The 72089-nt window shown below is 37.8% G+C and overlaps 1 protein-coding gene across 1 annotated transcript; it reads left to right on the forward strand.

Moving 5' to 3' along the window:
- The first annotated feature begins 4916 nt into the window (after positions 1-4916).
- Positions 4917-37956, forward strand: LOC122747404 (kinesin-like protein KIF22). The gene is given in 3 exon segments (XM_043993442.1): positions 4917-5595; positions 5598-5918; positions 37883-37956. Coding segments are annotated over 3 exon segments (1074 nt in total).
- The last annotated feature ends 34133 nt before the right edge of the window (positions 37957-72089 follow it).

Below are 72089 nucleotides of genomic sequence, written 5' to 3' on the forward strand. Positions count from 1 at the left end.
TTGCATGACTGTGCTTCTTTAGTTGATATGGCTGAAAAACCCCGTGACAATCTTTTTGATACACCTTTAGAAAATCCTGATCTTGTCCTCTATACAGATGGTTCCTCATTTATGAGAGAGGGAACCCGTTTTACTGGAGCTGCTGTAGTTTCTGATTATGACACCCTCTGGGCAGCTTCTCTGCCTTCCCATTTTAGTGCACAGGCTGCTGAACTTGTGGCTCTTACACAGGCCTGTAATATAGCTAAAGATAAGAGTGCCACCATTTTTACTGACTCGAAATATGGCTTTGGCATATGCCACTTTATTGGTATGATTTGGCGTCAACGAGGCTTTCTAACATCCTCGGGCAAGGCTATTGCCAATGGGGACCTTATCAAGGACCTCTTAGATGCCCTAAAACTGCCTTCTTCCCTAGCCGTTGTACATTGCCCTGCCCACACAGGGAATAGTGATCCTGTTTCAAAGGGAAATGCACGAGCCGATTCTGCAGCCAAGCTAGCTGCATTAGAAGCTCCTGAACATGTATTTAACCTTTCACCTTCTGAGGATATTCCTTCCAACCTAACCTATGACGATTCTGAAGTAGAAAAGTGGAAAAAGAAATTTAAGGCGAAACAGATCAATGGCATCTGGGTGTCTCCGGAAGGTAAGCCATTTCTTCCCCGGAAATTCTACCACCAGGTATGCCTCTCTGTTCACAGAAAAGGCCATTTTGGTACACAAGGCATTGTAGACTCTATTAAGAGAACCTGGATAGCACCAGGTGTGACTAATACAGCATCTCGAATCTGCTCGGGCTGCTCCACATGTCAGTCTTATAATCAGTATGCTTTTAAGGCCAAAGCTTATGGAGGGCGTCCTCTAGCATATACACCTTTTGAGCACTTACAAATTGATTATATTACTATGCCAAAAGCAGGACATTATAAATTTTGCCTTGTTATAGTTGATCAGCTCACTCGGTGGGTGGAGGCCTTTCCCAGCCCCCGAGCCACAGCTGCCTTTGTTGCCAAAATTCTTCTTAAAGAGATAGTACCTCGTTTTGGCCCACCAGCCCGCATCGATTCTGACAAAGGCACACATTTCACTGATTCGATTTTATCCCAAATCTACTCTTTCTTGGGAGTGACTCCAAAATTCCACACGCCCTACCATCCACAAAGTTCAGGCCAAGTTGAACGTATGAATAAAGAGCTTAAGAGTATGATTGGCAAATTATGTACTGAAATGGCCTGATGTTCTACCATTGGCATTATTCTATCTACGAAGTAGACCAAGAGGAGAACTTCATATATCTCCTTATGAAATGCTTTTTGGTCACCCTCCTATCCAAGCTAAAACTTTTTCCCCAGTTTATACATCACTGGTGGGAGGTGATACTTCTGTTGCTTCCTATATACAGGAATTACAGACCAGGCTACGTGAACTCCATGAGGCAGGAGCTGTGGTCCAGGCAGGACCATTAGACTTTTCATTGCATAACTTCAACCCAGGAGATAAAATATATGTAAAGAATTTTCAGAAAACCAGTGGAACTCAACCTGCCTGGGAAGGACCTTTTCAGGTATTATTGACAACTCCTACTGCCATTAAAATTGGTGAAAAAGACTCATGGATTCATTGCTCTCATATAAAGCCTGCACCATTCATAGGTGAAGAGATTTCAGATAGACCTGAGGTAGACGCTAAAGAGGTAAAAACCCTAAAGATAGCAACTGTTAAAGAGCAAAGAGAGTTCAGAGGAAAAAGGCAGTTCCCATTTAATAATCCCACTGATCAGTTAAATGCTTTGGGACTCAGTCTTCGTAAAGTATCAGGAGACAGAAATTGCCTTTTTAGGGCTTTAGCAGACCAGCTAGAAGGTCACTGTAGAAATCATCTCAGACACAGACAAGAAGCTGCTTCTTATATGATTAACCATAGACAAGAGTTTGAGTCTTTTATAGTAAATGACTCCCCTTTTGAAGAATATGTTGATGAATTAAAGAAATTTGGAAAGTGGGGAGGAAATGATACAATTGTAGCATTTGCTAAGCAGCATCAGCTGAATGTTGTGGTTCATCAATTAAATCAGCCTTTATTGAAAATCAGTGGCACAGACAAAACTGATGCTAGAGAACTCCACATTTTCTACCATAAAGAACATTATGACAGCATTAGAAAGATCAATGACAATTCAGAAACCCCTGCCACTTTGGCATGCAGAGAATTGGGGAACCAGTTAAAACAATGTGGCATACCCCAAACTCTAGCAGCTTAAATACCTTAAAATTTAACAAGCATTTCCTTCCACAGGCAAAAGCACTGAAGCACATGGCCTAGTTTTCTGGCCCACCTCAATTTCTCCCACCCTTTTCCCTACCCTATACCTATTTTTTTTTAATCCTTTTTGCTTTTTGTTTTGTTTTGACTTTTGAAAGGCACTGAAAAGACCTGGAATTCACCACACCTTTAAATTCTTTAAGAGCACAAAAGGGTGCTTAGCGAATCTTTTGCCTTTTATTTTTGGTTTTTGGTTTTGCTTTGTTTTTTTTTTACTTTTGTTTCTTTTGCTTTTCTTTAAAAACCCGATTTTGTAAACTAAGTGACTTTTCAAAGGCATTTTAAGTATATGCTATTGAATATTGAATCTTGCTTATTGAAGTCTTATTTCTTTTTGATGAATTAATCACCACTTTAAGTATCTGCTACTGTTATACTAGAGAATTCATGTATAAGATGATGTGGTCTACTTGCTAAAAGAAGATTATGTAATAATGTCTAAAAGAAGATTATGTAACAATGTCTAATATAATCAGCTATTTACATTCATTTATTATTTATATGTCATTATACTCTGGGTATGGTTTGGAATTATTGTATATATCACTAATATATTCTCAGTTATGCAGCATAGCACACATTTTTACCATCATATTGTCTTTGGTGAAATTAATGAGATTTCAGAAATATGGAAACTTATCATTTCAGAGACTAACTTGCTGTGAACTCTGATGCAGGCCCTGGAGAGAATATATGTGCAACAAAAGGAGAGACAGGTATACATAAGTCCATGGTTTGCTTATGATGGTGACTATGTAGAGCACAATTACTAGGCACAGTCCAGTATTCATCCTCTCTCCCTCCTAATTTAACCTAATTTAACTGAACTTACTTATCTTTTTATCTCACTCAGTTGAATTCACCTGTGGCCTAGCACAATCACTGGCTGTCTCGGAACCATGAGATATGGTATGATAACCTTTCCATAACATTTTCAGGTGTCATGAACACATACTAAATTTGACTTTGATCCAGACACATGGTGGTAAAAAGTGTTACTGATTGCAAAATGCTATGCTAAGGTTTAGTAAAAAAAAAAAAAATACAGCAATTCAAACAGTTAAAGAAGAAATCCAGCTTTCCAGACCAGAGTCCAGAATCCAGAATCCAGTTTTCCAGACCAGAATCCAGTTTCCTCCTGATGACATCTTACCACTTCAAGAAGACAAGAGAACTCAGAGACTTTATATGAACTGTTTTGCTTTATTAGCTTTTACTATCTCCTTTCTGTTATATACTATCTGTAACATGTACTCTCTGCAGAGGCTCTCCCTTTGCAAGACTAATGTCAAAGCGTCGGTTCATGAGGAAAGAAAAAAAAAAATCGTCCCTCTGGACAAAACTTTCCTCTCTTCCTTTTCTGTATTGTTGTTCGCATATTATTAGTCAGCAGAAGTTATTATATTCTTTTTACTGTTCCATCAAGGAAACATTCCATTTCTTGAGGAAGCAAAGGGGGGAAATGTGGTAAAATATGAAAGTTTTTAACAGTCGGCTAGGATAACTGAAAGACGCCAGTTTTTCAAGGACCACCCTTTTGGGGAGGAGATGAACAGTCCGCCTGCTGCGCATGTCAGACTGCCTGCCGGGTACAGTCCGCCTGCTGCGCATGTCAGACTGCCTGCCGGGGACAGTCCGCCTGCTGCGCATGTCAGACTGCCTGCCGGGGACAGTCCGCCTGCTGCGCATGTCAGACTGCCTGCCGGGTTTTTTGACTTCCGGGGTGGAGAGAAGGGGAGGAGCCTTTTTTGCCGGTTTGGCGGGACTCCGGGCGGCACGGACGGTCTGACTCACTCCAAAGGTGGCCTAAATCGGTTTGGTGAGTTTTTATAAGGAATATAGACTAAGCCTAGATTTAAGACGATTTGTACTGTATTTCTGTTTTCCTATCCTTCTAATCAACAACACCTTATATACAATAAAGGCTCTATCTAGAAAACCAGAAGCTTCTTCCATTTACTAGTCTGGGAGATGAATTAAGGGAAGGGTTAAGTAGGGGAGATTTATGATCTAATATCCAATTTTAAATCTCACAATTCCTAAGAACCTTATCATTATTAGGGCAATTAAAAGGAGTTTACATGAGTGTGAGTCAATTATAGTAGAATTATTTCCAAAAATAATGAAGGAGTAAGAAAGAAGGATGCACTGGTAGAAATGGGAAGGGAGAGATAGAATAGTAAGTTTTTTTCTTCTATAAAAGAGTGAAGGGGAAAATGGGGAAAGGGCAATGCTTGAATCTCTTATCAGAATTGGTTCAAAGAAGGAAGAATATGTAAACAGACTGAAAATTGAAAATAGCTATCAGAATTTCCATACCAAATTTCTTTATTCATCAATTACAGAGGAACCACCACATTTTGGATCTAATAAACAATTCTTGATGTGTAAGAGAAATAAGTACAAATAACACTAAAGAATGGGTGGATGGATGGATGGATAAATGAAAAGCATTTAAGTGCTTACTATGCAAAATATAAGACTAAGCTCTGGATTTTTTTTTTAAAGAAAAATACCGGGAAAAGGAGTTGGGTTGGGGGGGGGCGGGGGGGGGGCGGAGTGGTGATAACGGCGGAGCGGAAGCCTGAGAGATGACGGTAGCGCCTGCTGCTACAGGTGCTACACGTAGCCACCTGAGCAAAGGCAGAATCAGCTGACGCCCTGCTGTGGCAAGAGTACGTGTGGCTGTGAGGCTTAGGCCCTTTGTGGAAGAGACTGGCAGCACCAGTGAGAGCTCTTGTGTCCGGGGCCTGGACAGCTGCTCCTTGGAAATTGCCAACGGGAGAAATAGTCAGGAGACGCTCAAATACCAGTTTGATGCCTTTTATGGGGAAACAAGCACCCAGCAGGACATCTATGCTGTCTTTGTCCAGCCCATCCTTCGCCACTTGATGAATGGACAGAATGCCAGTATGCTTGCCTATGGTCCAACAGGCGCAGGGAAGACGTACACAATGCTAGGCAGCCCAGAGCAGCCTGGAATTATCCCTCGGGCCCTCAAAGACCTCTTGCAGCTAACCTGGGAGGAGGGTGCTGAAGGGCGACCCTGGGCCGTTACTGTCTACATGTCTTATTTGGAAATCTACCAAGAGAATGTGTTGGACCTGCTTGCCCCAGCTTCAGGGGACCTAGTGATCAGAGAAGATCGGTGGGGGAACATCCTGATCCCTGGGCTCACCCAAAAACCCATTGCTTCCTTCACTGACTTTGAGCAACACTTCCTGCCAGCCGGCAGAAACCGGACTGTGGGAGCCACTCGGCTCAACCAGCGTCCTCTCGAAGCCATGCTGTGCTCCTGGTCAAAATGGAACAGGAAGATCCTGGGCCTGCTGAACACGGGCTCGGCCAAGGAGCTTCGCAGGCTGCAGCGCACTGGGGAGAAGAAAGCCCATCTCATCATGGGCTGGCGGGAGCTGCACGGCCCGTTTGCGGAGGTGGAGGACCTGGGGCTGGTGGAGGGCATCTCCAACAAGCAGGTGGCCACCTTCCTGAAGGCCAAAATCTTGAGTTTCGCCGCCGAGTGCTTCAGCGCCTTGCCTCGGAGGGACGCCTGAGTGCCGCCGGCCGCCCAGGAGCCCCGGCATTCTGTCCGTGTATTATTTGGGGGTGGGGGGAGGGTTTTGTAAATAGAGCGTTTTATCCAGTAAAAAAAAAGAAAAAAAAGAAAAATACCACTTTCCTTCAAGGAACTTAGTGGAGACAACATATGTAGAGGAGTGGTAGCTGTATATATGGTATTTTGGTTAGAAGAGTTATTAGATTCATGAGTGAAGCCAAAGTGGGAATAAATTGGCATATCCTTTCCAGAAGTAATAATAGGATTGATATAATTATACATGTGAGGCTGGAAGTTAAGAACAGAAGAGGGAAGGGGAACATAGTACTTATGCAGCTTCAAGGCAGGTAGTCCCAGTGTAAGGAACATCTGGGGCTTGCCTGAAATAGAGACGCTCCAAAAAGCTACTTAACATAACTCATAACTGCAGGGTACTGAGCTAGAGTTTCAGATATAAAACAAAAATTAGAAGAGCCATGTTTTAAACCAAGATCTTCAAAATCCAAATCCACCACTCTTTCTATAGCCCCATGCTGCCTATCTAAAGTCATATTACATAGTGATTTCTAAAGAATTAAGATTGTGATTGTGTGATGATCAAATGTTATAAACAATTCTTCTTAGCAATGAAATAATTCAAGACAATTCCAAAAGTCTCATGATGGAAAATGCTCTCCACAGTCAGAAAAAGAACTATAGGGTCTGAATGCAGATTAAAGCATACTATTTGCATTTTTTGTTGTTTTTTGTTTTTGTTTTTTCTTTCTTGTAGTTTTTTTCCCCCTTTTATTCTGATTCTTCTCTCATGGCATGATTAATGTGGAAATATGTTTAACATGATTATAATGTATAACCTATATTGCTTTCTGGCTTCAGGAAGGGGAAGGGAAGGGAAGGAGAGAGGAAAATTTGGAACTTAAAATCTTACAAAAATGAATGTTGAGAATTGTCTTTACATGTAATTGGAAATAAAATAAAATACTATTAAAAATAAACTAAAAATAAAAAGTGAAAAAAAATTAAAGATTGTGATTAAATAATAATGTCAAATTGCATAACCTATATCCAATTGCTTAATGCCTCAGGAAGGGGAGAGGGGAGTGAGAGAGATAAAGAATTTGAAACTCAAAACTTTGAATAAAAATGTTTATTTAAAAAAAGGATAATGTCAATGTGCATAGTCAGTATAGAGATATGTATACCCTGCCTATGTATGTTGAAATAGATTACACATGAAAAATTGTCCAGCAAAAGTAACATAAAGTGTGCCATCTGAGAGATATATATCTGGAAAAGGAAGTAATACATTCACAGAAGGAAGGAGAGATGAACAGTTTACAACCTGAATGCTTCACTGTTATCATGAAATGTCAAGACATCTAGATGCAAGTGCCCAGCATATTGGGTAAAACCCTTTTGGAGAATTTTTGGGAAGATGTGAACTAGATGGATAATAATGTATGGATAGGTTGCTATCGACATTGTTGGGGAAAGAGGATGATGTAATTTCAGTGCCAAAGGGGGCCATCAATAATGATCTAGTTCACCCTACACATGAAAAACATAACTTCTCCAAGATACCTAATGAATGATCATCTAACTTTTTCTTGAAGACTTCTTAAGAGGGACAACTCCTTGCCTCCTATGGCAGACCATTCCATCCCTGACACACCTCATTTTAATTTATCCAAGGTCACGTTAGCTTCTTTTTGTTGTTGTTGGTTTACCATATCATGATGTTAATTCATATTGATTTTTGAAGTCTACTAAAACCCTGAATTTTGTTCATACCTATTGTCTAACCATGCTTCCCTCATCTCATACTTATAATCAATTTTTGAACCCAAGTATAAAGTTTTATATTTCTCTCCATTAAATTCAGTCTTTTTAGATTTGTCCAAACATTCTAACCCATCAAGATATTTTGGGATTCTGACTTTGTCATCCAATGTGTTAGCTTTCTCTCCTAGCTTTGTATCATCTGAAAATGTGATATGTATAACTCTATCTATCCAAGCCTTTATCTAAGTCACTGACAAAATAGTTAAATACTAAGCATCTAGCACAGATCCCAAGGGCAATTTACTACAGTGTTTTGTCCAAAAAAGGATTAAGCAATTAATGTCTATTCCTTAAATCTTGGCATCTAATCAATTCCAAATCAATTTAATTATACTATCCTCTAATAGCTTTCTATCCTTTCCAGAAGTCTAGCAAAAAAAAAACAACTAGGGGGGGAAGGTTCCCTAATAAAATATTTTTATAAAAGTTTTATCAATTGTATTGACAGAATATTGATTTACCATTGTTTAAAATGTAAGTTTCCCATGGAATTACCTAGTTTTGATGATGTCATAGCTCATTGTGATCCTCACTTACCTTTATAAAGGTTTCTTTAATAACTCATTCTAGAATTCTTTTAATATTTGAAGTCAAGTTGACTGGTCTATAGTTTACAAATCTCATTCTCTTTCCTTTTTTTGATAATCAGGGCATTGGCCTTTCTTTAATCTTGTGGTATATCATTCATTTTCTATACTCTTTCAAATATCCTTGGTAGTGACTCATAACATCCTCCAGTCTTTTCAGTAACTAAGGATGTAAATTGACTGGTCCATACAACAGCTGGTCATAGGTAGAGAAAAAGAGTGCAGGGATTCCAGTGTGTGTTTATGAAAGATGCCTAAAAGTATATGACACCTCTGGCATGAAGTTGAATAAAAATGGGAACATAAGCTAATTGACTTTCTCCATGAGCCTCATACCAAGTAACAAGGAGTCAGATAGGTGGCAGAGTAGACAGAGTATTAGATGAGGAGTCAGGAAGAACTGAATTGAATTCCTATCTCAGTCACTGTGTGACCTTGGAAAAATCATTTAACTACTCTGAGCCCCAATTTCCTCATCTGAAAAATAGGATGAATAGTACCTTCATTAAAAGGTTCTTGTGAGGATATAGTAAAATGACATGAACAAAGGACTCTGCAAGTCTTAAAAGTAAATCTTTGAAATCTTAAAGATAAGTATATCATCATCATCATAATTATTATTAGATTTGCAACCCACCTTTAGATCACAAAGTGTCTTATTTATCTGGTCCCTAAAGATATGACTGCAGGAGAAGGGTTAGATGGAGCTAATTCAATTAGAATTAAACAAAATTATATAATCACCTATTATGTGTAAAGTATCATGGTAAATGGTAGGGATACAAAGTCATAAACAAGAAAATCTCTGCTCTCATTGAGTTTACATTCAGAAACTTGTTTTTTATGCTGTTTTGTCTATCCCACCAAAAGTAGGGGCATGAAACTGAATAAAAAGCATAGCTTAAAAAACAGAGGAACATTCTTCATGCCAAGCAAATTATGCTTTACTGCAGAAAAAATAAAATGATCCACTGATCTCGAGACTACTTCCTATCAGGCAAACAATTAGTTGTCCCAAAGGTTTTCATGTACTTTCCATCAAGTATCATCTATAATCAAATATTCAGCCTAATATGTTCATGGCCCTCAGGGAATAGTTGCTGTCAGTGCATATGTAATTATGTGTAAATTAATTGATGTAATTGCTTAGTGCCACAATCTGTCAACTTTGTGGAATAGATTATATCTTATCAATATTAGATTTTGAATGACCAGATAACTGGATATGCTATGAAGAACTGCTTGGTCTGTGATTATTAAGAGCCTTTTAAGTCATTTTACACATTTCTTAGCTCCAGAACACCATGACCCAAAAGCAGCTCTATCACTAAAAGCTTCTCTCCCCTCTTAGTTGCCTCAAAATTGACTATTGGAAAATCCCTATTTATACTTAACTCTTTTATTTCCCCAATTCCAGGATAAATTGATCTACTGGGGAAAATCCATCAGGAAATAACTCACCAATCTGGATAATTTTCAGAGACCCAGGTATTAATCATTCAGCTGGAATTCTCTACATTAACTGTCTACATAGTCCTAGTACTCAACCTCTGTTTCTCTTTGACATGTGGTCTTTTTTGTTTTGTTTTGTACCAGACATTTTTTTTTCCAAATTACATGTAAAGATAGTATTCAACATTCACTTTTGTAAGATTTGAGTTCCAGAGGGGCAGAGCCATGATGGTGGAGGATGGTGACTCTCACCACTCCTAACAAATCCATCCACACACAACAATTCCTGAAGCAGCATAACCCACATAAGAACAGAGTAAGACTATTTTCCAGTGAAAAATACTTTAATTAGGTGATTGGGACCACCTGCTGTTCAGGCTGAGAGAGGAGCGAGGTGTGCAGAGCAGGACCAGCCTCTGGCAGGTGGCACCTACAGAGCCTCAGAATCTTCAGCTGCTTCTTCTGAGGATTGGCTTGCCCACTGTGAGGGGGTCAAGCAGTTGGGGGCAATAGCTGTGGTTTCTGCTGGAACATGGGCAAGGTGCCATGTTCTGAACTAGCAAAGCCAACTTGAGTGGCAGTCACCCAGTCGGGGAAGGGCACAAGAAACCCAAGCTTCTGACCACAGAGAATAATTTTTCAATCAGACATCTGGTTCTGGGTCAAAGAGAAAGTGGGCCATGGTTACTTACAGGCCAAGTAGGCTGAAAATAAGCCTAATCGCTCCCTGGGTCCCCTGTAGCTTGGGATAGTCCATCCTGGAAGCAGCACTACACACTACATGTTAAGAAGGAGTTAAAAGCCAAGAAATAGATGGTCAAAATGAGTAGGCAGAGAAAACATTAGACCATGGAAAACTTATTTGGGGGGCAGGTACACCAGAATACACCCTCAGAAGAAGATAATAACAAACTTAAAGCTCCTGCATCCAAAGCTTCCAAAAAAAAAATGAATTGGTCTCAGGCCATCTAAGAGCTCAAAAAGGACTTTGAAGAGAAAGTAAGAGAGATATAGAGAAGATTTAGAGAGGTGGGGGAAGAAATGGAAAGGGAAATGAGAGTGATGCAGGAAAGTCATGAGAAAAAAGTCAACAGCTTGAAAAGCCAAATGCAAAAGGAGATACAAAAGCTCTCTGAAGAAAATAATTGCCTAAGAATTGGGATAGAACAAATGGAAGCTAGTGACTTTATGAGAAAACAAGACATCATAAGTCAAATCCAAATGAATAAAAAAATAGAGGGCAATATGAAATATCTCCTTGGAAAAACAGATGACCTGGAAAATAGATCCAGGAGAGATAATCTGAAAATCATTGGACTACCTGAAAACCATGATCAAAATAAGAGTTTAGAAATCATTTTCCAAAAAATTGACAGGGAAAATTGCCCAGATATTCTAGAAGCAGAAGGTAAAATAGAATTTGAAAGAATGCACTAAATAGAAATTTTGACTTTCAAATACAAGACCCTAGAGAAGAATAAAAAGGTAAACAGGAAAAAGAAATAATGAGGGACTTAAAAGGTTAAACTTTTTTTGTTCCTACATGGGAAGATAATATTTCTAAGTCATAAGAATTTTCTCAGTATTAGTGCAGCTGAAAGGAATATACTTAGAGGGCACAGGTGTGAATTGGATATAAAGGGATATCTGTAAAGCATTTATTGTTTGTTTATCCTTGGTTTTGGGTGGGGACAGGCAGGGTGGGGTGGCTTATGTCTGGGGCTGGATTTGGGCTCAGGGCCTCTTGGGTCCAGGGCTAGTGCTTTATCCACTGTGTCACCTAGCTGACCCATGATGATATCTTTAAAATAAAGTTCAGTGGTAAAAGGAATGCACTGGAAGAAAGGGAAAGGGAGAGGTGAATTGGAGAAAAGTAGCTCACATAAAAGAAACAAGAAAAAGCTTATGGAGTAGAGGGGAAGATGGGGAAGGAGTGGGAGAGTGAGTGAGCCTTACTTTCATTAGAATTGGCTCAAAGAGGGAATAACATACACACTAAAATTGCTCAAAGAGGTAATAACATATACACTCAAGTGGGTATAGTAATTTTGCCCTGAGGGAAATTGGGAGGGGATGGAGAAAAGGGAGGGAGAGGTGAAGGAAGGGAAGGCAGATTGGGGGAGGGAACAGTAAAAAGTAAAACATTTTCAAGAAGGGATAGGATGAAAGAAGATAGAAAATAGAGTAAATATCAAGGGGAGGGAATAGGATTAAGGGTAATACAGGTAGCAATAGTAACTGTGAAAGAAATGATGAACAGGATGCTATCAGAAGGATGTATGAAAAATGCAAAAACTATCAACAGAGGAATAACTGATGGCATTGGAATACAGAATGAAATATAATTTTATTTGTTAGTTCCTCTTTCTAAAGTTATTTTGTCTATTTTCTTTCACAACTTGACTAATGTGAAGATGTTTTACATAACTACACATGTATGACTAATATTGAATTTCTTGATTGCATAGGGAAGGTTAGGGAGGGAGGAAGGAAGAAAATTTAGAACATAAAGTTTTAAAAAATCAACATGAAAATTTTTTTTTCCTACATGTAACTTAAGGAAAATTCTAAAAAAAAAATTAAAATTAATTTTTTTAAAAAAGATTTTGAGTTCCAAATGTTTCTCCCACATACATTACCATCATCTTAAACAAATTTCCACATTAGTCATATTGTAAGAGAAGAATCAGAACAAAAGGGGGAAAAACACAAGAAAGAAGAAACAACAAACCAAAAGTGAAAATTGTATACTGGGGCAGCAAGAAGGCACAGTGGTTAAAGCACTGGCCTTGGATTCAGGAGGACCTGAGTTCAAATCCAGCCTCAGACACTTGACACTTAACTAGCTGTGTGACCCTGGGCAAGTCACTTAACCCTCATTGCCGGGCCAAAAACAAAAACAAAAAAACAAACAAACAAAAAAAACGAAAATTGTATACTTCAATCTGCATTCAGATTCCATAGTTCTTTTTTTCTGTATGTGGAGAGCATTTTTTTTTTGTGAGTCTTTTAGTATAATCTTGAACCATTGTATTGCTGAGAAGAGCTAAGTCTATCACAGTTGATCATCACACTGTATTGTTGATACTATGTAAAATGTTCTCTTGGTTCTGCTCATTTCACTCGACATCAATTCATGTAAGTTTTTCCAGGTTTTTCTGAAATTCATCTGCTGATCATCTCTTACAGTACAATAATATTCCACTACATTCATATACCACAACTCATTTAACCATTCCCCAGTTGATGGGCATCCCTTCAATTTCCAGTTCTTTGCCACCACAAAAAGACCAGCTATAAATATTTTTTTACATATGAATCCTTTCCCATTTTTTATGATCTTTTCCAGATATAGACCTAGTTATGGTATTGCTCAGTTAAAGGGTATGCATAGTTTTATAGTCTTTTGGGCATGGTTCCAAATTGTTTTCCAGAATGGTTGGATCAGTTTACAACTCTGACAACAGTGCATTAGTGTTCCAATTTTCCCACATCTCCACCAACATTTATTATTTTCCTTTTTTGTCATAGTGGCTAATTGAATAGGTATGAGGTGGTACGTCAGAGTAGTTTTACTTGGCATTTCTCTAATCAATAGTGATCAAGAACATTTTTTTTTCCATATGGCTACAGATATCTTTAATTTCTTCACCTGAAAACTGCCTGTTCATATCCTTTGACCATTTCTCAATTGGAGAAACATGTGGTCTTAAGACTAAGCTTCTTGCATCTAGGAACAAAAGGAAAGGAAAGGACATACAAGCAATTTAGCACAATCAACTGAGTTTATGTGGAGTCAGACATCCCTAGAAAATTTGTCTGAAATTCCTCTGTGGGACAAGTGATAACATGCTTTTGATGCTTTTCTGGTATATTAAGTCTGACAACTCTGCCTATTGGCCCAACATCATCATGGAAGTCTGCAGGGGTTTTCTTAGGTAGGGGAATAGTGGGCTATATTGGACAGAGTTGTGCTAAGGAAGTCTGCACAAGTATTCTTCATGCAAGTTGGGCCATCATTGACACAGCCTGGCAGGCTGTGTCACCTGCACATTCACATCTAACCATTATATACATATCCGTAACTGATATCTACCCAGTCCTTATCTCATCTACTCAGGCCCAAGACTACAAATTTCCAAAAGGCACCAAGAATCTAAGTATAGGAGGAGTCTGAATTACGCTGAATGATTAAACTGGTAGAATCAGTCACAGTCAACATTGGAGAGAGACTTGAGACAAAATCTCTTTCTTCCTTCCTTTCTTTCTTTCTTTCTTTCTTTCTTTCTTTCTTTCTTTCTTTGTTTCTTTCTTTCTTTCTTTCTTTCTTTCTTTCTTTTTTTGGTGAGGCAATTGGGGTTAAGTGACTTGCCCATGGTCACACAGCCAGTAAGTGTCAAGTGTCTGAGGTCACATTTGAACTCATGTCCTCCTGACTCCAGGGCCAGTGCTCTATCGACTGTGCCACCTAGCCGCCCCAACACAAAATCTCAATAAGGACAACCTCTTTAGCCTCATACAAATTTCTGGAAAGGTGGGAGGAAATTAGACTGATGCAAATAGGGGCACAGTGAGGTCTTGTGTAATGGGGGTAATCCCTAGCGATTCTGGTGGTCCTTTGAGGGACATAGCATGGAACAGGAATAGGGATATGCTTGTGTCCTGAACCACTTCTGGAAAGGTGTATTCTTGCTCAGCATTTAAGGACTTAAGCTTTAGAATAATGCAAACTTCTCTTATTAGTCCCTTGACAAGGGGATAGTTCTGTGCCAAAGAAGATAGGCCACTGAGCCAGGAAAAGATGGCCATCTAGGAAACTTCAAAAGGAGAGACCATACAGACTTTCCTTCTATTTGTTGTGCATATAAGAACACTTCAAGTCCTCCTTCAGATTTCCAATGATGTGTTCTTCTTCCCTTTCAGTAACAAATATGACTGCTCACATATGGCAACAAGAATATGTGCCCTTGTCTAGATGAGATTATTATGGGATCTTACGATCCTGTCTGTTCATTTTGCTTTGTTTCTCTTCATATAGGTGAATGAAGAACAACCATGGGATGTATGTTCCTAGCATTGGCAGTAATCTAATGAGTTTGAATGGTGAGGATCTGCTAAGCATTTGGTTGCCCAGTAGATGGAATATAATGGAATAAGCATTTATTAAGCACCTGTTACAGTGCTTACCATTGAGGAAACTGAAGCAAACAGGTTAAATGATTTGTTCAGAATCACACAGCTAGTAGGTATCTAAGGCTATATTTGAACAGAGGTTTTCCTGACTCTAGGTCCAGCATTCTATCCACTGTACCCTTTAGCTGCCCTGTGGGCATGTTCTTTTTCCTAATATAAAGATTTTTAAAGGAGAAGGTTAACACCATGAAGATATTACAAATGAAATGACAAAGAATGACTCAACTATTTCTAGCTCATCAGGAGATATAAACTTGAGTTGTTTGAATAGTGCAGTTCTTGCAATGTATCTGTTCAGCAGTACTGCATATCCCAAAGGATTTGTCTCCTGAAAGAATAAATAGGAGTTACTGTTTCATGTTTTCATTATTTATCAGGCTATGCTAATGAGTCTCTTGTGTTTAAGCACTTATTTTGTGGAGGAAATAAATAGCTGTCCTATACCTGATCTACTTTGTACGTTGAGTACCTTTTTAGAAAAAAGTCTATTTACTGACTATAGGGAGAGTCTACACAACTCTTGTTCATTCTGAAACTTTGTTTTAGAGATTTTCTCCCAGAGTTCTACTTTAAGATGAGATTGTAATGAGAGAGTATAAACCTAATACCATCTGTTTAGAGACCAGACCAAGACCAAGTATAGGTTTGTTTGAGGCCTGAACCTTTGTGGAAAAGCAAGATCTCTGCCCACCTTAGATTTGGTTGCAACATTAGAAATCTGGTAGCTCTAGGACCAGGGTTAATTGCTATGAAAAAGAATAATCAAAATCAGCAATCACGATAAAGCCCAAAGGGACAATGTTTAGCATCCTATATAACATCAAGGTACTAAAGTTGAAAGTGCATTTCAGAGACAATTGGATCTTGAGTAAGTTAATTCACCTCTCCAGACCTTGGTTTTCACAGCTGTAAAATGAGAAGGTTGGATTCTGTTATTTTCCCTTCCAGCTGTAAGAATCTATCATTCAATGAACTAACTCTGTCCCTAGAGATAACGATTCACTTGATGGGTTCTACTGCCTTAACTGTACTCTATCTGATCCTCACATTGCCAGTATGTAACTAGCCCTTAAGACCTTACTAGTAAGTAGTAAGGTCAGCTAGCCATTCTGGTAAAATATTATCTTATAATAGAAGGACATATATGTATTTTAAATGTGGTCCTTTGGAGATAATTCCCAAAGGCTACTGCCTGTTAGTCATTTTAATGGTAGCAATTTCAGACCAAAGTAAAACAATATGCAGGTAGTCGAGCCTTTTTGTCATAATCAAACCACACCATGGAGGTAGTCAACTAATCTTCCTCTTCAAAGAACTAGCACCAAGCCCACCCCCTTTTCAAAGAGAGGAAATTGGAGTTTATGAGTTTCTTGGTTACCTCCCAAGTCTGAAGATCTTGGAATGTTTTTATGAGCTTATATGCTGAACGTAAAAGGTTCTGAAATATGGCACGTTAATGAAAAACATTTTTATTTCCTCACTTGTCTTGTGAATTCCAAGTGCTTTAGCTACACAGAAGGAAAAAATAACCTTTAAGACTTCAGAATTATGCAAAGACATTTCTCTTACTTACTGTATTTATATAAAAATCTAGGCAATTTCCCAAAAGAATTAAAAATGACTCATTTATACTCCAAAGATTATATCAGAATCTCAAATCAAAAGGCCTAATTCTTCTGATGACTTTTCAATACTAGTTCATTTTTAGAACATTCAAGTTAAATTACCTCAATATTTTAAGAATTTTTTTCATTAGGGATACTATGTCCACTGAAACAACATTAGGGACACTTTGTCTACAACTCATCTATGTCTTAATAGATCATCTTTCAGAACTGCTGTGATTGAAAACATGCAAAACCTAGTAACCCACCTTCTGGTGATGATCCCCTCCACACTTATATGGAATATTCTTTTAACAATAAGCACATAGTCCATTACTAAACTTTTACTCAAAGCCTATCCATTTTGGTATGGATCTTACAAGAGGTTGCATGCTAATGGCAAAGTCTTTGAGAGCTCAGGATGGCTTTCTTGCCATAATGAGTAATCAGCAGGGTATCTAGTAGAAACACACTGGATTTTTCCATTTAAATGACCACATCAAGGTCTCCCTTTCTGAGGCTATGATAACAAGCATGACAATGTATTATGTCCTTTTTATTTTCCTATGACACTAACATCCTTCTGAAAATTTCAAGACTTCATAGAATACCATTTATAATTAATATCCCAAGAGAATCTCAATCTGCTTCTTTACAGATGAGGAAACTCGGAATACATAGAGTGCTAACTAGACTTGCCTAAAATCACACTGGTAGGAACAATTCAAACCCAGGTTTGAATAAAACATAGCCTCTAATGTTGAATAGGATTATGTAATTTGAAAAGTATAACAGACCTAAGAGATCATTTAACCTAAACTTTTCATTTACTGATGAAGAGATTAATGCCTAAATAGCAGCATGGAGTACTAAAAACCAAAACAAAACACTAAACTGAGTCAGAATCCATGAGTTCAGATCCTGCCTCTAGGTGCCTGTGTGATTGATTTGAAGTTACTTAACCAATTTGATCCTTAGTTTGCTCAGCTGGAAAGTGAGAGGTGTTAGGCCAGATAAATTTAAATGTCCTTTCCTTCCCTGATCTTAGAGGCAATATAAATGGCACTAAATTTGCAATCATAGTACCTGAGTTTGAATGTCCTTTCTGCTATTTCCTACCTAAATAACCTTATGCACCTACATCCCCTCACCAGTCCTTGGTTTTCTCATCTAAAAAATAAGGGTGTTAGACTAGATGACTGCTAAAGATCCCCCTCCTCCCAGATCTAGATTTACAAATACACCAAAAATCCATTTATAAAGGTCAAGGTGTCTTCCCAAGCTTGCACAGCTAGTTAGTGATAATACCTTCTTTAGTTCTTAATAGATAAGATGGAGATAAGCATTACTCTGGACCAAACCACCTGTGCTATAAATGTTTGTTTCTTGAAGACATTGCCTGAGAGCCTGATTCACCACAATAAAAATAAACACTTATTGCAGCATGGTAGGAATTTTCAGTGCATCTTTTATGCATGAGTAGTAATGTACATTGCACTGAGCTCAGAAAAGAAAAATGGAGGATTTATACAAATATATGATAGTCTAACGTACAAGGTGGAGGTTAGAAAGAAGAGGGGCAGAATGAAAGCAGCAGAGACTGCCCTTGACAATCAAAAGCACATAATCTTGAAAAAGAGAGAGAAGCAATTCCTTCAGCCAGGGAGGCTCCACAATTTGTCCAACAGATGCCTTTTTCTATGGCATTTCTGTGGAGGCAGCTGCCCTCATTATCTATAAGAGGGCAAAAGGCACAGGTCTCAATTCCTCATGTGCAGAACTTTAAATGACTAAAGAATTCAAGGCAAGAAAAAATAATTTTCAGGAAAAGTGCAATAGCACCAATATTTCTAATGCTGAGATGAATGGAAGATTAGAAAAGTGGAAGAATTTAATCTCTTCCTGGAGATGTGATTAGAGGGGAAAGCCTCTTCAAAAGGATTGTCTTTGTCAGATTTAGGGAAGAGTTTGTTAGGAACCAAGTAAGTATGGCCCTGGGTAGTCATGTTTTGTATTCCTGCCCAAGCAACTCTAGCTTCAGTGAATACCTTGAACAAGCTTTAAGGAAAACTGAAAAATTAAACATTCCAAAGATATGAACCTGTACGGGAATGCTGACTATAATTTGCCCCCAAAATGGTAGAGGGAATCCTAGTAAATTAATAGGGATCAGTCAAAAGCAAAGTGGGAAGAGGAAACAGAATTTTAAAAAAACGTTATAGTTGAAGAGGCTTGGGAGATCCTGGGACTGTATACATTCCTCTGCTTGGCATTTAATGCTTTTCACATCTTGGCCGCTTCCTATCCTTCCAATCTTCTTACACACTATTTCCCACCATGCACTCTATGGTCCATACTGGCCAACTTCTTTCATCTAATACATAAAGCCCCATCTCTTGTCTCTCTACTTTTACATCAAAGATACATTGAGTATCTTTAATGCATACAACATTCTCCCTCCTCAATTCTACTTCTTCAAGTAGAATCTCTAACTTATTTCAAGATTCTGTTCAATTGCCACTTTTCCCACAATCCCTTTCCCAGTGCTCCTAGTATATTCCTGTACATTTTATCTATTTGGTAGTTATTCTGTATATACATACATACATACATGTGTGCTCATGTGTAAAACTGGAGAAGGAGGGGAGACCTAGGTTTGGGACCAATATAGAAGACTAGATATTAGGATAAGTCAACAGGATATTGGATATTTCATGGGAATTTGACAGGAGGTAGGAAAGGTTGAGGGTAGATGGGACATGAAAAGTCTGGAGAATGCTGGAAAGTCAACAAACATTTATTAAGTCCTTACTATGTACCAATCACCATGCTATTCTGGGGAGTAATAATTAAAGGAAAAAAATAGTTCCTCCCCTTAAGGAGTTTATAATCTAATTAGGGAGGCAACATGTAAAGAACTAGGTATATAAAAGATATACAAAGTAGATGGAAGAGAAACTTAGAAGAAAAATCTTTAATAACTCGAGGACTTGGAAAAGTCTCCTGTGGAAGGTATCATTTGATTGTTTTGTGTTTTTTGTTTTTGTTTTTTGGGTTGGTTATTTTGTGGAGCAATAAGGGTTAAGTGACTTACCCAGGGTCACACAGCTAGTAAGTGTCAAGGGAAGGTATCATTTGAACTGAATCTTAAAGGAAGTCAAGAATCCCAAGAGGCTCATGTGATGAAAAACATTCCAGCTAATGGAGGACAGCCAGTTTGGAGGCAGGGTGACTGGAGTAGTGGCAGGATGGAAGAACAGCAAATAGGTCAGTAAAACTGGATCCTAGAGTTCATTCAGAGGGGACCAGAAAAGGAGGGGAGAAACTTCATCCTTTCTGTATTAGGTGATTTTTTGTTATCATTTTTTGGTCTAGACCATTGGTGTCAAAATAAAATAAAATCAGGGAAGATTAATCCATACAAAAAGATCACTATGGGCCACATATTGATTTAGTTTTAAATTTTTCTGCGTTTTACAATATTTTTATTTATTTTCTTAAACATTTCCCCATTTCATTTTAACCTGGTTCCAGTCACACTTGGAGTGTCCCAGGCCACAATGCAGTCAATGGGCCACATGTTTGACACTTCTGGTCTAGCCCCTTAATTTCATTGGTCCTGATGATGGAGAGTCTAGTGAGAAAATTCCCTATAGTAATATAAGTAGGAAAATGATCTTCAATTTATACTCTAAAAGGTCATCTGGAGCATAGAAAAGTTAAGCAACAAAGCCCTACTGGAGGTTGCACAAACAGCATGATGAGTCTATTCTGACTCCAAGGCTGGATCTCTATCCAACACATCACATTGTCTATGTGAATGAGCCACAAAGTGTTCCCTTCTACAAATACCTTACTATTGCAATTTAATATCATACATGAAAATAAGGAGGTGGAGCTTAAAGTATATCTTGAAATAGTGAAACATTCAGATGTGCTGTGACATAATTGTATCAGACAAGGGAAACAGGCACAATTCCAGATCAAAGATTTTAGAGGTGCTTCTTCAGCAGGGAAAGGTGTCAGAGAAAATTGGGAATCTAAGAGACAGAAAATGGCTATTATCTACAACTCTGTAAATCCCAGCTGTGACCAACAGCCCAGACACAGTCTCTATACATATACTATGTGCAAAGGGCCAAACTGAATCTCAGCAGTTCCACATGGGTGTTTTAGTTGTAGCTCATTAAGAAAAATTCTGGGATGTGCCAATATCAAACTGTGTTTCACCAAAGGATTCCTTTTTTAAACTGTAGCTGTTTTATCAGGGCTTCTTTACACTAAATCCATGAAGCTATCATTATGAGCCGTATTTCACTAATAGAAAAGCTAAGACAGGAAAACATTCTTCTCCAAGGTATTGATTGGGCGTTTTCTTTGTCTCCTATTCTTGAACACAGGCATGATGGCCTTTCCCAATCTGTATATGTTTGTTTGCTCATAAGCATCCCACCCGCTATCCTGGGGATGTTGCTAAGACCTTAATTCTGATATCTAGTCCTGAATTTTCCTGCATAAGATGCATGTTAGTCATCTATATACTAGCCTACTGAGGACTTCAGTCCCTTTGTTTTCATTCTAAAAGTGTCTGATCTAAACATCTGGCATGCTTTAGTGACTAGCTATTTAACTGTGGTTTGTGACCCCATATGGGGTCATGTAACTGAATGTGGGGGTTCGTGTCATAAAAATTGGCTACAGTAAAATGTTAGGTATACCTATTTTATATACCTACTTACCCAGGGTCACGTAATAGTTTCTGTGGGGGAAAAGGGATCATGAGTGGAAAAAGTTTAAGAAGCCCTGCTTTAGGGGACAGCTAGGTGGCGCAGTGGATAAAGCACCGGCCCTCAATTCAGGAGGACCTGAGTTCAAATCCAGTCTCAGACACTTGACACTTACTAGCTGTATGACCTTGGGCAAGTCACTTAACCCTCATTGCCCCACCCCACCCCAAAATTTAATTAATTAATAAAATTTTAAAAGCCCTGCTTTAGTGTAAATGCAGGCTCTCTTAATGAACATGAGATCCTTGAGAGGGAAAGAATCTGTTAGGATAATATCAGGTCTAGGACTTGTAGTACATTGAGGATGTAAATATTTATAGAGTAGAATGTACAGGGGCACTTTAATTATCAGAGTACTCTGTGTTCAGGGAAGCTTATGCTCAAGGATGACCTAGATTGGTGGTATCCACCCATTGATTGAATGGGCCACCTTTGTAATAGAGCTAGGTTTTAAAATGTCCCATTATTCAGAGGAAGAGAAATGGGCAACCATGAAAGCCACAGCACAGGCCATGAGAAAGAGAAAAGTAATCCCAACTCAGGAGAAGGGGGGAGGGGAAGTTGGGGGGAGAACATGGGGGGGGGCAGGGGGTAAACCAAGCATTCTCAAAGGATTAAAGAACTGGGCAAGATAACCTCTAAACATCTGATTTTTTTTTTTAATTTTACAAAGTGAATTCACCCATACTTGCGAAGAAACAGTGTCACAGGGAGGGTAAAGGATTAGTAGGAAAATATAGGACATGGGAGTATCTCTCTAAGATTGCTGACCTTTATCTCCAAATGTTTAGGAACCCACTAATGATTTTGCACTTTTAATCAAGTCATAATTTGAATTTTTCAAAACATGATAATAAGTGGGTATCTAGCATTTAATGAATACTAATAACGATAACTCATTATCAGTCTGAAAGAGCACTTCCAAATACAGAAAAGCATGTTCCAGTAATATACAAAGTGCATGCTTATGGGCTTGTTTGTTTGTTCTTTCATTCATTTAATTATTCATTGGTTTGTTTATTTGCTATGTAGTTCAATATTCATTCTGGTTTGTAGGATACTCCTCCAAGCATGAGTCAGGTCAAGTACAAGTGATTTGAAATGCCAAAGAACCATCTCTGTTCAGTACTTTGTACTATTTGATTCTATATAACTGGACTCCCCCAAATACTAGTGCCTGCCTTTCACTAAATTGTCTATTTATTTTGTATATACAAAAGAAGTATGCCTAGAAGAATGCCCGAAACATAGCAGGTGCTTACTAAATGCTGATTTATCATTTAAGTGATGTATCAACATCATGTCAAAAAACTAGGAGAGCAAGATAGAGGAGGTAATCTTTCAAATAGGGAGGCTGACGACTAGGAAGTTTGAGCCTAGAGTCATACAGCCAATATACCTGTCAAATGGGATTGGATTTCCAGCCAAGTTGTTGTTATTGTTATTTTCAGTCATGTCTGACTCTTTGTGACTCCGTTTGGGGTTTTCTTTGCAAAAATACTGCAGTGGTTTGCCATTTCCTTCTATACCTCATTTAACAGATGAAGAAACTGAGGCAAACAGGCTTAAGTGATTTGCCCAGGATCACACAGCTAATTAGTGTCAGAGGTCAGATTTGAACTCAGGAAGATGTCTTCCTGACTGTTACTCTGTCCACTAAACCACCTGGCTAACCTTCGGGCAAGTGCCCTTTCGAAATCAATCAAGACATTAAAAACCTACTCAGTATCAAATATCTTCCCTCTGTGAGAAAATAATTGTTAATAATGCATTTCTTAGGGAAGCTAGGGATCAGTTTCTCAGTGCTTTCTCCTTCCCACTCCAGTAAGTCCAGAAACTTCAGCAAATCTCATTTGGGACAAACCCAAGGGAACAAAAGAAATGGAGATAGACTCTTTTGTCTAGCTCTGTGAAGGACTGATGGGATCAAACCACAACTACATAATGGACTTTGCCTTAAGCAACTTGAGGGACGTCCCGGTTCCCCCCCCCCCCATGTCATTTGTAGAGTTCATTTTAATTTAGACCATCTTCAAATCAGCTAACCAATGGAATTGAATGATGTTGATGAATTAACTTTAATCAATGTATAATGACCTGCCTTTATGTAAAGAGGATAAAAACCCTGGGAAGAGGCCAGGAGTCCTCTTGGTTTGGCTCCCTTGGCTCTGTCTCTTGGCTCTTAGGACAGTGTAAGTTTTTTAGGTCTTCTAAACTCCCTTGGGTTTCCTTGAGACCATGTGCTGTCTTTTGGGGCTTTTCTCCTACTTGAGGGGATGCTGAAGCTCTCTCCCTGCTTTCTCTAGCACACAGCCTGGGACCATGAGAAATTAGGGAGACTGGTGGTCAATCCTTTACTAGTATATAATATTAATAAAATATGCATACCTCAAAGTGGTACCTATTGGAAATTAATTTTAAAAACACACCTTCTCAGCCTACCTTATATTTAATTATTTTGCATTTAGTTGTATTTATTCTGCATATGGCTTATATGTTTTTGTCTCATCACTAGAAATAGCTATTATTTACATAATGCTTTAAGGTTTACAAAACACATTGCATAAATTACCTCATTTGATCCTCATAACAACCCTGTGAGGCAGGTCCTATTATTATGCTTATTTTACAGATAAAGAAGCTGTGACTGAGAGAGGATAAATGACTTGCACAGGTTTGGAACTCAGGTCTTTTTATAGTTCCAAATCTAGTTCTTCATATAGATTGCAAGCACATTGCAAGCAATGATTGTTTATTATACTTGTAGCAACACCACCTGGGACAGATAATGGTGCATTAATAAATGCTGCCTGATTGATTGATCAATCAAGTCTTAGTGATGGAAGGGACCTTAAAGATAATTGAGTTCTAGACCTTCATTTTACAGATGAGAAAACTAAACCACTGAAGTGAAATGATTTGCCTAAGGTCATTTAGTAATGATGCAGCCAGAATATAGGTCTTCTGGTGCCCAGTCCAGTGCTCTTTCCACTACATCACACTAAATCATTTGGGTCCCTAAACATATAAACGAATCTAACAAAAGTTAAGATTAATTCTAAAAAAACCACAATTTTGTCGTTATGAAATATGTATTACAGACATTTCATAATATATATATATATAATATATGCATACATATACTTTTAAATATATTGCTGCAAAAAAGTACTTTTCTCATAACAAAACCCTGAATAAGTAAACAGTACAAGTATTTTTAGCCCCATATTATGGATGCAGAAATTGAGTTTCAAGGTCTTGACCAAATGCATACTAGAGCAATAGCACTCTTTGCATTGCAACAACTGTGAGTTGCACCTCTTCTACAATCAAATATCTTCGTTATCAGCCCCAGGTAAACATGGTTTTATGATGGGAACACCTGCACCCAAGTTATGACAAGCATAATTATCTTCATGCAGTTTCAGCAAAATGATATACACAGCCATTTATCATAGCTTCCAAGTAGACTCCAAGTCTGAGATGGAAGGAAGAGGGATTATTTCTTTTCGTGGCAAGAAATAAGTGGGCATCGACACTTTGCCAAGGTTAATAAATTACCCCATTTCATTTTACTTCCAATATGTACAGTTTCTGCAGTATGCATTTTTTTTAACAGAGATTGATAGTAAAAATGCTCAAGTCTATGAATTCAAAAGTACAGATAGCCCCAAACTCAGAGAATTTTAGGAGCTAGTTATTTCCAGCCTAGGCTCATTTGTAACTGTTTCTTTTCATTTGCCAAACTCGTGTGTCTACTTACAGCTAATAAAGTCAATGTTTTATTGTGACAGCTTCTACATGGCTGTTTAGCTTAAAAGAGAAACTAGAAAGCTCCTTTGCAACACTAATGCCAACACCAGGAGCAAGGTGGTTGAGTCAAAAATATTCAGTAGGATGACCCTTTTGTTCAATACTTATTCAGCTTTGTAGAATACTTCTATAAGGGTTAAGCCTGTTTTATGAGCCCCAAAAGGCAAAAATCTTCTGAGTGCAAGAGTAATTCTTTTTCCAGTTTCAATGACATCTTATATTTTAAAATTTATCCTCAAACCTTCTTGAAACTGAATTTAATTTGTAATCCTCCAGAATAGTTCACAACTGATGTTGTTTGGAATGCATTTATATGTGTAACAGATAGCATTAATTTAATTTCAGAATTGGAAAATTCTCCTTCTTTGCTATTTGACTTGTCTCTGGAAAGTCCATTTTTTCCCCCTGTCCCTTGTGGGAGATGGAATTATTAATTTTATTTATTTATGAGCTCATATAATGTGTTCTTTTTCTCTATGGAGTAAAAAGTCTTTTACAAGTAATGCTCTTAAATTTAAAACTATAAATCCTTCCAGTGAGCCAGTCTTACTATATTCAGTTCTTGCTTCAAGCCCTGTTCACTGGACCTCCCTTTGACCCCAACAACATAGAGAGAAGGGAATGGATGAATATAAAGATTATCTGACTTCATTCCAATAGGTAATGCTGGGCATAAGGATACCTATTCTGTGCATCTAGAAATAGGGTCTAACAAGTTGAATGCAAAGGATAGAAGAATTATCCTGACAGGAAAGTGATCCTCTTGAGTAGCTCCTAAAATGCTAAAGGGCAACTATGCAATAGTTGGGCCTTCCAAATTCGTTATTCTCCCACCATCCTGAAGAATGTAGTGGAGCCATAACTAAGAACAAGTGACAGGGGCTTTTGTCCAGGATACCAGAATTTAGAGGGCACTGACTATACTTGTACTCTTTCAACAGATAGAAACCATCTAACAGCACCTAGCCAGAAAGAATAATTATTGTCCAAAGGAAAGTAACAGATGACCCGATTCTTTCCCCTATCAGCCATGCCCAGATTTAGTTCCTCCTGACCTGGCCCTGCAATACGTTCTGTCCTGACAACAACATCCCTAGCAGCAGCCTGAGGGCATCTTGGGGTTTTTTTGGTTCTCTACCTCTAGGGACTGGTGTTCTTGGGTTCTCCACATGCCCAGTGGGAATTAATCCCTTAACTTTTTCTCTATGGGTGATTCTGTCCTAGCAATTGAATTCTCATCTCAAGGACTTTCCCATTCCCAGGTAAAAGATGCCTTCCCTCCCAACATCTTTCTATGACCCCAGATAAATTTTACTTTAATAAGATTACAGAATTTATAACCAAGGCTCTGGAATAGAGGGAATAATGTCTATAGTATGCATAAATCACTCAAGACATTTCTTTATCTACTTGAAGCCTGAAAGGGGAATAGCCTAACATAATCTTGAGTGTGAAGGGAAATTGAGACGATTATCATAAAATTATTCTGACTTCCTTTTCTTCTACTCAATCCAGTGGGAAGATGGGTAGAAGGTGAGTACTTCGCACACTTCTAAAATCATTTTCATATGGTTCATGTACAAAAGCAATGATTAATATGACCTAACAATACAGTAAAGTAGATCAAATAGTCTTCCTTTAAAGGCACTGACATAAAAATAATCATTTTTATATCAGCTTTACTCAGTCATTTTGCCTGAAAATACCCAAAGGTAACCTAAGAAAGTAGGGCACTGGGAAAAAAAGGGAGGAAAGAAAAAAGGATCTATATTGTTAATGTTCAATTCAACCCACTGCAAGACATATTTACTAATCACTTGTTATCTGCCGGGCCTTGTGCTAAACACTGGAAATGCAAAGAAAAAAAAAAATCAAATACTACTTGTCCACAAAGAGTCCAGTTCTTTTGTGAGAACAAGTATAGAAAAGGTGAGAGAGAGAGAGGAGAAGATAGAGAAGGAAAAAAGGAGAGAGAGACAGAGAGAGAGAGAGAGAGAGAGAGAGACAGAGAGAGACAGAGAGAGACAGAGAGACAGAGAGACAGAGAGAGACAGAGAGAGGAGAGAGAGACAGAGACAGAGAGAGACAGAGATTTACAAAGTTGATAGTAATTTGAGAGAGAAGCACTAATATCTGGAATGGGGGGCAGGAACACTGATCAAGATAGACTTCCTATAGGAGGTGATGCTTAATCCAAGCTTTGAAGGAAACTAGACATCCTAAGAGGAAGATCATGAGGGTATGCCTCATCAACTTAGAGGGACAGGCTATACAATGGCATGAAGATGACGGATAGAGTGTTGTAAAAGATAGTAAATTTCAAGAAGGCTGGAAAGGTAAACTTCAGCAAAGTTGTGAAGGGCTTTACAAACTAAGCAGAAGCATTTATATTTTATCCTAGAAGTAATCAGGAGCCACTGGAACTTCTTGACCAGGGAGTGATATGTTCTGATCTGTTCTTTAAGAGAATTACTTTGGCAGCTGTATGGAGGATGGATTAAAGAGAGGGAAGGGCTAGAAGTAGGAAGAACAGTGAGGAAGATTTTGCCATAGTCCAGGTGAAGGAAGGGAAAGGAGTGATGATATACACCTGAATTAGAATAGTAGCTTTGTGAATAGAGGGAAAGGATAGAATCTTAAATAGTACTGAGGACCTTTTGTCCAAAAAGAGGAGATTTAGCACCTTTAATTGCTTATGGTCTCTGTACCACCTAGGCTATGATTCATTAGGCAGCTTGATCTGAAAACGGTGATAATATGTACAGTATCTCTCCCTGGTGAACAACACTTCCCAGTCCTATTACACTATCCATTATATGAACATCTAACTTACTATTGCTAATTGCTTTCAGAAAGGATGATTCTGGACACTGCAGTGCAGCCACTAAAGAGAAAAATATAAGGTCATGGATAGTTAGTGGTTTATTGCAATTTTCAGGAAGTTTTCTGGGGAGAATCAATTTTTTAGTAACTACAGCCCTGATGAACATAGAAGACATCCAAGATTTTTTAAAAAAGAAACAAATACTACATCAAGTTAAACCATTAATTGTTACTGCAGTTTTAATTTGTTTAGTGACAACTATTATTGTTATTATTATCATTATTATTCCAAGAACTTAAGGAAGTCATAAAAATTGAGAGATGATAGCACTGGGCTTACCTATTGACTCTTCTATTTAATAGCTGTGTGACCTTGGACAACTTAATATCTATGACTCTGAGTTCATTCATCTGTAATATGGGTTGGGTCAGAATCACATTATCTTGGGGCAGCTAGGTGGTGCAGGGGATAAAGCACTGGCCATGGATTCAGGAGGACCTGAGTTCAAATCCGACCTCAGACATTTGACACTTACTAGCTGTGTGACCCTGGGCAAGTCACTTAACCCTCATTGCCCTGCCAAACAAACCAAAAAAAAAAAGTGCTTACTAAACATTTGCTATTGAAATTAAATCATGATTAATCACATTTTAAATTTAACACTATCTTTTTTTTTTTTAATGTTCAACTAAGTGGAAACTTCTATCTGGTCTCCTCCTTACCAGTAATAATTGAGGTGCCATAGAGTGGTTAAGTCTTAAGGTTGGCTAAAGATTTGGAAAGATGGATGATGAATGAAGGTTGAAGAGGAACAAAAGGTTCAAGCAAATGATTCTCTCTCTCTCTCTCTCTCTCTCTCTCTCTCTCTCTCTCTCCCTCCCTCCCTCCCTCCCCTCCTCTCCCTTTCTCCCTCCCTCCTTCCCTCTCTTTCTCTCCCTCCTTTCCTCCCTCCCTCTCTCTTTCTGTGTGTGTTTCTCTATCTCTCTCAGCAACAGAGATAGACCCAGAGGAAGATAAAGGCAAAGACAAAGGGAGACAAAGACAAAGTCAAAGACAGAGACAGAGACAGAGACAGAGAATCACTTCAGCCAGATATCACATTGGCTATATGGCAAACATCCATGTCCAGCTGGGCAGAAGAAAATAATAAGGCAGAGGAGGATAAACAGTTTTCTCTTCCTCAACCCTTTACAAACGGGGGTAAGGGGAAAGCTTTGAGATATGTGAATAGCATCACATACCAACATATGTATACAAATGGATATATTCAGATTTGGTTAAGTGTGTTGTATATGATAACAAAACAAACTGAAAATAGAGAGAATTCAGCTCTGTGGGGTTGCTTAGGGCTTCTTCATGATATGTGCATGTAAATTTCTTCTATATCTATTGTATAGTGCCTTTGGCAGACATAAAACCACACTGTGACACATGCATATCTTTGCCCCACTCAAAGAATCAGTCTCAAAATATAGGAAAGTTTCTGGATTGTTGTTTATGACCTCTGATCATTTGATTTCATTTCATATGGTAAGTTCCAGAACTCAAAGCATTCTGGAAACAAACAAAAGGATGGTTCCTTATTTGCCATAGTCCCATATCAACTTTTTTCTCAATGTTAAAAATCTAAAAGAAAATGATTAAAATGGAGAGGCATTGAGATCTGATGGATTAAAGGAATCATTTTCAAGTCCATGGTCACTCAGCTAGTAATTTGGAAAAATATTAGGTAGAATTTGAACCCAGATATTGCTGACTCCAACAATAACACTGTACCCACACTACACCATGCTGTCTCACCCTCAGTTGACTGAGATGGTAGAATAAAAGCTGGATAATTCCACCTTAGACAATAAAGGATACATTAGGCTTATCCATTGCATGAAACTAATGATCTCTTATGGATTTCAGGAGTCCTTTCTGAGTACCACTGCCATGATCATGAAAAGGTTAACAATGCATTTCAATTTTGATATTTTGTGATGATGGCACTCACTAGGTCCTATACAAAGTGTTAAAATTATAGAAAAATTTTTTGGGGGGGCAGGGCAATGAGGGTTAAGTGACTTGCCCAGGGTCATACAGCTAGTGTCAAGTGTCTGAGGCTGGATTTGAACTCAGGTACCCCTGAATCCAGGGCCAGTGCTTTATCCACTGTGCCACCTAGCTGCCCTTATAGAACAATTTAATATATAATTAGTTATTCTTCAAAGTATGTCTTTGTTTTCTATAGAGGAGCTGTTAGAAAAAATAATGTAATTAAATGATTCTCACAGAAGATAACTGATCATTAAAACAAATAAACATTGGCTTGATTATAGTGGCAGATTTGAATAGAAAGTACTCACTTGGTCTCGTTAGTTTTCAGTCAAAGATTTTTTGCTTACGTTACCAACAACATAAAGGTAAACAAATACATACATATTAACACATAAAATGATAATACCCTCAAAGATAAACCCAAGATTGATGAATACAGCAGTTAGGTTCTATGCTGATATTGCTTCATATCCCTCATGTGTGTGGTCTCAAGCATGATACTATAATAGTAACACGTCTTCTTAATTTGATTTTCCCATTCTTTGTCCATTAATGGATAATTTCACAGCAAACTGCTGAGGTGGTCAAATCTAATAATAGTGTTCTGTCCTATTTTGCCAGTCTTTGGGTGGATATTTTCCTTGGTGTTCACTTGTATCTGATATTATTCTTTTCCAGTAAATTTAGTACTGGAATACTGACCCATTATAGATTTTTTTAAAAAGATATCCTCAAACTATCCCTCTATAATTTTGGCTTTCTACACTTTAAGTGTGAAAGTGACAGCAGTCCTTACAGATAACACTAACTTTAATCAGCAAGTATGCATTTGTCATGTGATTATATATTTTGCATCTAGTTTTGGTGATCTCAGGAATATATACTTCACATTTAGTTCTGGGTACTGAGGAAGAGCTAAAGAAAAATAAGACTTTGTGCCTCTCCTCAACTGATTTATAACTTGGTAGGGGAACTTGCAATCCTTGCTATACTTGACCCATCACCTACACCTTAGAGGATGTAAGTATGCAACAGATTTGGGAGGTGATTCATAGATTTGTATACCAGCTATACTCTTGAGGAACAAAAGGGGGGAATGTGGTAAAAAGTTTTAACAGTCGGTTAGATAATGGAGAGATGCCAGTTTTTGGGTTTTTTTAGGACCACCCTTTTGGGGAGGAGACCAACAGCATTGCCTGCTGAGCACTCGACTTCTGACTTCTGGGGTGCGAGCTTAAAAGGCAAGGAGAGAATGGAAGTGGGAGCTTTTTCCTGCTCCGCTGGTCTCCTGGCTGCGCTGCACAGACAGACGCGGACTGGAGTTTGACTTGGCCCGACTCTCGGTTAATAGCACGCGCTTGACTTGGTCTCTCTCCCCAAAAGTGGCCTTGGGTTTTGGTGAGTTTTATACAGAATATAGACTAAGCCTAGACTTAAGATGATTTGTATTGTATTTCTACTTTCCTATCCTAATCAACATCACCTTGTGACTACCATACAATAAAGGCTCTATCTAGAAAACCAGAAGCTTCTTCCATTTACTAGTCTGGGAGATAAATTAAGGGAAAAGTTAAGTAGGGTAGATTTATGATCTAATATCCAATTTTAATCTCACAATACCAAATGGGAAGCATTTCCCCTGATCAGAATGCACCTGAGTCAGTGAAAAATAAAAAGAATCTGAATATAATACCAGGAATTCCATGATCAATAAAGTAACACATTCAGGGATTAGAAAAGATAATAGGATAAGTAGGATGAGTCCACAATGGATATCTCAAATATGTGTTTGTCTCAAATATGTAAGATAGGGGAGGGGGTGGAGATCCATGCAAAGTAGGATTAGACAATCAACTCCAAGATGGGACCACTGTTTTGCTGATGATCATTTGCTTTATGCAAAGGCAATATTTCTTTAAAGCCAATGGCTGAATTAGCCATCTTTTCTCCCATCCTCTCAGAAAGCTGAAATGAATCACCATAGTATAGTGTGGACAGAATGCTGCACTTGTCATCAGGAACACCTAGGTTCAAATTCATCCTACCATCCTCCCAGATTACTCGCTGAGTGAACATGTTTGCTATGGTTGTACTAAGTGAAGGCAGTGTGTTAATTTGGAAGAGCTGGATTTGGAGTCAAAGAACACATCCTGCTTCTGCCAGTTGCCAATCACATAACCTGCAGCAAGTCATTTGACTTCTGTAGGCCACAGTTTCATCAACTGTAAAATCAGGATGAGGATGAGGATGAGGATGAGGATGGTGATGATGGTGGTGGTAATGATACCTATAGTATCTGCCTCAGAGAACTGTAAAAGGTAACATATAGACCTTTGCAAATATTGAAGCTATGTAAATGACAGGTTATTGTTGTTGTTAACAATAACAATTATTATTATTACATTAGTTTGAAAAATTTCACTCTCCCAGCTTTCACTCTAAGAAATTCAACTAAAGGAAAAGATTGGTAAATTTAACAAAGACCCAAGCAATATATAAGGAACCAATTCCCTGGAAACCAATCAGTTCTGGAAGTGGGATATCTGAATATTGTAGCAGCTGTGTCTTCCTCCCACTTCAAGCCAGGCTTATGTCTAGGCCAACTTTTGTTTCAAGAAAATTCTTGTTCCACTTAGAATTTGTCCTAGCTTCCAAACATCATTTCTAAATTCCATCTGGGCACAGGACATTAGAGGGAAAAGCTGAAGAGGTATTGATTGAACCAGAAAAAGGCAACTTTTAAAAAAATTTTTTTTAAGTTCATTGTGTTTTAAAACTATTTCTAATTATTGTGCAAAAACAGCTCTGAAATTCCTTACAATATAATTTTTTAACTTTGATATTTGCCTTCATTTTGTGAAGAAACAGAAACATATTTTTTGTTGTTTGGTTGACATTATCCAAATAGACTGGCTACCATTACCTCCTAAGTCTAGAAGCTACCCAGAAACTGCTTTGCTGAGGTTGCAGGACTTGGCAACCTGTGCCTGTACCTGTCCTTTATGATGGATCCTTGACATGTGTTTATTGCTTTACAGTTGCCTGACTTCCAGTGTGTGTGTGTTGGGGCTGGGGGTGGGGGGGGGTAGTTTCTGTGGAGCTTCATTCCAGCTTTATCTTGTATTTCCAGGGAAAGTTTCTACTTATGGAATTTATACTTATAAAAATGGTAATTGCTTTGAAAACTAATGTTTTATGGCTAATGTGGAAATATGTTTAATGAGATTGTTCATATACATATATAACCTAAATCAGATTGTTTGCCATTTTGGGAAGGGGGGAGGGAAGGGAGGGAAGGAGGAAAATTTGGAACTCAAAATCTTATAAAAACAAATGTTGAAAACTATCTTTACATGTAACTGGAAAAAAATGAGATACTATTAAGACTGAAAAAAAAAATCTGTCTTTTCTAAGAGATCCATGAACCAGAAACCAACTCTTCTTCTACTCCATATGGTAGCAGAACTGACTTTCCTAGCTCAACAAGCAATTGGGTAACAACCCAGCAATGAATCATACATAGCTAGAAGAAAGGAATTGATAACTGTTTCCACAGAGTCCACTGGGGACACCAGAAGCTATTTGTACATGCTCCAAGAAAGAGAGAAGGATTCCATGGGTTTAATTGGAATACCCTAAGATGGGGAGGACAGCAATAGTAGCACAAAAATTTCATGAAAAGAAAAAAAATGAGTTACATAAAAAAAAAGAGGTATCAAGAAATTGCTGGATGCAGCCAGCTTAAATAGAAGGAATTAGAGCTTGTGGCCAAGCCTACACAGAAGTAAAGCAGATCACACAGAGTGTAGAACTAGCTGACTCTACAGGCTAGAAAATAGCCCACCCTCCAAACTATCAATTTGGCCATCCCTAAATGACCAAATTAAGGCTTCATTTGTGATTGAGAACATTTTATATCCAAATTTCAAACCTATTTTGAAAACTAATAAAAACAAAAAGAGGGATCTAAGCAAAATGAATGAGCAATTCTATTTTACACCAAAACCAAAGGAAATAGAGATCTTAATTCAGAATTGACCTCTAATGCTGATTCTTTCACAGTCCCCTGAGAGGTAGTTCTCTGTATTTGTAAGCAAAACACAAGAAGGGGGTAAAGGTCTAAACAGAAGCATAAATACTTTTTAGGAGAGGAAATGGAAGTTTTCTCCAATAAGCATTTGTAGTAGAAGGGGACACCTCACTGACACTACATTTAAGAGAGCCCATTCTTGGTGTTTGGCATTTTCTCAGGAGAGGAACTTTTTCTTCAGAAACTTTCAGGCTTATTGGAAATTTTATTAAGAATCAGAGACATGACATCTATTATGGTCAGATCCCACAATATTTGATAACACTTAGATTTAGGGTTAAAAAGAATCCTTATTAGATTAAGTTGGTAAGGAGACATTCTTCCTTAATCTGTAACACCATAAATCCTGGCAGAAAGAAAAAACAAAACCAATATGGGGGTAGTAAAAGAAGTTAGAGAGAAGAGGGCTTGGTTCAAAAAGGATACAGTATAGTTTGGAAATATTTCCCTTTATAGGGTGTGTTTATACATGTGTGAGTGTGTGTATATATTTGTGTATAAATCAATCAATGTTTGCTTAGTGCATTATCTTTGGTGGTGAGATTGCAATTCAAAGGTAAGAAAAGCAGACTTTTTAAAAATACTAAGAGGTATTAGAATGTTATAAATCAATATTAAGTGTCTATGTATCCCTGTCAATCTTATAAACTTTTTAATAGTTAATATAGCTATTAGAAAATGTTATTACTTTTTGTTTGGGTTTTGGCTAAACATAATGCCAAGAAATCTTTGAAAATATTAAATTAGAACCCTAATCTTATTAATATATAAAGTAAGACATTAATATTTCTTTAAAAATATGTGCCTTTATTAGTGTAGCTACTCTTTCCACCAATGCAAAATATTAAAATGTGATTTTATCTTAAAAAATATTATCTCCTAGTGGTCAAGCCTCTGTTAATTAGTATTTCCACATTTAACTTTGGATAAGTTTGTCTTGCATACATACAACACACTAAATAAAATGCAGAGAAAAATTGTGAAAATGTTAAGTTCATATATTTTATATACATATGCATATATATCTACATATAAATATATATATGCATACACATATAAATATATACATATATACATAAAAACACAGATGACCCAAATATCTTAGTGTAATTTTGTACTTTAATATATTAAAACTACTGTACTGACTTTTGGAATACTGTAAATGAATGAATGAAGGAATGAAGGAATGAAAATGATGTATTAATCAATAACTATGAACCCAGTACTGTGCTAGACACTAAGGATACAAATAAAATAATTGAAACAATCCCTCTGCTCAAGGAACTCACAGTATAATTTGAAAATACAAAAGTGAATGGATGGAAAGACCCCAAAGTCTGAAGAGTTTAGTGATAAAGTGAACATCAAAATTTATTGGGTGCATTAGCAGATCAGCTGGGAGTGCCCAGGAGGCTGGAGTATATATTAGGAAGGCCAATAGCAAGGTCCAGAGAATTTTAGGATATAATAATTAATGGTAATGATGATGATGGTGGTGGTGGTGGTGGTGGTGGTGATGATGACTAACATGTATATAGCTTTAAGATTTACAAAGAGCTTTATGTGTTATTTCATTTGGTCCCTGAAACAGTCTTGTGAGGTAGGATAACTGCTATCATTATCTCCATTTTACAGATGAGGAAATTAGGGCAAAAAAAAAAGGTAAAATTACTTGGCTAGGGTTACATATCTGGGTCTAAAACAGGATTTGAAATCAGGTTTTTGAGTTCCAAATCCAATAGCCTAACCACTGAATTTAAGAAAAAAATCTTATTCTCTTCTCCTGGGCAAAACCATAAGTTTACACTTTCCCTAAAATATTTACTTTTTGCCTTCATCTCATAAAGAAGCATCAAGAATTTTGTCTTTTTTGTATTTTTGTTGTTCTTGTTCAATCATTTTCATTCATGCATGATTCTTTGTGAGCCCATTCCATGTTTTCTTGATAAAGATACTGGTTTGCTATCTCCTTCCCCAGTTCATTTTACAGCTGAGGAAACTGAGGCAAACAGGGTTAATTGGCTTGTCTGAGGTCACACAGCTAGTAAGCATCTGAGGCAGGATTTTAACTCTAGGAAGATGAATCTTCCTGATTGGAGGCCTGGCATACTATTCACTACAACAGCTGCCCCTTTTGTATTTTGTAGACTGGCAAAAATTGAGAAACAATTTGTATACATGCACAGAGACACAGGCAGACAAACACAGGTATGTATACATGTCCTGTACTGTTCTTATTCTGTCTTATTCTTCTAAAGGGATCTAAACATGCAAATTAAGAAAGGCACTGTACAGATAATTTTATTGGTATTGAGAGCACCCTGAATAAGAAAGCTCCCTTGACTAACTCTAGTTGTTTCCATCTCTGCAAAGTATAGTCAGATTTGTCCAGGGGAGAAACTCCAAACATGTGTCCAGAGGCCCATGGGCAGCCCGTAACATTCCCAGGTTCAGTTGAAACCAGATTAAAATGTAATTCCTATATGATTTTAATGTCTTTAGGTACTAATAAAAAAGAAAAATATAAACATGTGTTTTTATAAGTTACAATGCAGCCTATAGGTAGACATATATATATAATTTACTAGTGCCCATTTCTATTTGAATTTGATATCACTGGCCCAGACCACCGACAGGTTGTCACTTGTCCAGGATCTCATACACAATATATGTCAGAATTAGGACATGAACCTAGGTTTTCCTGGTTCTGAGGCTGGCTCTCCACTATATAATTTTGCTTTTCTACATATATACACCATAGTCAATATGCAATAATAGCCATTTCCTTCTCCAACTCATTTTATCAATGAGGAAATTGAGGCAGAGATTTAAGTGACCTTCCTGGGGTCACACAGTTAGTAAGTATCTGAGGCTGGATTTGAACCCAGGTCTTCCCAACTCCAGGCCCAGTGCTCTATCCACTGTTGTGATTAGCTGTTCCGTTATTTTCAAAGAGTTGTAGAATTGGAAAGGGCCTCAAAGATAAGCTAGGGTCACCTTGAAATGAAGCAATAATTCCCCTCCAACACCACTGGCAATTGCTCACGCAGCCTCTGCTTGACATTTTCAACATGGTATGCAAAGAAAAGAGTAATGGATTTAGAACCAGACCATTGGAGTATTTGTCTCAGCTTCAATACTTTTTATCAGTATGATCCTGGGTAGGTCATTTAACATCTCTGGGCCTCTGTTTCCTTATTTGTAAAATGAAAGTGTTGGGGCTGTGTTTTGGCCCTCTTTGGCCATCTGGTAAAGCTGAGTGATTCCTTCATAGAATAACGTTCTTAAATGAAAAAATAAAACATACTGTATTTAAAAAGAAACCAATTAAGGGGCAGCCAGGTGGCGCAGTGGATAGTGCTCTATCCCTGGATTCAGGAGGACTTGAGTTCAAATCTGGCCTCAGACACTTAACATTTACTAGCTGTGTGACCCTGGGCAAGTCACTTAACCCCAATTGCCTCACCCCCCAAAAAACAAAAAAAAAAAACCAAAACAACAACAAAAAAAAAGAAACCAATTATATAGAAATGAGGATGTATTTTTCAACTTCACAGAACCTCTGAAATCTATACAAACATTCAGTGGTATGCTGGCAAATGTTTCATAATCTGCTCTAGAGGGTAGAGAGGGGTAAGAAGAGCAATACCTATGTCAAACTTTTAGGTTTAATCTGCATTAATAATATTTTATCCTTTATTTTTTTAAGTCTAGGCAATCAACAAAACAATAAATTAATCATAGATTTATGTTATTTTCTGATTTTCAGGCTATATTGAAAATTTAACTTTAATTTCCCTGAGCCAGTGGGCGGTGACTGGAGCACACCCCATTGCTGGATGAAGCACAGGTTAAGAACCTCCAAGCAGTTTATATCCAAGTGCCCTTCTACTTAAAAACAAACAAACAAAACTTACTACTCCTCAGAGGAATGGGCAGGCCATTTTAAAATTGCTCTAATTGTTAGAAACTTCTCCTTTGAACACAAATCTGTGTCCTAGGCTTCTCGTTCAGTCACCCAGGCAAGTAAAATCATCTGCCTCAAATCACAAGCCTAGGATGTGGCAGAGCTCAACTAAAACCCACAATCCATCATTTGGACCTCATGCCCTGAATCATTATGCCTACTCATATACAAATGTAAAGAATAAGAGGAGCCTTTATCCCAAGATCTCCACAGTTTAATAATGTGTATTCTATTTTAGCCCAGAAGCTGTGAAGCAAATCGAGTTTGCAGGATTATAAAGTCAATCAGCACTAAGTATGCTGTAAATATTTTGAGCTGTCTTCTCACCCTAACATTAGTTAACCATGAAGTGAGAATTTGTCCCATTTTAAGTATGCAAATAATACTAAGGCACATTGCTTTAAATACATGTATATTATACCAAAATATTCAGAAAAACACACTTTTTAAACACATATATCTTAGGAGACAGAAACTTCAGAAGTATGAGGCACCTAATGCGCATAAGATAGATGAATCTTATCACTATTTTTTAAATGAAAGATTGTGCAAGTTTTCAAAAACCCCTAACAACATGTAGCAACCCTCTACTCTCAAGTTCTTTCCTGTGTCTAACTGGGATTCCTCCTGTTGCAATTCACAGAATAATGTGTTCAACTTCATATAAGAACTGGTGGCTCATAACAACCCTTCCTTATAATATTTTTCTTTAATCACATTGCCTTTCTATAGTCTCTCTCAAGTGTTCCACATCTTTTGTACTTCAAATCATGGAGCCCAAATCAGAAAATAATTACTTCATTTAATGTTTTATCCCAGTGTAGCGGTAACCCTAGATTCCTGAAGGCTAAGCCAGTTTAACCCACCATCTGCTATAACCTATGAATCTGGGAAAACTGAGTATAGTCTAGGTGAATATATGTGTGTATGCATGTGTACTTGCACACGCATATATTTATGTGCATATTCATATATGTATATGTGTATATAATATGCACAAAATATGCATTGTATATATTTTGTGCATATAGCTCAAAATAAATATGAGATGCACAAATTTAAAGAATCCAACTCAAATGTTCACATGGATTATTTGTACCTGACATGTAGGAGAGCATTCTGAATTTGTATTGTTCTGATCAACCACAGCTGGACACACTGTAACTTGACTCTAACATAGTGATGTAATTTTGGTCCTCTTCCAGAATAAAGGACAACCACCAACCAGCCAGCCATGTACACAATACATACAATATACATATATATGTACACACACATACTCATACCCATACCCGTACATGTACACATACACATACACATACACATACACATGCACATACACATACACATACACATACACATACACATACACATACACATATACATACACATACACACCAGGCTCATTAAGTTTGGAAAGACTCATCATCAGGAGGTTAGTCCCTAACTAATAACTTATACTTATTATAGCAATTCATGAAAGTCATCTTCCAAGACACAGAAAAATTTTGCTCTACATTGATGGAAAAAAAAACCCACAAAGGTTTTTGAAAACTGTGTGCTCATTTATAAGATATGATTTTTTTCTTTGCCCTAGACAATTGTTATTAATTTCCGTTCATGCAGTGCCCTATATTTGACAGATCATTTTTGTTTAGGTTGTTATTTGGTATCAGAGAGGTTAAATTACTTGTCTAATGCAAAAAAGGTCTGTGTGTTGGGGGGAGGGGAAGGACTCACACTCAGATTTTGCTGATCCAGTGCCCTTTCCATCATTGACAATCAACTCTTAGGGTTGTTCGGAATTACTATTGCTTCCTGTGTCTCCTTTTTTGCCCCCTATTTCTCTCCAGTTCCCCAGTACCCTCTTTATACCCCTCAATTGCTTAGTCTTCCATTTCAATACCATAATTTGGCCTATCCTCCTGGATGGGCCCCATCAAGTCTCTTTCATTCACTCTCTTTTCCTATCAAAATTTAAGTGTTCTGTGTCCTCTTTTCTCAGAGCTCTATTCTTGAAGCTGATGACTAATTATTCTGATAAATAAATCCTTCAAATATGTTAGAATATTGATGAATTTCTCTCAAGGAGGACAATTGCATTTTTCTTTAACATAGGGAAGGTATTAAAAAGGTAGAAATTTTGAGAATTATGGACCATTCAATGGAGAACAAGTAGAGATTTTTGGTTCTCCAAAATTACAGTGAAGTGGTCACCTAAACTACTAACTCTTAGAGTTGGCCTACTTTAAATGAATGGAAAGATGGATGGAAATCATTTATTAAGCACCCACTATGTGCTAGGTGGTCAGCTACATTGCTCAATGAATAGAGTGCTGGGCCTGGAGTCAGGAAGACTTAAGTTCAAATATGGCCTTAGACACTTACTAGCTGTGTGACCTTGGGCAAGTCACTTAGCCCTGTTTGCCTCAGTTTCCTCATATGTAAAATGAGCTGGAGAAGGAAATGACAAACCATTTCAGTATTTTTGCCAAGAAAAAACCAAATAGGGCCAAAAAGAGTCAGCCACTATAGAAATGACTGAAAAACAATGTGTTGGGCACTGTGCTAAGTACTAGGGATGAAAATAGAAAAGAGCAATAGTCTAATTTGGGGAGACAATAAATATTAGAGAATAATGACCAAGGAAGGGAGACATTGTCTGGGAAGTCACTGAGATGATTAGTGGAAAGACAGGGAAATCAATTGACATATTCTTGCCAGAAGCAAAAGTAGTATTGATCTAACAGCTGTTTTAAAAGCAAGAGAGGAAAAGGTGTAAAGAGTATGCATGTGGTGTCCTGACAGGGAGATAGACTGGCAGAAGCATGAACAAGGCTTTCAAGTCAACTAGATGTAATGATCTTCAAACATTATTTAATCAGGATAGAATAATTGCAGAGCAGGAAGTGGCTTACCTCTTTTAGGGCATGGAGATTGTCTACCCAATCCACATAAGGACTCCCTGGGGCCCTTAATGGCCCTGAATCTGTTGAAGTCCCACTGGGATTACTTAATGAATCTTTTCTTTAGTGAGAGTTCCAAACTTTGAGAATGCAGGAATGAAATAAAGAAACAACTATAGTTTTAATTCAACTCATTAAACATTTATTAAGTGTCTAATGTGTGCCAGTCACAGTGCTATGCACTGGGGGGTACAAAAAGAGGCAAAAGACAATTCCTGCCTTCAAGGAGCTTACAATCTAATAGTAGAGATAACATGCAAACAAATATATACAGAACAAGCTCTATACAGAAAAAAAAAAAACAAGAGAAGGAAAGCACAGGTTTCCTATAGAAGCTGGGATTTTATTAGGGATTAAAAGGAAACCAGGGTAGTCGGTAGCCAGAACAGAGGAAGGAGGGCATTCCCAGCATGGCAGATAGCCCAAGAAAATTCCTGGGGCTGAGAGATGGAGTGTCTTGTTCATGGAACAGCCAGGAGGTCAGTGTTACTGAATCAAAGGGTGCATGTTGGAGAGAAAGGTCTAAGAAGACTAGGAAGGTAGGATGATATTGGGTCATGAAGCATTTTGAATGCCCAACAGAGAATTTTGCATTTGCTCCTGGGGGCGATAGGAGGCCACTGAATTTATTGTGACCAGAAGGAGGTGTGACATAATCACACCTGAGTTTTAGGAAAGTCATTTTAGCTGCAGAATGGAGAATGGATTTGAGTGCATAGAGACTTGAGGCCAGCAGACTCATGAGCTGGCTACCCCAGTAATCAAGGGCCAACCGGACGACTGAGACTTTTCCTTAGGACAAATTCAAAGGAAGCAAAAAACCATTTATCATCCTTCAGGTCAAGACCAAGAGAGTTTAGCATCTAGCCAGCAAACTTCATTAGCCAAAATAGGAATCAGCCAGATGGTCTGTTTCCTCCCCCTTGACAGAAAAACCCCAGATGAGCTCCTGCTAGCTTGATACTAAACTTGGCCTATGCAGCCATGACCTTACAGTGCTCCAGCATTTAATTCAGAGACAGGTATCTTGACATGAGAGTACTATTCAGGCCACTAGGCTACTCTAGGCACAAAATTACTAGTTACAGCTTTACCAGTAGGAACTCAAATCATCTGTTTCCCATGTAAAAATCTACTTCTAAGTTATTCTTAAATCTATCCACAAGCCAGGAAAGAAATCCTGGTGAAGCAGCATTGCCATGAGTCAATTTGGCTCTCTTAACCAACCAAATTATTCGTGGATTCATTTCAAAGAATGAATCAATAAATATTTAACTATTTTCCAGGCACTCTGCTAAGTGCTAGAGATAACAAAAAGGCAAAATACAGTTTCTGTCCTCAAGGAACTTATACTCTAATGGAGGAGACTATGTATGAACAAAAATCTAAAAAGCAAGCTATATACAAGATACATGGAGAATAGTTAAGAGAGGGAAGGCACTGGAATGAAATGGATTGGGGAAGACTTCCAGTAAAAGAGGGGATTTTAGTTGGATCTTAAAGGAAACTAAGGAGGGTCAGTAGATGGAGAAGAGGAAGGAGAGCATTTCAGGCATGGGGGATAGGCAGAGAAAATGCCAAAGTTAACAGATGGAGGGTCTTGTTCATGGAAGAGCCAAGAGTGTCACTGGAAAGAAAAGTACACGTGAGGGGGAAGGGTTTAAGAAGACTGAAAAAGGAGGAGGGGATTAGATTATAAGAGGCTTTATATACCTGGCAGATAATTGTGTATTTGATCCTGGAGGCAATAGGGAACCACTGCAGGTTACTGAGTAGGGAGCTTGGGGTGACATGGTCAGTCTTGCACTTTAAGAGAATCACAGGGGGAACTAGGTGGCCCAGTGGATAAAGCACTGGCCCTGGATTCAGGAAGACCTGAGTTCAAATTTGACCTCAGCCACTCGACACTTACTAGCTATGTGACCCTGGGCAAGTCACTTAACCCTGATTGGAGCATAGATTGGAGTAGAGAGAAATTTGAGGTAGGCAGACATCTCCTTCCCCCCCCCCCGCCCCTCCACCCCAAGCAGGCTATTTCAATAGTTCAGGCTTCACTATTCTGTACACTGGCTTTTTTCTCAGATCTTGTTTTGTTGTGGTTGTTTTTTAAACTGGACAGTGTATTCAGAGGTAGCAAGCAGATTTGGAAGGATGAGGTGAGAAAAAATAAAGAAAGAATTTAGGTTTGGTGAATGCTCTTTTGCGTTTATGCCAGGAAGTATGTGCTTTCTTCATTTTTGGTGGTTCAGCACTTAACACTTTAGGAATAGTTGTTGACTTGGCATCTCCAATTTTGATTAAGGAGTGGAATAGAGAATCCTTAGATGAGGTTGAGGGTCATAACACTGAAAAGATACTGTTTCCTGGGAAAGTTCTATTAGAAGGACTTGCCTGTAGCAATTCTCTTCCAAGCTGCTTGGGAAATGACAATTTTTACCCCACACTGTCTCCCATCTATAGGCTTATTACAGGCTTATCTCTTATGCTTTCTGTGTATGCTATACTTGACATATGGGCACGGTCATTTACCACAAATTTACTCAAATCCTCCCTACTTAAAAACAACATTATTTCCCCAAAATAATGAGTGATGATGGTTGAGCTTTAGGTACTAAGGAAATGCTGAAGTCAAATTGAACCTGACAAGCAGATACTGCCAGAAACGAAGTAAGAAACATGCTGTGGCCAAGGGTTAGAAAATAAACACAGATGCACCAAAACAGGCGGCGGAAGGAAAATAACACCAAAATAAAACATTTTTTTTTTCAAACCTAGGCTTAAACTAAAGAATCTATTCTCACATGCCAGGAGAAACTAATTAGGAAAGGAGTTGCAAACCAACTTGCAAATTGTTATGAACTGTGAAGAAATACACAGTAATTTGAAAAGGACTCTTTTTAAAAAAAATGCCCAAGCTGAAACACAACAAAGGAAGTGCCCTGGCTAAATGAGTTTCATAATAATGGACTTGACTGGGCAATTTCCACTTAAGTGACACCTGCGCTTTAATAGTCTTGTGATAGTGCAGATAAACCACTAATACGCTCTGAGGAAATTAATTTGTTACAACCTATGGTTAGAAATTCAATTCAATTATATGATACAATATGCCAAACCCTGTACTAGGCACTGGGGATAAGAGGACAAAAGCTAAGCAGTCATTGTCCTAAAGGAGCTTACAGTCTACCTTGAGGTTTAGTGGAATTCCCTTAGCTTCAAATTCCTTATGAAAATGGATGGGGGAAGGAGAAGGAATGAGAAAGGGAGTTTTCTAAATATTTGCAATTTGATATTTCCTCCTTTCACTTCTCATTACCTCCATCCCACCATTTCTTCCACTTCCAAAAACCTTCTTTTCCTGGACTTCCAAATGGCTAAGTCTAGCCCCATGGCCTTCCCTAAAACCACCCAATTATTATAAACACTTTCCCTAGTAGCATTCCTTTGAGGGAATGCCCAACTCACTAATATTCAGGGAACAATAGAAAGTATCTCTACAGAAGGAACTGGACCTTCGAAAACAACAGATTATTCACCCGATAATACCAACAAAGCAATGCCTTGAAATAATGGAACACTGGAAGAAGGGAAAGGACAAGGACAGAGGATATATGAGGTTGCCTTTTTAACAAAGAAATTGATTTAACTGAATTCAGGCTCAATGTTTACATCTAGAGAATGGAAATGTTATTAGCCTTCCTGAGGGTGTACAGAATTCTAGGTAAAACTCAATATTTTACTTCGTTTAAAAAAGCTTTTTGCTCTGAACAAACAAACTGATTTCAAGAATGATTACTGTCTCTCATGGTAAGTTTGCAGTGTCAGCCAGTTCTTTGATAATATATAGGGACAACTCAGGAAAAAAAAAAGTTTTCCCAAACTTCCTACTTTACACAATGATAGCTACAATAGGATCCCTAATGGTTGTTATCCTTAAAACCCCATATCCAGACTGTCACTGAATATGAAATGTTCAGGTCACTTGACTCTTTAGTTATGGAAAAGTTGGTCACATTCTGAAGTGTGTTTCCATTTTTATCATTTCTTTTTTTTCTTTTATTTGTGATATATAATTATATTTTATACATTTATCAAACATAGATATAATATACACATGCATATATAACATATATAATTTTTGTAGATTATTACATTTAGATATACCTAAATAATATAATAAATCCTATTACCATACTCACGATAGTTCACATGACTATAACTCTCATTATCAGTATTATCATTGTTGTAATGTGGAAAGAGATTAAAGGTAGACCAAATGCTAAGATAGCTCCCTCTGCTGGAGGTAACCCAGCTTCCGAAACAGATATTGGTCAGTCTTTAGAATCAGATCATCAGAAACTACTCCCCCTGCAGGAAGCTATAGAACATAGTAAAAAGGGAGTGCCAATTCAGGTTAGAAAATATAACCCCTTTAAACCAGGTGACTTGAGCGCGTGGAAATCAATCGTCTAAATATAATTCTAATACATATAACTTAGTATTTTAAATCCTTAAAGGACTGTTTTATAAATAACATCCATATCAATTCATATACATAATTTATATGACAAATTTGTTTCAATATAATTACTATATAAATTAGACCTAAATAACTGAGGGTTAAGTGACTTGCCTGAGGTCACACAGGTAGTAAATGTCAAATGTCTGAGGCTGCATTTGAACTCAGGTTCTCCTGAATCTGGGCCGGTGCTTTATCCACGGCACCACCTAGCTGCCCCTGTTTTTATCATTTCTTGACAAAGAATGAATTATAAAGTTGAATCATGAGTCATTTCTTGACACTACTGATATTTCCTGATTATTTTCTATCATTACAGTCACTTCACCTGGTAGGTGGGCTCTCTATCTTCCCAGTTCATACTATGGAGTCCTTAATAAGATAGCTATCAAAACCATCTCCTTAGCCCATCACTGGCCCTGCTACTCCTCTCCTTCTAGTGCTAGATTATCTTTCCACAGTATGATAGCTTAGGATGCTCACTCATATTTGAATCCTTTTACAAGTATCTGTGACTCTCTCCCCTTTCTAATTGCTAATAAGCAATTAAAATTTGGGCTCTCTTTCCTTTCTATTCTATTCTATTTGGTGATTTCATCTGGTTCTGTTAAAACCTCTCTCCTAACATCCAGGTTCATGTCTCAAACTGTATGTATTGTAGACATCTTAAATTTACTATGTCCAGAACTGAACTTCTTATCTTTCTCCACCAAATGTTCACCATTTCTCAACTTCCTTTTTACTCACAAGGGTACCACCATCTTTCCAGACACTGAGGCTCTCTCTGTGCCCTCTCACCCCTGCCTACTACAATCTTTTTTTTGGGGGGGTGGGGTGGGGCAATGAGGGTTAAGTGACTTGCCCAGGGTCACACAGCTAGTTAAGTGTCAAGTGTCTGAGGTCGGATTTGAACTCAGGTACTCCTGAATCCAGGGCTGGTGCTCTATCCACTTCCCCACCTAGCTGCCCCACCCTACTACAATCTAATCCTGTCAAGTCCTGTCACCATCCCCAGTACTCCTCTGAAATTGCTACCATACTGGTTCAAGCACAGATCTGACCTTGTTACCTGCTCACACACCACAAACAAACCCCACACTACACATACACTCTACCCAATAAACTCTAATGGCTCCTTATCACTTCTAACATCAAATATAAAATGCTCTGTCATTCAAAGCTGAAATGTGTTTCCATTTTTATCATTTTTTTCTTTTATTTGTGATATATAATTATATTTTATACATATATCAAACATAGATATAATATACACATACATATATAACATATAATATAAATTTTGTAGATTATTACATTCAGATATACCTAAATACAATTCTAATACATATAACTTAGTATTTTAAATCCTTAAAGACTGTTTTATAAATAACATCCATATCAATTCCCTCCTGTCTTTCCAGTCTATTTACATCTTACATCCCCACCCCATCCCCAGCTATTTTGATTTAGTGATACTAACCTCCTGTGAGAAAATTATTAATAATAGGGTGTTTGGGGGTTCTATGAGACCCAGAGGGCCTAACCAGGCTCTCTCTTGGGGCCAGCCCAGTCAGGAGAATTTCAATGGAAATGTGGTTGGACCTTGGACTGTGAATAGGGATTAAAACCACCCACCTGAAGGTTTTTTCCCCTCAAAGGACTCCATATGCTGACATGGGCTCCCTACCAGGACCTCAGCATGCATTGCTCTGAACCACCGCCAAATCCAGTGAACCAATGGATTTGAATGATGCTTGCCAATTAGATTTGAGCAATGTGTAAAGGCAGGCTCTCGTCCTGCCCCCAGGGAGCTTACACAGTCATGCTCCCTCACTTGGCCTGGGAACACGGAAGGGGGGAGCTGTGAGGCCCAGTTTTCTCTCTCTTCTCTTTCCTAGCTAGGTTTTCTTATCTTTCAGAGCCATGTGCGCTCTCTTTACTAATATATAATATGCTTTAATAAATGCTTAATGCCCAAAACTGGTGCAGTAGCCTCTAATTTCTAAGTAACAAATATATGATAAACCCCAGCTAATTTTCCCTAAACTTGGGACAGAAATAGGGTGAACACTTTTAATTTTATTTGCCACACTCCTTACATTTCCTCAGACAAGACATTTGATTTCCATATTCCAGGCATTGCTACTGGTTATCTCCTATGCCGGTAATACTCACTTCCCTCATCTCCATCCCCTGGCTTCCTTCAGATCCTAGCTAAATTCCTTTTTCCATCTGCTCCTCCTTAATTTTAGTTCCTTCCCTCTGTTGATTGTCCTCAATCTATCCTGTACATAGCTTTTTTTTTTTTTTTGGCAAATATGTGATTGCATGTTGTCTCCCTCATTAGAACGTGAGCTCCTTGAGAGCAGGGATGGTTTTTGATTTGGTTTGGTTTGGTTTGCCTTTCTTTGTATCTCCAGTGCTTAACACAGTGACAAGTATATTGTAGGTACTTAATGAATGCTTATTGACTGACAAGTTCTCTGCTTTCATGGAGTTGATTTAAAGGTGAATACGATGCTACTAATCCTAAAATTTCTGAATCCTTTGACCTCAGATCAACATTGTCCTGTGAGCAGGGTGTAAGTCAAAGCCAGGAAAGTGAGTTTTAACCCTGGGAGGAGTGGGGGATGGGGGATGGGAGATGGGAGAAACAAACCAATTGAAGAAAAAGAATTTCAGAGAGAGAAGGTCTTCTCTATTCCAGTCTTTGGTCTAATCTTTTATTTTAGTTTACTGCTACAAAAAAGAGATGAGGTAGCATAGTATAGTGGAAAGAGTCTTGAATTTCGAGGTAAAAGACCTGAGTTCAAATCTCTAGCTCTGCTACTTACTACCCATGTGACCTTGGGCAAGTCACTTAACTATTTTATGCCTTAGTTTCCTCATTGATTAAGTGAGAGTGTTGGGACTATGTTATAGGGGAAATGGTAGGAGTTTGGAGTAGGGGTCTTTAGAAATTCCTCTTTAAAGAATTATACCCTCTTGCACACAAATCCAATTGATGTGGGATAGAATTAGGGTCAAATTGATTGTGAGTCATCCCAAATGAATTACAAGATTCAGTGACTCAGTTTCCCAAGTTTTATTGCAATACTGTGGGTGACCACAGAGAGAGAACCAGCAAAGTGGAAAGGTATCTCTTGAATAGTGAAAGAAAAGACAGTTATATTTATAGTATGGATAAATTGATTATCAGTGTCATTATAATAATCTCCACCTTGGGGAGGTACAGGGGAGGGCCTGTCCTTCTCATTATAATATTCTCCACCTAGGGGTGTTACAGGGGAGTGCTTATCCTAATTTGGAGTTCCTGGGCTCCTAAGCCAACCCTTGAGGCAGGTACCTTTTTCAGTGGAGGTGTGTTTTGGGGGTTTATATGTCATCAGGTGAATCTGGGGATAAATTTGGCCTTTTCTGCACATATCTCTTTCTGATTCCCATGGCTAGTTTCAAAATATCTCCAATTTAATTAGAATTTCTATAGCCCTGTCTTATGTCCTATTGTTATTTTGACCTGACCCGTTTTGGTCTGTTATGGATGCTGATCACTGTGGGTAAGAGAACCTAGCATTTTGACTTGTAAGTTATCCATTAACTGGGGTCTAACTCCCTTTTGGAGCTAATATCTGAATTAAAGCTTGGATTTGTCCCCAGATTATTATAATGACACTGATAATCAATTTATCCATACTATAAATATAACTGTCTTTTCTTTCACTATTCAAGAGATACCTTTCCACTTTGCTGGTTCTCTCCCTGTGGTCACCCACAGTATTGCAATAAAACTTGGGAAACTGAGTCACTGAGTCTTGTAATTCTTTTGGGATGACTCACAATCAATTTGACCCTAATTCTATCCCGCATCAAAATGAGGTATCCCGGCCCATAACAGACTAGATGACTTCTTCTTAAAGTCCTTTTCAGGTCCCAAACCATGAAGTTTTATGAAACTCAGAAAAAGCATGTGCTCTGCTTAAGATCACCTAAATAATAGTATCAGAACTAGAACTCAAGTCCCTTAAATTTCACAACCTTTTGCTAAGGCTATTTGTCCAAAAGGTTTTACTGAAATCCCCCAAATATGAGCTCTTGCAAACAGATGTTTATTAAAAAAGAAAAAAAGACAAGTCTGCAACAATAAATAAATTAGCAGAAGAGTGCATAAAGAGCTTGGACACATATTTATAACAGCATTCATTAAATAGGGATCAAATCTTTTAGTTAAGTATTCTCATTTAAAGCCAATTTGCATAAACAATGAGATGCTATTTCACAAAGAAGCAGCTCACTGACAGAAACTAGAATTGACTGGAAAGTCTGCAAAAGAGTCCTCATGAGCTGTGGAGTTTCTTGTAGCATTCCCTGACTTTAGGCAAAAAAAAAAAATAATCATTTCTCTCCCTAAGGTTTGGGCAGATTAGAGGAGGGAAATCAGAGAGGATATATTTTATCAATATAAAATAAGTCACAGAAAAAAAGAAAAAATGTTTTGTTAAAAAAAAATGTTTCTGTAAAATGGATATAAGAATGAAACCGGAATTTACTTCTTTTTTTCTACTTGATAATAAGAATGCTAGGAATTTCTTTTGCCTCCTCTTACCATTTACCAACTATAAGGCATATTCCATGTCCTGCTGCTGTATCCTTGACCCTCATATTACAAGCATGGGTTCTTTTGTAAATGAACCCTCTCAAACCTTGGATTGTCTCTGGTCATTTTCAGTACCACAATTTATTTTCTTTAGATGTTCACTGTGCACTTGATACATTGACATTAAAACAGTCTTACAGTGAAGCAATTTTTTAAAAATATGGGAGAAGATTCTCATTGTCTGTAACATGATAGAGGAGTCTAAAATTCTACCATATAAAAAGAAAGCTTTCATCTGAAAACATAAAGCTTTTAATGTACTAATATAGAATGTAAAACCACATAATGCATATGCAAGAATTTACATTACTGCCAACTTAGATTCTCTGTGATATTCTCTGCAAATAACCTAGAAATAATGTCAAATGCTAGTGAAGGCCATTTTACCCAGACTTGATTTGGTTGCCTGCTCTCTGATTGATGAATAGTATACTGGTTGGTGTGATGACCTGCCTTTTCCTTAGACCTGAAGTCCCTTCAGTACCCACAGGCAGGAATCCAAACGACTAACTACCCATAACTTGATGCTGGTTTTATTTTGCCTTTATATCACATTGCTAGGAACTGGATTTTTGCTTTGTTCCTTGTGACTTTGCCCTGCCATTTCCCCAGTTCCATTCACTGAATCTGTATCTTGTTCTCCCATGTCAGAATTCTTGTCTTGATATACTACATGAAACCCCATCCCATTCTTTCAGGACTGAGTTCCTGGCTTATTTTAGTCTCTCTTTCTAAGATCTGGAGTCTTGCCCTAAACCCTATGGTTAAGACTCTGCTATCCATTGCCATGTCTCTATGATACTGGCTGCCTTATCGTCTGAATCCCCAAATATTGCCTGCTCCCTAGACTCCACAATCTCTTTACCTACCTTTCCAAACTTGTTCCTATTGTCCCAAATTGGGAGCTTCCTGGATCCCCTACCTTAAGCAACCCATGCTTGTAATGTGAAGGTGAATCGGTCTAGTCTCTGAGTCATGGCTTACCCTGTTGGACTTATCCGGCCCTCATAAACCTTAGTATTGCCAGCTATGTCCCATTTTCCTGTCACCAAAACCTTGTTCCATTGCCTCATTACTGCATATCAGTGATGCTAAGTTCTCATAAACTGTACTCGACAGATGAAGCGTAAACTTGGTAGGTCTGACCTACTCAGGATGAAGAGCTTTCAATTATAAGCTGTGTTTCTGGCAACAAAAGACCAGTTAAGTATAGAAGGTTGGTCATTAGGTAATGACTTTTAGGGGGGACAGGATGACTTGTGAAATATGGAGGGATGGTGATCAGATTTGGGGAAGAAAGTCCTGTTGCTGTTAAAATCATGCATCTTTCAAAGTACCAAGAGTTCCTTTGTCTCCTGTGCTTCCCTGGGGAGGGAATGTCATATCTTTAATAATATGACTATTTTCAGATTCCATATTCTGTCATGATAAGAGAGAATATATTTTGGTTGATCTATTTCAGATGTACCAGTATTACCTGTCTGCTTGATTTAGATCATAAGCCCCCATAGACAGTTCTCATGTTTCATTCTATTTTCTAAGCAGTGTCTTTACATGCTAGTCCTATTCATTTTGTGGTAAATTTTCTTTATTATGTTTAATTCTCTCCCTCACCCACCCTGAAATATATGCTCCAATATGGGACAGAAATTGTTGTATCTATACTGACAAGTAGTAGAATAGTGGAGCTTTCAATAGCTCTTTCATTATAATGAAAACACATAAGTCCTCCTGACAGTGTCCTCTCTTGACAATATCCCTAGAATTGTCCTTCAAACTGAACTTTCTTATCATGGCATGACTCTTGATCAACTTGATCCTTAGCATCTTTCCTTCTCTGATTAATGGTCCAACCATATTCTTTTAATAGTCTGAAATCCTACCATGTTTAGGGGGTTCAGAGAGTAGAGGACTTGTATATTGCATGGGATGTCTAAGGAGCAAAAATCTAAGAACCATGGTTTGCTTTTTCAAAGAAAAAATATCCTAAAATACTATCCTATGCATTTTAAGCATGTCTGCCAGAAACAATGTTTTTATTAAATTAACATTGTTCCAAATCCAAGCATTTCTTGCTTAGACAGAAAAATGTCCAAACTGATAGGGTTCCTCCCCACCCCCACCCCCTGCTCACCCCCAGGCATCTCTCTACATCAAAACAATTTTAGTTAATGTTTATAGGAATCCTGACCAAGGAAAAGATCACACTATAATAAAATGCAGTTTGGGGTAAATATTCCAAAACAATGGTCACTTATTCTCAAAATAGAACAATCTGCTTCCTTATTTGACCATTTCACTCAAGGAGTAAAGGACTCCCTCTCCTTGATCAATATTTTAAGCCTTTCTGAAGAAAGGTGGTTGACAGCACCAATCACTTTAGAGGATAGACTAGTCAAATGGTATTTCTCCTTCTACATTAGCCTTTACTTTTAACCTCTTACACATTTTCTGAAAGGGAACAGTCTAGGAAGGATTTTAGGCTAGAGAAGATATTATTTCTAAGTATTTCCAGTTGAACTAAAAATGAGGTTTTTAATATGCTTCCACAACTTTAAAGAAACTGTTAATATCTTTTCCTTTGCAACAGCCTTCTACCTTCTTTGAGAGTATGCAGGAGTATTTTTTTGTAAGGTACCTTGATAGTCTCCATTCTATGGATTATGAATCTGTATGAATAGTAAAATATTGAAGAAATTGTAAGGGGCTAAAATTCTAGCTAGTCTGTCTAAAATATCTAATGAGTGGTTGCCAATAAATTATAAGCTTTAGCAAAAGTTTAGACTTTTATTTTTTGTTTGATTTTTTTTTAAGTGAGGCAATTGGGGTTAAGTGACTTGCCCACGGTCACACAGCTAGTAAGTGTTAAGTGTCTGAGGCCGGATTTGAACTCAGGTACTCCTGACTCCAGGGCCGGTGCTCTATCCACTGCACCACCTAGCTGCCCCAAGTTTAGACTTTTAAGCATTTATTAAGTAGAATAGGAATTTGGTGAAGAGAGAAAGGCCTAGATTCATCTATCTATCAAAGGGAGCCAATGTCTACAGTTCCTCTCCCCCCCCCCCAGGTCCTCCAGAAAAGAATGTGAGAGAGCAAGCCTCTCCTCTTTTATAGACAGTACGCATGGGCAAAAGTCACTTCCTGATGCCAAGGAAAACCACATGGCTTGCCCTCAGATGCCTTCTCCTCGTGGCAGAGCTTTCCTACTGTAGCTTTCCAACAGTTGGCATCATTCCAATCGTTACAAAATCTAAAGGTGATAATTGGGATTAAAATGGGTATAACCAAGGCAATACACACACACACACACACACACACACACACACACACACACACACAAATAAAAAAAAAATACTCCATAATCTATCACTTGAGTAACTTTCTGGTTCCATTATCCAGAAGAATAGGAGAGACTTTTGTTTTTTCACATATGCTGGTTCACTTAAGTTTATTCATCTAGAATTTATGTTTAATTGACTTTTTTAAACCTATATTCAGGAGTTTATGTATATCCCTATAGAATACTGTCTTCTTCTTTTATGCTTAAAGTACTTTAATATGCTTAAAACTCTAAATTTAAATTAGATGATGTATGGGTCTCTAGAATCCAGAGTCCCCTATCAATATACATAGATTTAGGCATATATAAGAAATAAATAATCATTGATTCTAACTTTTCTGAAAACAACCAAAGACAATATATCTATATTGTAGGGGTCAAATTTAATATGCAGAGTTAATTAGGTGGCTCGCCGTAATACTGGGGTTCAGAAAATAATGAGGGATGTCAAGGTCCAAAACTTCCTTGCCTCCAAACTGCCTTTTTAGTTAATTCTCCCAGGCCAATAAGAAAGGAGTTTAACAGCTTCTTTTCCACAAACGAATCAGGTTTTATTAATGGGAATAAAATACACAGCAAAGGTGAAATTAATAAAGTCAAAGACAAGGGAATAGGGAAAGAGAAAAATGGATAATCTCTCTGGCTCTAACATTAACCTATACAATCCCCAAATTCACTTCCAGTTCAGCTAATTCATAGGGCTGGGTTTAACTCACCACCATGGCTACATAGTTTCTATGGGAGTCAGTAGCCAGTCTCTAGTCAGCTCTGAAGCCAGAGGGAGAGAATAGATGTGAGTGTCTGAGAGAGTGTGTCTCTGTGAAAGTGTGTGTTACTTCCTGTTGGGGTCCTCTTTTCTACCTTTTCTCCTTCCCCCAAAGGGGAGGTCCTTCAAGTAGTGTGGCTGAGATTAGTCCCCTGTTGATGATGCAGTCCACAGCCTCTGAGGACACTCCTTCTCAGGGTTGGCTAAATCTAGACTAAGGTCTGACAGGGCAGGCCAGGTGTGGCTCAAGATCTAATCACCTTAAGTGGGTACTTAGTAGTTACTCATTCACATCCAATTCAAACACTACCAAGTCAATCAAGTTGGACCCCTGGGCGTCTACCAAATTCCATTATTTTACCACAATACCAATACAACATTGGTAGATAGATACATATCTTTTCCTATTTTAAAGATAGGAAAGTTGACTAAATAAAAAACAATATTTGTTAGCTATATGCTCTCTCCAGTGGTAAGGAGAGCTGAGACTTAAATAAAACCTTACATTTTTAGCACAAGAACCAGATTAAGAGCTATAGAAGAATGGGTATGTTCATCAATATGCCATAGTATTTTTCTTTTGACCACTGGTCTTAAAGAACAGCCCACATTCTAGTTGTCATCAGAGAAGCTCATTTAAAATTATCCCTTTTGTTAACACATTGAAATTCCCACAGAGAATATATTCTACCAATTAAATTAAAAGGCCTTGTCCGAATCATCTTAATTTTCTTACTGAAATGAATATATCATCATACAAATGTGGAACCAACACATAATTTGTATTTCATTCAAAGTGTGATATATCCCTAATTGTAAAAAAGTAAAGGAAAAACATTTTATGCTTTACGAAAAATATCAGCTAAAATATGGTCCATTACCATGTGCTGTAGGGTCTAGTAGATAAAGAGTGGAGCCAAAAATACTGAAGAAGTAGATCCTATTCTTTACTAAAATACTGATCTTCTGTCTGTATCCTTAGATTAGAAACTACTTTAATTTTTTTTTTCAAAAGGAATTGGCACCTCTCCAGATCCTGACCAATCCCCAACCCTGGTTGCATCTACAGTTCTAGCTTCTGGCACCAACCCACAGTGTTTATTGTTTCCCATTCACCACCTCCATCATTTTCCTTCTTGGTCTTGCCAACCTAATATACCAATCCCCTAAGAAGCTGATGTCAGACCAATTCTGACACTCTGCCAACAAATTCTGCCTGGCCCTGTAAAATAGAAAACTAGGATATACCCAACATTAATCCTACTGAAACCTTGAAAAGATTCATTATATTAGGACTCTTTCAGTTCTTTATAATATTCTACTCATCTAAGGTAAAATTATTGTCTTAATATTTTGAACCTGAGTCATATTATATTACATGTGCATGATATGGTAGCAGGTATTTCAACATAAGTGGTTAATTTATCATCATTCTCCTACAGTCACCCAATCTAGTTCATTTACATTTTCCCACAAATGATTTCACTTTTCCTATCTGAATGATCTTTGCCAATAGGTAATTTAGATTTCGGAGCAGATGTTACATAAATGTAGCACAAATACTTTTTCAAGTAGAGGTTAATTTTGTGCTGTCGCATATAGAGGTGTCTTGTTTAGACTGTACTATAACACCATGAAGAAATTACTACTATATCTTTTGGATAAATGGTGGCAGGCAGTGCCTAACATTTACTAGTTGTTTTTATTCATCTGGAGTTACTTAAAATGGAGGTCTCTTACTCATGTGCATCAATTTTGGAAAATGAAGATATTTCCATATTCTACCTTGGCCATAATATCATGGCATAGTAACAAATGGGCGATAATGCCCCAACAAAAGTCAGAGGTAACTAGGCTTTCCTTTATCTTGGCTTTTTTCAAGATACCCATAACCAGAATTATTGTGACAAATTCTTGAACTACCAAGATGAAAAAGATGAAATTTCACAAGTATTTTTTGTCATTCTTTTGGTGGATAAGATGGTCAGACTTGAAGTGCAGAGTGAAAAACCACACAGACACTCTAAAGAGAGGGCCAGGAATCCAGATTATCCCTACAGACCAATACACAGAGTGGACTCTAAATAAATTTTGTTTACCAAGTTTGTTTTAACTGTAGAAAAGGATTTGGATTCCGATTTCAAACCTCTCTAACCAAAAGAGAAAAGAATAAAATGCAATATTGAAATTGAATTTTATTACATTCAACATTTATTAGAAACCTATTTTGGGTAAGGTCCTATACAAGGCATTAGTGATAACTACAACAACAGCATCAGTCTCTGACCTAAAAAGAGAATGAGAGAATGAAGAGGAACAAACATTTAAGTGCTTACTATATGCCAAGAATTGTGCTAAAACCTAGGGATAGAAATACAGACAAAAAAAGAAAGATAAAATCAACCCTTATGGAAATTACAATCTAATAAAGGAAGACTATACATGAAAGGGACATGGAAGGGGATTGGAATGAGGGGAATTAAGATACTCCAGAATAGGGCCAGGAAGGGAATAACTGTAGTGCTGTTTGGGCTGCTTCACAAAATGCAGGCTAAAGGAAAAACCCATTAAGGGGAGAATGGGTTAAAGGTAGGCTTTTCAGAGGAATGTTCCAGGGTGAGCAAGCTGTAAGCATGGAAGGGTATTCCAGGGTAAGCAGGGTATAAGCATGGTAGGATGATCCAGGGGGAGGAGAGCCCAGACTCTGAGGATATATCCACAATGATACTAGAGTAGGGACATGATTTTGAAATCCAGAAGAGATCAGAAACAGGACTAGTGTAATGATTGGAATGACGCCACTTACTGGACACTTACTATAGGAAAGCTCCACCATGAAGAGATCTTAAATTACACACTAGGGAAAAGGGAGGGGAATGAAAGTAGGCCAGTCTGGGCCCCTTAACCAAATGAAGGTTCTAGGAGGAATTCACTCATGAGAGAATGTGGCTAGGACTTTCAGAGGGATATTTTAGGAGTTTACATTCTCTTCGAGTAATACAAAATATACATAGACAAGTAAATGCAAAGCAATTGCTAGGGAGAGAGCTCTAAATACCTCAGGGTAGGAGAATAGGAATTACCTCCTATATGACTGCACAACTGACCTAAGGCTTAAAGGCATCTTGGGGCACAAAATTCAGGCGAGAGACTATTCAACACATGGGGGAGAGTTTATGCAACGGCAAAGAGGTAGGAAATGGAATGTCACATATGGGGGAAGCAAGTAGGTCAGTGTGCTTGCAACATAGACTATGTGAGGAGTAATAAAAAGTGTCTTGAAAGATATTTTCGAGCCAGATTTTGAAGGGCCTTAAATGACAAGCTGAGAAATTTATATTTTATCCTTGAGGCAGTAGAGAGCCCCTGGAGTTTCATAAACAGAAGAGTGACTTGAGAGATTGGAAGCAAGAAGACCAATTAAGAGGATTTGGCAATAACCCAGGCATGAGGTGATAAAGACCCAAGCTAGAGTGATATCTGTATGAATAGAAAGAAGAGTACAGATCTGAGAAACTTAGACCTCTCAGGCAAGAATACTGTAATGCTAAGATGGAGTGGAGGTGGAATTTACATGACTTAGAAATTGATGGAATATGAAAGGAGGTGGAGGAGGGGAGGGGAGGAGAGTGAATAGTTTGGGATGCCTTCAAGGTTTCAAATCCAAGTAGCTGGGAGGGTGGTGGTACCTATGACAGAAATAGTCAAGGTAAAAGAAGTAATATGTCTAAGGGGAAATATAATGAGTTCCATTTTAGACACTGAATTTGAGAGGTATATGAGTTAGATGAGGATATACAGAAAGCAGCTGGTGATTTGGAACGTGAGCTGGGGCGGAGGGGGGAGGGGATGAGACCTGGTTAAGTAGAATTGGGAGTCAGAAACATAGAAAAGATAATCGAATCCATGGGAGCTGATGAATCACCAAGAAAGAGGCTAAAGAGAGAAGAGAGGCAAGATTAGGGAAAAGCCCTAGAGTTCACTCAGACAGGAAGGGGGTTGGGGCAGGGAATCATTAGAAAGAGATGTCACCAAAAAAAAAAACCAGGGAGGTACTAGTTAAGTTCAAGATTGCCTTTAAATTCTGCTACTGGAAATTCAGAGGCTGGTGGATTGTTTTGTCTTAATTCTGAGCTGAGTTCTACCAATAGTACCAATAATACTACTGGTATAACTAAATCAGTATTGTTGTTTGTCTTTCCTTCTCAGAGAGGACCATGGCATTGGGGTGATGTCATGACCTGCACTCAATTGGATTTAAGTGAGGGAGGGCTGTGCAAATTCACCACGCTCAATCTCTCCTCCAGAGCCATCTGGGTCCAATGGCAAGACATACATCAGGATGACTGGAGATGGCCCTGGATCTTTTAAAGCAACTGGGGTTAAGTGACTTGCCCTGGATCACAGAACTAGAGCCTGAGGTGAGATTTGAACTCAGGTCTTCCCAACTTCAGGGCCAGTGCTCTATCCACTTCACTATCTAGCTGCTTCTACCAACTCAGTATGATCTGGCACCAAGATGCTTAAAGAGGCAAACTCGTCCAGATTGGAAATGCAGCAGGTCAAATCTACTATGCTGATTAATAGTGGCTCTATAAGTAGCCCTTCCAGATTATGGGAGACAGGAGTCTTAGTTTGGAAAAAAAAAAAAAAAAAACGAACCAGAAAAGAAAAGTAAAGCGGTTCTAGGAGAAAGGGGTAATCAACAGTATTAAATCTGCAGAGCAGATACAAAAGAATGAAGAGAAGAGAAAAGACCATTGCACTTGATAATTAAGAGAGTACTCCTAGGGCAGCTAGGTGGCACAGTGGATAAAGTACCAGCCCTGGATTCAGGAGGACCTGAGTTCAAATCTGGCCTCAGACACTTGACACTTACTAGCTGTGTTACCCTGGGCAAGTCACTTAACCCTCATTACCCTGCAAAAAAAAAAAAAAAAGACTACTCCTTATCTTTCAGGAAAATGGCAGAGCTAGAAAATAAGGGAGTTGAGAAATTAGTGGAAAGTAAGGAAAAAATCTCCAATCTCTTAAAAAGATTCACACAATCCTGCCATATTTTTAAGCTAATATTGTGTGTTTCTCCTCACTTTCACTGCCAGATTCCTAGGGGGGAAAAGCTGCTTAAATGTGTGGCCTCCTGTTTTATACCTTACACTGATTTCTCAACCCTTGCAATTTAGCTTCCATCCTCACTACTTGACTAAAACTGCTCTCTTCAAGTTGGTGTGGTGCCCTGTATGGCAGGTGGTCTTAACTTGGGGTCTGTGAACTTTAAAAAAAAATAATCTGATACTTGCATTTCAATATACTTAGTTTCTTTTGTATCCTATGTATTTTATTTTATGCATTTAAAAACATTATTCTAATATGGTTCTCTACAAGCTTTACCAGACTGCCAAAGAGGTCCCTCATGCACATATGTTAATAAATCCAGCTCTGTGGAGAGCTTATGTAAAAACACAAATAGGAATCATGCAGTATGAAAAAGCATGTAATGGGCTACACTTTGTATTCCATTGCTTTGGTGACCGACAATGATGAAAACTTGGATCCATCTAAGTATTTAAATTTGCATAGGTAAATTTGAGAAATATTTATTTTAGTCAATGATTTCAACCTCCTACTTCCCTCAAAATACTGTAACCAAACTGTTATGATTAGCAAAAATGACTCACTTTTGTTTGTGCCTCTTTTTTCCTTCCTGACTCACTCTAAAGTAGGGATGCTGATGAGAAATGGAGGAAAGGAAGGGGGAGGAAAGCACGGTTTCTATATACTGCATGTCTCAATATAGGCCACCCTGGAATATGGGTCTTGATCCAAAATAAGATCTCCTTAATTTTAAAAATGGATATCTTTTGTTTTTGCTTCACTTTCATTTCCAAATATATATCCTCCTCCAAATATAGCCTCCTCTCTCTCCACCTTTGTCTCATAACCAAAAAAAAAAAAAAAGAAAGAAAGAAGAAAAAAGGGAAGAAAAAGGATACTTTGTGAGACAGCCCATCAAGTCTGAGAGTATATGCAATGTTCCATAGATATGGTCCCCCACCCCTCCAATGGAGGAAGGGAGGTACACCACCCCATATCTTCTTCAAAGGTCATTATAATTAGAGAGCACTTAAGTCTATTTTTTTTGGTATGGTTTTTGTTCTTTCCACTAGTATTGCTGTAGTCATTGCATATATTGTTATCTTGGTTGTTTGCTTTATTCATCACCACTTCATATGTTTTCCCATGATTCGATATATCCTTCAGACTTGCCATTTCCTATGGATCAGGAATACTCCATTACATTCATGTACCCCAATTTGTTTAGTCATTCCCCAAATGATGGGCATCTAGTTTATTGACATCACTTTATGTGTATGCATATATATATATATACATATATATATATGCATATGCATATGTATATGTATATGGTGAGGAGTAATATTTAATGTTTGTATCTTTACCTTCCCCCTCAGCATGGGGGGAAACTAGCTAGGATTTACTTATAAATTAGAAACTTCAGCAACAGTGTTTGGCCCTTAAGGATTTATTCAAGTATATTAGAAGTTAGTAAAGATAGAACACATGGAGTTCAGAACCTTTCTACCCTAAGGTTTAGAATGGACTCCTTCTTCTTCTTCCCTCAGTCACCAACCTGAGGTTCCGCCATAAAAGAGGCCAGAGCTAGGGAGCCAGCCTCCCTTCCTACTTCCTGTCTCCCTCCCCTGGAAGGGGGATCCTTCAAGCTGATTGGTTGAGGGTGGTCTTATGTAGTCCACAGCCTCTGAGAACAATACCCCACTCAGGGCCTGGGTAGCTAGGTGTTGTCTCAATTTAATCAACCTTAAGTAGGTTCTCAGTCAGTCTCACCCAGCTCATTTTACAGATGAGGGAACTGAGGCAAACAGGGTTAAATAATTTGTCCAGTCAGTTGTATGTCTGAGGTCAGATTTGAACTCAGAACTTATTGACTTTTAGGCCCAGAATTCTATTTGCTGTGCCACCTAGCTGCCTGAGCAAGTGAATAAACTAAAGCCCTGAGAAATTAAGTGACTTTCCCAATGGCATACAGGTAGTACTCAATGATTGAAACTAGTTTCTCTGACTCTAGAGCCAATGCTCTTTTCATTGCAACAGTTTAAGGGATCAGCAGGCCAGGAAAAGACTCCTCTTATACACTGTTCCAGAATGTTGCTTTAGAGGATAAAATACTTGTAACATTCAGAGAATCCCAGAAAGTTATCCCCTTTCCCCACCTCCACCCTCCACAGCTTTTGTAACCCTTGGTCTTAAGAAAACAATGAAGATACACAAAAAGTCACCAAAAGTTGAAATGCAATTGATTTTTTTAAAATGCTTTTCTAGCCCTTTCCTCTGAAAATACATTAATCAATTTAAAATTTTAATTTAATTTATTTTTTGTTACATTTAAAGTTTTGGACTATCTTCCTTTCCCCCTCTCTACCCTGAACTAGAGAAGGTCATTTGACACAAACATATACATACAGGGACAACTAGGTGGCACAGTGGAAAGAGTATTGGTCCTGGAGTCAGGAGGATGTGAGTTCAAATCCATCCTCAGACACTTGACACTTACTGTGTGACCCTGGACAAGTCACTTTACCCCAATTGCCCCAAACATTTGGGGCCATCTCCAGTCATCCTGAATTTTTATAGCCCTCCCTCACTTAAATCTAATTTGCTGCAAGCCTTGACATTGCCTCTCAATGTCCTGATCCTCTTGGATAATAAAAGACAAATAACAACACATATATACATATGTAAAATTGTACTATGCATACTTCTATTCATCTGTTCTTTTTCTGTGTGGATAACATCTTCCTTCATAGGTCCTTTGTGGCTGATTTATATATTTATAATATGCAGAACAATTTAGTCATTCAGAGTTGTTCTTAAAACAATATTGCTGTTACTATACACAATATTCTCCTGGTTGCTCTTTTCATTCCTCATTATTTCATGCAGATCTTTCAAGGTGTTTTTTCTAAAATCTACCTGTTTATCATTTCTTACAGCACAGTTGTATTCCATCACAATCACAACTTGTTTAGCTATTCTCCAGTTGATGAAAATTCAAAATACATTAGCCATTGAGGGTAAAAGTTTGTTTTTTTTTTTGAATCTGACTTTTGTGCACTGTCCCTGTAGTGTGTGAGGTTGCACTATGGAAAGACACTACAAATATCAAGTCCCACAATGATAGGCCTTTCCTCACTAAATATGGGCCCTCTTTGATTATGAGACCTAGAGGACAAATAGCCTTCCTGCTTTCTCTCTCTAACCACATTTTGGATAGGCCATAACAACACCACTAGAGACTAGCTAAGACCTTCCCAAGGTGTCTTGTTAAGTTCTCTTAGACCTCATAGGGAAGTGACAACTATTAGTGTCAGAGGAAGAAATTATATGTAACCAGCTGTCTTTACCATTCTTCTTCATTTGAGTTGAGAGCCAAATGAATAGGAAGGCAGGACCAGCTCAGGTCCAAGAGTTGCAGAAGCCTCAAAAGACTGCTCTTCCTTATAACTGACTTTTCCTTCTAAGTTGCATTGAAGCAGAGCTAGATTGAGGGCAAGTGACTAAAGCTGCTCATTTACAAAACAATAACAGATGAATACTGTTATGTGATTTAATCTGACACTTCAAATTAGCAACAAGCATAAGGTTCAGTGGAAGGGATAACATTTTAAAAATAAAATTAATTGAAGGTTATAAACAAGATAACTTGAATATTGCCATTTTTTGAGAGGTTGTTATTGTGCAGGCAAAAGAGTATTTGAAGTTAAAAGACCTAACTTCACAATCCAGTTCTTCCACTTACTTTTTATGTGACCCGCAGAATCCTCATCTGGTAAATAAGGAGATTGAAGTAAATCATATTTAATGTTCTTCCAGCAGTAAATATAAAAGGACTAAAAGCTCAAGATTTATGGATTAAATTCAAAAGACACAAATAAGAGAATTAAACCATATTTTCACCCTTCTTTCCTTCCTTCCTTCCTTCCTTCCTTCCTTCCTTCCTTCCTTCCTTCCTTCCTTCCTTCCTTCCTTCCTTCCTTCCTTCCTTCCTTCCTTCCTTCCTTCCTTCCTTCCTTCCTTCCTTCCTTCCTTCCTTCCTTCCTTCTTTCCTTCCTTCCTTCCTTCCTTCCTTCCTTCCTTCCTTCCTTCCTTCCTTCCTTCCTTCCTTCCTTCCTTCCTTCCTTCCTTTCTTCCTTCCTCCCTCCCCTCTCTTCCTTCTTTCTTTCCTTTCTACTTATAGAGCCAAAAACAGAGGGAGAAAATTAGCGGGAGGATGAGGAAGGATACTAGGTATGAGGATTAGAAACACCAAGGTGACTCAGTAGATAGAGTGCTGAACCTGGAATCAAGAACACCTGAGTTCAAATTTGGCCTCAGACACATACTAGCTGTATGAACCTGGGCAAGTCAGTTAATCTATATTTGCCTCAATTTCCTCAACTGTAAAATGGGGATAAAGAGGGGGCAGCTAGGTGGCGCAGTGGATGGAGCACAGGCCCTGGATTCAGGAGTATATGAGTTCAAATCTGGCCTCAGACACTTGACACTTACTAGCTGTGTGACCCTGGGTAAGTCACTTAACCCCCATTGCCCCACAAAAAAAAAAGGGGGGGGGATAAAGAGCACCTACCAACCAGGGTTGTTGTGAAGATGGAATAAGATTCTACTTGTAAAGCACTTTGCAAAATGTAATGTACTATACAAATGCTTAGCTATTGTTTTGATAGACAGAATCAAACATAGAAAAATAGAGAAGGATTAGTCTCAGGAAAAAGACAATATCCTTCACTGCTAATCTTTGAGAAAGTAATTTTGGCATAGACTGGAGCTGGGAATGGAGTTGTATGGGACATGGGGTCAGAAACCATATTACAAGAAGTTAAAAAATGAAGAGCATATAATAGTTGACTTATATAGGAGGTCCAATGAATTATCAAAACTTGCTATTACATGCTACATACTATTTATTCTGAAAAAGGGTATTTCCCTATACAAGAGGATTCACGATATTATTTTCTTAAAAGACAAACTAGAGTGCACATTTGCATTATAATTCATAAAATTTACCAAAAATTAATTCAGATAACAAGATTTCAAGAACCCATTTCTTGGGTAAAATGAGGAGTACCAGTCTAGAAATGGAGGGTTTCTGTAATACACGTAAATATTGAAGGAGAGAATCTCTGAGGTTTAAGGGATCACTGAAGTTATTATTATTATTATTGTTATTATTATTATTATTATTATTATTATTATTATTATTATTTGCAGGGCAATGAGGATTAAGTGACTTGCCCAGGGTCCACAGCTAGTAAGTGTCAAGTGTCTGAGGCCAAATTTGAACTCAGGTCCTCCTGAATCCAGGGCAGGTGCTTTATCTACTGTGCCTCCTAGCTGCCCCCTACTTATCTATTTTTTAAACATTTCCTTGATACTTTTGTTTTTATAGAACATCACATTCATTTTCAGACATTTCCCAATTTCACTACCTCTAGAACAAAACTTTTCCTTGTTAACATAAAAGGGTTAAGCAAACACAAGTAATAGAGTAACTTACAAAGTATATACCATTCTGCCTTCTACCTTATTTGCACCTTGAAAGCAATATCTAATTTCCTTCCCTTTGCCTACTTATCTTACCAAGAGTGCTTAGATACAATGTCTTACCAACTTTTTTTCTCCTTTAGGCTCTCTGCTGAAATTATCCTTCTCCTTCATCTCTGCCTCTTCTTCTCTTTCTTCACCTTTTCACATTCTCCCCAAATTCAATCTCTGGACTTTGTAACAACTCCAAAATCATCCAAGTCACCTTGATAATTACATGTGCCTTTTTTTTTCCTTCTTCAGTTCATCTTTCTTTTCTTTTACTATACAGCCTCCCCCTCTCCCCTGTCAATCTGGAAACAGAAATTTAACTAGATGGAAGTCCAATATCCTTACATAAAGCTAGTTCCAAAAGTCTGCTTTAAAACATCCATCAGGTAAAGCAAAACTAGTTTAAATACAATTTTTAATTTACATCTATAAATAATTCTAGTGTAGCATTCTCCACATAATATCAGAAAAGTTTCTTTGGAAACACATTTTGTAACAGTCATGATAATCTACATTCTGTTTTATATCATGTACAGAAATGTTTGTGTTAATGATACTTATTTTCACTTACAATCTGGTTTAACCAACAAAAGGCAAAATCAGTTAAAATTAAGAAAATGTATATTTGAGTAAAGCCACAAACAATTCCAGATGAAAAGTGATAGCAAAATCTTTTATCCATCTTTCCTAGGTCTCTAGAATCTGGATAATGGATCCATAAAGAAATGACTTTGCTACAAACCACAAAGTTAATCAGGACCACAATTCAACTCTCCTAGAGCACCAGTTAATTGGCCTCACACCTAAAATGGCCCCCAGGCAACTCAAATATTCAAAAGAAAATTAGTGCAGGAAACAAACAATATAATTCTTAACTACCTCAATGCCTAATATGCAAGGCAGGAATTTCCCTCTGAGCACTATTTAGCCTAAAAGAATACCCTAGTTAAAGACCACATTTAATTCATCACAGTGTGCATTTCACACTTGGGGACTATATCATTAATCTGTTCAGGGTTTAGCAGTTAATGGAAGGATTTGGTGTGTCAGTCAAGCTCAGTGCTTCTTTAAATTTCACTATCTCTCAAACTTTAAAATCTCCTATTTAAGCTAAAAAAAAAATAGCTCACAAAATCAAAGCCATCTACAGAAAATGGAGGAGGAGCATCTGTTCTGTGAAGCATTCTCCTACAATTGGCATGGCTTCTCTCCTAATTATGCTCTACATCAGGTTTGGTTGCTTGAACAGTGTGAAGCTCTCATTATACACTCCTGTTTTCTCTTTGTAGTGAGGTGGCTTACTTAATAGTAATGAAGCCTATTTAAAAAACAAAACAAAACAAAAACAAATAGACATAATTGCTTCTCAATAAACAAACAAATAAATAAACGAAAGCCTGAAAATACTCAAGACCCAAAGCTTATTTCCTTCTTTTGGTGTCACTCCCTTTTAAAGTGTATTTCACACATATGGAAAAGGGCTTATCACTATTTATCTGTCTGGCTATAGGAATAGGCAATTTTTTTTTTGTAGGTTTGTGACATCTAGCCCAGGATAGACTCTAAACAGAAGACAGAAAAATGTTTTTTACTGCAAATGAACAAGTTTCTATCACTACTACAAAGGAGAGGTTTAAGCTTTAGCTTTAAAGATGATGATCCTAGCTCTTCTACCCCTCCCCCACTTTGTACTTCCCCTTCTGTAGCCTCTTCACAATGTATATACTTCTACCCAACATATTTTGTCAGTTTTTTGAATAATACATGATATCTTGCCACAGGCAAGGAAATCTCAGGGTATCAATCACCAATAAAATACAAATTAAGTTATACACATGGCTCGAATTTTTACCATGACTTCCTGTTTTCTTTCTTGCTCACTCTTTCTTTTCTCTTTCTTTCTTTCTTTCTTTCTTTCTTTCTTTCTTTCTTTCTTTCTTTCTTTCTTTCTTTCTTTCTTTCTTTCTTTCTTTCTTTCTTTCTTTTCTTTTCTTTTCATTTTTTTTGTGGGGCAATGAGAGTTAAGTGACTTGCCCAGGGTCACACAACTAGTAAGTGTCAAGCGTCTATGGCCGAATTTGAACTCAGGTCCTCCTGAATCCAGGGCTGGTGCTTTATCTACTGTGCTATCTAGCTGCCCCTCACTCTTACTTTCAACATTAATCAAAAGTCACAGCTATTTATCTTGGCTTCTTTTGTCCCTAGGCTAGGTAAGGCTAGGCTAAGCTAGGCAAGACTATTTCCATATCTATACCCTGGGACATTTAGTAGATTGCTACCCTACCATGGGTAAATATTGTTTTATTATAACAAAGTTAATTTTATATGATCTTAGGCAGAATTAAGGAAGGCACATTGTCCAGGAAGAAGGAAGTGATGATGCTTCTGTATTCTGCCCTCATCTTTAGGAAGGACAATGAAAAATTTAAAGATTATTATTAAGGAGGAGAATCGAAATGATGACTCACTGGGAGATGAAGCCTCTTAGAAGCTCATGCTGCTCGGCTACTACCTTTGGTTTGAGAGGGGAAAGTAGAAAGGAAAGAAAGGCTCAGCATCTGTTTCTCTGTGAGTTCTGGTTTTTACAAGGCAATTGGTGGATTAGATACCTTGGTGAGGAACTAGCTGACTGAGTTTGTCTGCTTTGCTTAGAAAGAGTTGGCCTAATGAGTTTTATAGTTCTTTGACTATAAACTGCCAGGCAAATTAAGAAAGTGACTAACACTTTCTCCACAACCTTTTAATCTTGCTTGTGAGTTGAAATTGTTGGTAAATGCTTAGTCAGTTCTAGAGATGAAGAGAAGATGATTTGCCTGGCTGGAGAGCAGTGAGGAATAGAAGGGAAGCAGTAGGAAGAGAAAGGGTGCTGTGCATAGGTTACAGAATGCACCAATGTTGTGAAAGTCTACGCTTTTGATCTACCCCATGGATTTTCTTCCCTCTTATGTTTCTTTGCCAGGTTTCTGTAAATATAGGTCATTTTCCCCCACAGATGTTGAAATCATTATTGAAAGAGTGTGACCCAGGTTTATATTTGTATTGTGATATATTTATAGAGGCAGTGAGCTGGTGCAATACATAGAGCACCAAGCCTAGAGTCAGGAAGACCTGAGTTCAAATCCAACCTCAGATATTTGCTAAATGTATGACCCTGGGCAAGTCACTTAACCTCTGTTAGTCTCAGTTTCCCCAACTGTAAAATAGGGAGAATAACAGCAACTTATGAGGCTCAAATGAGATAATATTTTTAAAGCACTGAGCATAGTTCCTGGTATAATGTAGGTGCTATATAAATACTTATTCCCATCCCTTTTCCCCTATTGTTCTTTCCATTAGCTTTAACTTATGAGTGCTGCTAATGTTATAATTTATTTTGCCTTGTGAATGGTTATGTTTATGATCTAAAAGTGTCATTATTTAGAGTAACTAGCTTTGAGTAAATGAACTCATACCAATAAGTGCTCAAGAACTATAGTAGTGAATAGAAGGGTTATATTACCTTACAGTGAGATTACCCTTAGCACCCTAAAAGAATTTTAAGCAATAACAATCAAAGCCATATAAAAGTGGAAGAGGCTATCTCAAAAGGTAATTGTTTCTCCAATACTGGAAGTCTGGATAATCATTTGTCATGTATGTTATAAAGGAATTCTTGCTTAGGTATGAGTTAGACTAGATTACTTCTGAGCTCCCTTTTACCATTGAAATTCTGTTTTTCTTAAATATTCTCAGCCTTAATCAAAAGCCATAGATATAAACAATAAATTTCATGCCCTCTGCTCTTCCCAATTCAGGTTCTAAACTATTGAATACAATTGAGTTGTATGGTTTTCACTACTTATTTTCCTTCTTTTTTTTTTTTGTGGGGAGATGAGGGTTAAGTGACTAGCCCAAGGTCACACAGCTAGTAAGTGTCAAGTGTCTGAGGCCAGATTTGAACTCAGGTCCTCCTGAATCCAGGGTGGGTGATTTATCCATTGTGCCACCTAGCTGCCCCACTACTTATTTTCCTTTATGCCATTCAATTTTGGAAATTTGTAACAAATTATGCAATGATATGACCACATCTTAGGTTCCACCATCATCCCAAACTCTTCCACCTCCAAGATCTTCATCTCTGAAAGTCAGATCAATTTTTCTGTTCTTACCATAACTCCCACTGTCTCACTCTTCCTAAACCACTTAATTTTCTTCACCATAATATCTAGTTCTACCATTATGCTATAAGAAATTATTAGCAGGATACTATCAGAAAAACCTAGAAAGACTTACATGACCTAATGCAAGTGAAATGTACTGTATACAGAATAACAGCAATATTGTAAGATGATCTGCTGTGAATGACTTAGTTATTTTCAGCAATATAATGATCCAAGACAACTCTGAAGACTTATGAAAGATGCAATCCATTTCCAGAGAACGAACTAATGGTGTCTGAATACAGATTGAAGCATAATTTTTTTTAGTTCATTTTTCTAAAGATTTTTCTGTATGTTTTCTTTCACAACCTGATTAATGTGGAAATGTTTTGTATGACTACACATGTATAATTTATATTGAATTGCTTGAGTTCTTAAGTGGGGTGTGGAGGGAGGGAGAAAGAGGATTTGGAACACAAAGTTTTAAAAATTGATGTTATAATTTGTTTTTACATGTAATTTGAAAAAAACAAAATTCTAAATAAGGTTAAAAAAAGACTGAGTGACCACTTACAGACCCGTAAAAAAAATAATCTCTAGTTCTCTAACCCTTCCATATTCTGCCAGGTCATTATTCTTTTTTTTTTTTAACTTGCTTTTATGGTCTAAACTGTGGTTAAGCAGTTCAACAAGGTACTGTACTCTAAATCCCTTATTGTCTTGTTTTTCCAGAGTCCATGCCCTGAGAATCTTTAATCCCAAATCATCACCATTATCAGATATCTCTGCCATATAACACCGATAAAGGAAGTTACAAAATCATGTGGATGGGGTTAACTACAAATTCAAGTTTTCTTATCTTAAGCAAAGATTTTTTAAAATGGCACTATTCCTACTCTCACAAAATCAGAGGAGTTAGAATATCATAGGTACATAGATAAGTACACAGGTATAATGTGATGGGAGTGAAGAAAAGAAATCTAACCAAAGTATACTAGAAAATGTAAGAAGGAAGAGAATAGTTTAAGCTAAGGGATCATGGCAGGAAGGCATGGGTTGGGGAGGGGGGAGGGTTTACTCTGATGACATCTAAAATGAACCATGAAGGAAGAGAAGGATTATGGAAAATAGAGATAAATAAGGAAGACTTTCTATAGAGGGACATGCATGAATGTATAAGGTAGGAGATAGCATGTTGAATTTGGGAAATAGTTGGTAGTTCAGTGTTTCTAGGACATATGAAAAAAGGAACAATATGAAGTAAGTCTAGAAAGGGGTGGAGTGGGTTTATGGAGCGGCCTTAAATGCAGCACTAGGGAGTTCATCACACAGACAACAGAAAGCCATTGAAGGTTTGTGAGGAGGAGAGTAACATGGTCTAAAGCATACATTATTTTTTAAGAGTTATGGGAAAGATGAGATAATAAAGGAAAGTGACTGTTGGCAGGCAGTCCACATAGGTTAGTATAATTGAGAGGTGATGAGTGCCTTAACTCATGGTGTCTAGTGGCAGTGGCAATGGTAGTGGAAAAGATAGATATAAGATGTTTTGAGAAAAAAATAAGGTGGATAACTGCTTGTATATCAGGGATAAGAAGGATAAAAGTTGTATTTTTTTAAAGATTAAATTAAATTAATTAAAAATATATTAAATGCCTACCAGGACTTGGATGCTACCTTAATAGAGGCAGACTATTCAATAGTGAGTACCCTAAACTTGTGCAGATATTCCCTCTCTGGTTCTGGTCCAAGTTACCATAGAGAAAACTGTGGGAAGATGGGAATATTGGGTAGGCAATTCAAAGTAGTAATGTCTCATTTTCTGGACTGGTGTCCATAGAGCCTTGTACAATGCCTACACATATTTGTTGATTGTTCAGTCAGTCAACAAGCATTTATTGTGCCTGTACTAAATGCTAGTGATACAAAGAAAAGAAAAAGACAGCCCTTAGTTTTAAGATTCTCACAGACTAATAGGGGAGACAGCAGGAGAAACAAATATTTATCTGTAAGATATATAAAAGATAAATTGGAGATAACAAAGGGAGGGAAGGTATTTCCATTAAAAGGAATTAGGAAAAGCTTTTTATACAAGGTGGGATTTTAACTGAGACTTGAAGAAAGCAATGAAAAAGAGATAAAGAAGGAGAATTCCTGGAATGGGAGATGGTGAAAATGTCTGGAATCAGGAAATGGAGTATGTTATTGAAGAACAGCAAGGAGGGCAGTGTCACTGTATGGAAGAGAACTTGGTGGGGAGCCAAGTAAGGTAAAAGAATCCTGGAAGGAGGAGAGATCCAAGTTATGAAAAGCTTTGAATGCCAAATAGAAGATTTTACATTTGAACCTAGAGGTAATAGTGAGCTATTAGAGTTTATTGAATAAGGAATGAGGATGGAGGGTGGCATGTGCAGACCTGTGCTTTTAGAAGATAATTTTTACCACTGAGTGGGATGGCCTAGGGTGGGAAGAGAATCAGCAGGCTATTGCAGTAGTCAAAGTGTGAAGTGATGAGCACCTGCACCAAGATTGTGGTTGTGTTAGAGGGCAGAAGGGGCTATATTTGAGAGATGTTAGAATGGTAAAATTAATGGGACTTGCTAACGTGAGCTGTACCTTAAAGAATGAGTAGAATTTTCATAAGATTTGAGAGGAAAGAGAAGGGAAGTAGAATGATGTTCTAGTTTGAGATATATTGGCAAATATTTATTCAGTCCACCCAAACACAATATTAGTGTCATGCAAAATCCTAACATGTTATAATTTCTTTTTCTTTCTTTCTTTTTTTGGTGGGGCAATGAAGGTTCAGTGACTTGCCAAGGGTCACATGGCTAGTTTCTTTTTCTTTTTTTTAACGTTATAATTTCAATAACTTATCAAAGCTTACTTGATTTTTAAATGTTCAACCCCTTTAAAATTATTTTATAGAATCATAGGTTTAGAATAGGAGGGATTTTAACACTCCTTGAGTCCAACCCCCTGCTTTCCAGGTA

The sequence above is a fragment of the Dromiciops gliroides genome, chromosome 1, assembly GCF_019393635.1.
Source record: "Dromiciops gliroides isolate mDroGli1 chromosome 1, mDroGli1.pri, whole genome shotgun sequence".
In the NCBI taxonomy this organism is placed as follows: Eukaryota; Metazoa; Chordata; class Mammalia; order Microbiotheria; family Microbiotheriidae; genus Dromiciops; species Dromiciops gliroides.